General features: G+C 45.1%; 3 protein-coding genes and 1 long non-coding RNA gene across 18 annotated transcripts; 2 read left to right on the top strand and 2 right to left on the bottom strand.

Annotated features, from left to right (window-relative positions):
* The first annotated feature begins 1691 nt into the window (after positions 1–1691).
* LOC114865319 (homocysteine-responsive endoplasmic reticulum-resident ubiquitin-like domain member 2 protein) lies at positions 1692–7262 on the top strand. Of its 2 annotated transcripts, none has more exons than XM_029166337.3 (9): positions 1692–1847; positions 2299–2596; positions 3626–3703; positions 4130–4243; positions 4424–4554; positions 5271–5384; positions 5465–5752; positions 6023–6137; positions 6362–7262. In XM_029166337.3, the coding sequence occupies exons 2-9, from the start codon at positions 2450–2452 to the stop codon at positions 6527–6529; spliced, it is 1155 nt and encodes a 384-aa protein (XP_029022170.1). In that variant the 5' UTR covers positions 1692–1847; positions 2299–2449; the 3' UTR covers positions 6530–7262. The 2 variants fall into 2 exon arrangements, with proteins under 2 accessions (XP_029022170.1, XP_040928690.1); XM_041072756.2 differs by lacking the exon at positions 1692–1847 and adding an exon at positions 1879–1898.
* A 690-nt stretch (positions 7263–7952) lies between these two features.
* On the bottom strand, positions 7953–33802 carry LOC114865317 (sodium bicarbonate cotransporter 3-like). 10 transcript variants are annotated; one of them, XM_029166329.3, is made up of 26 exons: positions 33646–33802; positions 25093–25174; positions 24046–24195; positions 22938–23076; positions 22338–22498; positions 22099–22248; positions 20731–21084; positions 17359–17474; positions 16694–16851; positions 16496–16583; positions 16182–16328; positions 15711–15817; positions 14940–15114; positions 14230–14363; positions 13878–14123; positions 13681–13786; positions 13376–13537; positions 12935–13048; positions 12663–12824; positions 11901–12152; positions 11744–11812; positions 11337–11510; positions 11110–11247; positions 10910–11010; positions 10338–10454; positions 7953–9950 (listed from the first exon to the last, which is right to left on the bottom strand). In XM_029166329.3, exons 1-26 carry the CDS (start codon positions 33694–33696, stop codon positions 9869–9871), a joined length of 3735 nt encoding a protein of 1244 aa, XP_029022162.1. In that variant the 5' UTR covers positions 33697–33802; the 3' UTR covers positions 7953–9868. The 10 variants fall into 10 exon arrangements, with proteins under 10 accessions (XP_029022162.1, XP_029022161.1, XP_029022159.1 ...); XM_029166328.3 differs by having other exon boundaries at positions 17395–17474; positions 22060–22248; XM_029166326.3 differs by having other exon boundaries at positions 22060–22248.
* A 587-nt stretch (positions 33803–34389) lies between these two features.
* LOC114865940 (uncharacterized) lies at positions 34390–56167 on the top strand. 2 transcript variants are annotated; one of them, XR_003787595.3, is made up of 3 exons: positions 34390–34778; positions 35100–35147; positions 55148–56167. It is a non-coding gene; the product is annotated as an uncharacterized LOC114865940 (long non-coding RNA). The 2 variants fall into 2 exon arrangements; XR_003787594.3 differs by having other exon boundaries at positions 34396–34778; positions 55312–56167.
* Positions 39823–44307, bottom strand: eomesa (eomesodermin homolog a). 4 transcript variants are annotated; one of them, XM_029167483.3, is made up of 8 exons: positions 44289–44307; positions 42887–43745; positions 42378–42532; positions 41563–41684; positions 41234–41392; positions 41062–41123; positions 40235–40953; positions 39823–40115 (listed from the first exon to the last, which is right to left on the bottom strand). In XM_029167483.3, the coding sequence occupies exons 1-8, from the start codon at positions 44290–44292 to the stop codon at positions 40102–40104; spliced, it is 2094 nt and encodes a 697-aa protein (XP_029023316.2). In that variant the 5' UTR covers positions 44293–44307; the 3' UTR covers positions 39823–40101. The 4 variants fall into 4 exon arrangements, with proteins under 4 accessions (XP_029023316.2, XP_029023315.2, XP_029023313.2 ...); XM_029167482.3 differs by having other exon boundaries at positions 40196–40953; XM_029167480.3 differs by having other exon boundaries at positions 39823–40953.
* Positions 56168–60948: the final 4781 nt, after the last annotated feature.

The raw sequence follows: 60948 nt of genomic DNA on the forward strand, positions 1-60948 counted from the left end.
CTTTATTCTTTGTTAACTGTAATGTTTCACAGGCTTTTAAAATGTGTTGAATACTTCATCAATATCTATAAATTATAATGAATGACAGGTACAAAGTGCAACAGAAGGAGGTGGTTGACGGGGTTTTCCTGGTGTTTCCTATATCACGTTAAAGAGATGTTTGTCGTCATGGTAACGAAGCAGAAAGAGACAAGACCGGTGCATTGAGCGTCTACTAATTAGTCGCATTAAACGACGAAACAAAATCTTCTGCGCTGATGGAAAATTACATCATGATTTGGATGAATGACGACCTCATTTCCAGCCGCTCTCCTTTTGAAAAGCTCCACAACAGCGGCAGCAGGTCGGAGGTGTCCCACATTACAGCCGCCCGCTGCTAAATTGAGGCAGAGTGTGAAAAACAGGCCTTTGTGATGCAGGCAAATGAACGGATACACACGCGGGGAGCGGGAAATGAGAGATATTGGCCATCTCTAATGCGGCGCCGTCAAAGCAGACGTGAGCGGCCGCACTGTAGATTGCCTCGTCAACAAGCTGCATCCTCTGTTAGAGTGAGCTGAATGCAGGCAAACATGATGGACGTCACATCCCGCTGACGGGAGGCCGCTTCGCTGCAGGAAGTACTTCTGGGCTTGTGTAACTTATGTATGATGAGCGAAGGGCTGTCGAGTGTGTTTATCGGGAGGAGTGAACAAACAAGAGAGGAAGCGATGAGATGCGCTTCCAGAGGACTCTGGTCGCACACAGAACACGCGTTGAGTTCACCTCCGTGTCTGTTGGGAAAGTTCTGATTCACCTCAGCCACACGTGTGAGGAAAGTGCGGCACGTGGAGGAAACGTCCCCCCAGTCGTCTAAAGAGGTCAAGTCACCCTCACACACACACACACACGCACACACACACGCACACACACACACACACACACACACACACACACACACACACACACACACACACACACAAAGACCCATGAGGAGCTTTATGACTCAGGCGAAAGTGGAGGAACACAATTTCAGAGCGGCTGGAAAGATTTAAAAATAAAAGAAAAAATCATATCAGGTCGCCTTGAATGATGTTTTTGTATTAGTAGTAAAGTATTACGAACTATTATTATAATTAAAATCAGAGTGTTTTCCAGCTGCCACAACTGAATGTCCTCAACTGAAGCCTGTGCCCATGACAGCACATGACGTACAGTGTCTCATTAATGAACAATCAGCTCCTGCATCTTTCAGGTCAGGAGAAAGGAAGTGTCTGTCAGGATTAGAACGAAGGAGGTCAACGGTGTGTGTTTGTCTGTGTGTGTGTGTGTGAGGGGGGGGGGGGGGCTGTTCAGTAGAACTGATGTTGAGCCTACTGCATCTCTAGCGCACGAGACATATTGACGTCATCATCATGAAGGCTTAAGGGACACTGATCAGAGTCTGTCTGACCTATAGTCAAATCCTCCCTTGACCCCTTTCTGTTTCATAGCAGCCTCATCATGGAGCCGATGTGGACTGGTGGCACTGTGAGGATTAAGATTTAGATTTCTCCTGTGCAATCAGAACACACCTGCCCTGTTGGCTCCAGAAGAACGGTTCTGTCCAGAACCCCTCTAATGACTCTGCTTTTATGAGTTGTACTGGTTGAGGTGGAGGTGGACTGGTGTGGTGGAACCAAAGCAGCTGATATCCAGGACTCTCGCTAGGTGTAAGGAGCTGGAGCAGTACAGTCTGTTCACCAGCAGGTGGCGCTAACCACAACACTTAGCGCCTGCGACGTCGCCAATACCAACGAAGAAGAAGCAACACCCAGGCAGGTTTAGCCTGGCTGGGAGTTAAAGGGCAGTTCAAACCAGTAAACACGGTGAGTAAACAAGCCTGCCTCGATTCATGTCGCCACCAACATCTTTGTGAAGTAAGATACGATGGCTTTGATCGCGCTAGCTGCGTGCGTCAGCTAGATGCTCCTGCCGCTTTCTTCGGCTGTCATTAGTAACAGCAACACTGACGCTAGCGTTAGCTTAGCTCGGCGCCCTAGCCTGAACTGGGGGCATATTTTAGCTAAAGCTAGTTTACGCCAAAGGTTTGGTTACGTGTCTGCACAACTGTACGAGTGTGTTATAACTGTCACACGGCGTGTTGCAGCTGCTATTGAACGCATGTCTGGTTGAAAGTGTTAAACATTAACTGTTAAGTCGCGGTTGATGTTTAGTCCAGGATTTTTCTACTTCAACACAAACTATTAGCATTTTAGTTGTTTTAGTGTAGTATTATTATAGTAGCTGTAACTAACGCGTTATTCTCTGTGTTCGCAGGCTGCGTCTGTGTGTCATCTACATCAGACTCTAAGGTTACATAACTTTATATCCGTCTATGAGGAGGAGTGGACCAGCAGCCGGACGGGGGAAATCCTTTTCTTTCTCTCCCTTTTCTTGGTTTTCCACTGAAGACAAATGGTTTTGAGCCATGGATCAAGCTGTTGTGGACGGTCATGTCACCCTTGTCATCAGGGCTCCCAACCAGAAGTACGGTGACCAGACCATCAACTGTCTGCAGGACTGGACCGTGGAGAAGCTTAAGGCGCACCTGTCGGACGTGTACCCTAGTAAACCGGTGAGTGGACTGTGCCACGCATGGTGATCACTGTGTGGAAGCACCAGGCGTGGGGTTAGAGTTACATCCTGTGCCATGTCACTTTGTCTGTGTGACGGGAAACGTTTTGCAAAGCTCACAGACATTCGAGCTTCCTTGTACAGTCTGTGAAGCTGTGAAACTGTGTACAATTAGGCTGCTGTTGCTGGGTTACAGTTACTTTCAGAATCAGTGTGGAGGAATTAGGTTTTGCTTATATCATATATGAAGTTTAACATGAATAAAGTAAGTAAAAGACTTTTACAAAGCTGCGCCTAAAACTTCTATACTTCCTGTGATTCACTTTACTGTTGAATAATCATCAAAAATGACACACACTTTTAGCCTTGATCTGTTCTCTGAAGCGGCACAAGTTAAGTTTTCAGAGTTGCTGATCAAAGAGCCTTGAAGCAGATTTGACGTCACTTTGAAAGGGAGGCGTTTGGATTCCGACTGTATTGTACTGCTAATCTGAGTTTGCTCCCTTTCCTCCCGGCTCAGTGCTTGTTCTGATGCAATCATTGAACACACAAAGGGACCGACTGCTCCCTTGTGGAGTCCGTGTGTGTGTGTGTGTGTAACACAGCAGACATGAGGTGTGGCTGCTGCAAATCACAAAAAAGGTTCTTCATCGTGAATTGGCCAGGGTCCAGAAGAGTCCATTTAAATTCCTGAATGGTTGTACAGTAAATGCAGGATTCAAGAGGACGCACGCTGACCTTGTTGTACTGACAATTTAATCCACAGTTAACACCCACTTATCCCAAATTAGGTTACTATCATCTCATCCTCATTACTAACTCTCACTAAATCGCTGCCTTTTGATGCCATGATGTTCATTTCAAAGTTCACTGTCCTTTGTATTTACTGCTGCGAGTATTGTTATGTACAGTATTTTAATCCTAGGAGTTTTTTAGAAGCAGCGCTGTAGGACATCATTAGATGGTGTTTCACACTAATGTACATGTGCTCCCCTCTGACCTTGTTCGTTTTGCTACTCTGTGTTTTTAGAGCTCCAAAGACCAGAGGCTGGTGTACTCTGGCAAACTGCTTTTGGATCACTTTACCCTAAAAGATGTGCTCAGAAAGGTAAGCGTGATGTGATGTAACAGAGAGTTCAAGGTGATCCAGCTTAGCACTGACTGTGTTTACATGCAGCTCATCAGGTTACACAGTAAACCCAGGTTTCTTGAGTAATCCAGGGATGACATACAAACGTATGTTGTAGTTGAAGACTCAGATTTCACCTTTACTATTTCTAAATGATAGTTCAGAGTTTTGTGAATGGATTATTACTGTTTTGTAAAGCAGTACTCAAATGGGGACTACAGACTTTAATATCAACATTTTAACTTTAATATATTCTTAATGAAGCTTCTGAGAATTATGAGAAAATAAAATGTTATGACTTTATCAGTAAACATTTATGCATGATCGATGTTCAACAATTGATCTCTTTGGTTTCTTTGAACATGTGAGACTCAATTTGATATTGAACTGTATTGGCTTCAACAGCAGGATGAGTACCATATGCTCCATCTGGTGTGCGCCTCACGAACCCCTCCCAGCTCCCCAAAGCCCCCTCGCAGCCGCAGTAACAAGCCTCAGGAGAGTCCATCCAGTCCCGCGGTGGGTCAGCCACACGCTCCTCACACATTTCCATTCATTTCATCATCATCACGTCTTCTTTCATCATCAGGCTTGCTGCTGTAATATGTGCCTCTCAGAGGACTTGAAAACGTCACCTGCCTCTGCTTTAACATGAACTATAAAGTATTATGGCTAAGAGCGGATTGTTTTATGTTACAGCACGCTGAAAACTCGATTCGCTCCTCCGCTGGACAGCATAGCCGTTCGCCGTCAGAGGAGAGCAGTGATGGACTGAGACAGCGAGCCGGACACCTCCCTCAGCACCAGATGTATTTGCAATTGATGCACAGGTAAGCCTCTGGACTGGTGAAACTTTAATAACCACTGCAGTGCAGAGTTGAAGGGTGTTTCTGTTCGCTGACGCACAACAGCAACAAAAAGTCTTCAGACCAGAGTTAAAGTAAAACTGTCAAGGAATAATTCCACACCTCGACAGTCTGTCAAATAAATACACTTCCTTGAGCCAAGTGAAGACACGCAGCTGACTGCAACATGTTGAACCAATTTCCTGGACCAAGTAACATTTCAGTGTCACCTTTAATACAGTGTCTCTGAAATAAATGTCATGGGATGAAACATGCAGCGAGAGAGAGAGAGAGAGTGAACGAACGAACGAACGAACGAGAGAGAGAGAGAGAGAGTTCAGCGTATCCTGTGTTCAGCAAAAATGAATTCAGGTAAATAAATTATGTACCAGTTCCTTTGCTAGAGAGTTGTGTGCGTCATTCAGGTCACAGGAGGGAGGTGGAAACAGTTTTCCTGCCTCGTATCATAACTTTTAAACTGACCACAGGGCTCATAAGGTGCCAAGTATCACGTCATCACTCCTGCTCTCTCTCAGAAAGGTGACGGGTCGTTTAGAAATACAGAACTTCTCTCGTCTGCGTTGTCGTGTTCACCCCAGGGAGTCATTTCTATGTCGAATGATTCTGCAGCTTCTGTGTGTGCGTGCGTCAGATGTACCTGTTGATGACCCTGTGTCTATTTTTTTTTTTTTTTTTCCCAGCTGGAGTCAGTACTCCTCACAGCTGACTCCCCCACCAAACATGCCTGCCTATTACAATCCTTTGACTCTGATGTGGTGGCAGCAGTTGTACGCCCGGCAATATTACATGCATTAGTGAGTAAACTCCTCCTGATCAGCATCTGTAGAACACTGTTAAAGACAGTTAAAACATCCTCCCACCTCTCTCCCTCCAGTCAGCTACTGGCTGCCTCGTCTCAGCACCTCAGGCCAGATCAGCCCTCAACCCAGCCTGAACAGCAGGATCCTCTGACCCAGCGACCTCCCGCAGATCACCGTGGCAACCCAGAGGTCCAGATGAATGCTCAGGGAGGCGAGATCCTTAATGAGGAGGAGCTAAACCGAGATTGGCTGGACTGGGTGTACACATTTTCACGTGCTGCCATCCTGCTCAGCATAGTCTACTTCTACTCCTCCTTCAGCCGCTTTGTGATGGTGTTGATGGCCATGCTGGTGCTTTACCTGTGAGTCACGCCTTTTCCGATGAACTACACTCTGCTCTGCTCTCATCTAACCACAACCACATTGTTAACTGAGATAGGTTTAAAGACTCATTACTTTTGTCACTGAAAACTAGCAAAGTGCAGGTATTGTTTGTGTTGCTCCTAAATTTTAAATACCAAACTACAAACTAAATAATCAAAATTATAACTGACGTGACAAATGTGTGAAAGTGCTCTGTGTGGGTTAGGTGTTGAAAGGTAATCCTGTGGTATGGGTGCTTCTGACTGCAGGCATCAGGCCGGCTGGTTTCCTTTCAACCTGGAGAACGAGCTCCAACTTCCTGGAGACAGAGCCAATCAGGACGACATGGAGGGAGAACCACAAAACCACGATTTACAGGAAATGGTAGCTACTTTACTCATCTGACTCATCTTTACTAGGAACCCTAACCCAGGCCTTCGTCTTAGAATTGCAACATAATAAAACCAAATTGGCCATTGAGCACTGTAACAAAGTAACTTTGCATTAGGTAACATAAGTATTATCTCACTTTAGAGTCAAATGCAGGCAGTTATGCTCTATAGAGACACATTATGTCACTGCAGTGTGTAAACGTACCTCATTAACAGGAGGGTGTGATGGATGACGGCTCGGACGATGAAAGGGAGAGCGGGGAGGAAGGAGCAGAGGAGGCGAACAGCGGCCCTCACGCAGGGTTCCTGTCGTCCACCTGGTCTTTTATCATAACCTTCTTCATGTCCCTCATCCCCGAGGGACTGCCAAATGCTGCTAACTGAGCCGCCACAGCTCCACAGAAGCGCGTCCTTTAGGAGGAGGACAAACTGTCTGTCTGTCGCTGTGCAGTGTTAGTTTCCTAACATTTTAGTCATGAGACGCAAAAGACTGATTAGAAGACTGAAATAAGAAAAACAGACACTGTTGATTGCACAAAGACCAACATTTGAAACTGAATGAATAGGACATCAGTTGAGTCTCTAAGGAAGAACCCCTAGTGGTGCCTTCAAACATACTGTCTGCTAATGCTTCGTTTTATCGTTTCTAATTTAGGGACATCAGACACAAACCTATTTGTGTTGAAAAAAACGAATCTCTGTTCTGTCTAAGAAGCAACAACATTTAACTAGTTTTGTTCGTTCTGGTTGTTTTATTTAAATGAGAGACGGCCACTTCAGCCCCGCTGAAGTGCAAGTAATCCTGGATCCTGCAGTGATTTTGGCCGAGGGGTCTGAACACGTTGTGTAACGTGTTGACATGCGATGCAGAGTGATGCTGGCTACCTGAAAGTGAATTAATGTATGAAAGGACGCAGTGAGGCAGAAGCGTTGATCTTCTATCAGACTGACAGATGGTTTTGGACTTTGAACAGGCAGAAGACACTTTTACATTTTGCAGAGCTCAAACCTTTAGACTCTGGACTTTGTGAAAGCGTCTGCTGCTGCTGTTGCGTTTGTCATGTTGTGTACCGAAAGTTACCGCGTTTATTAAAAGTACCTTCATGGTGTAAAGGTTTTCATTTCCTTCTTTGACTTTTGTGCAAGGCGACGCATTGGAGGCAGTCAAGCAAATCATACATGCAAAACACTAATGCATTTGTATAGTTATATGCTACCATTTCCTCTCAACCTCTGCAATGCATGAGGTTAATGTTTATATTCTGCAAATCTGTCAGGTAACCAAAATAGTTTGCAAGCCTGTAATAGGCTTCATTAAATCAAGTTAATGCAATAGTAGTAATCCTAATTAAAAGGAGTGGAGCAGATGATCCAGATATGAGTTTAGTGCGTTGTAGCACAGATCTTTGCTGCCACCTTTTGTCTTTACCATGAAAAACACCTAAGACTCAGAAATGGAACGTCATGCATTTATTTTTGTGAATGTGATTAGTCTTGACTATACAGTACTTAATGAGTTTTGTGGGTGATACATTTTTTTTTACAGCTAGTCATCTCTGATGATAATGGGTTTCCCCTGTAGTTTAAACCTTTGGGGTCTCTAGTAACAGGACAGCTTTCTAAATTTCATTAAACATCCTTTTATGAATTTTAGTTTCTTATGTTACCTACCAGACCTGCACATTACAGATATAGGGGACATGACATGAATAAATATTATCAATAATCATTTTAAATCCACAGTCTAAGCTGACAAACAAAGCCAACAGTGACACCATGTGGCTGAAATGAAGACAGAAGGGCGTCGCCAGGTAGACACCTTTATTGCTTTGCATTAGTCAACCGTGACAGAAAGGTCATCGTCCTCCAAGATAACAGGACCCTGTGCTTCACTATGTTTCTGTACATATGTTTACTGAGTGACGTCGATGACCTGACGGAGGATGAGATCTCCATCGTTTTAGGCTCCAGATGTGAAGGGCAGTGCCCACATGTTCTCATAAAAATAGATGTCTGGTAAAAGCGTGGCTGTTTCAATTTAGGATTTTAAGAATTTGACATTCATCGATCATTCAAAAATCCAGTACCTCAATATTAATTACAACTGCAGTGAGCAAGTACAGGAGCTGTGACGACAGAACAGCTTTATTTTGTTACACGTGGAAATGGAAGATAAGTAGAGTTTGTACGTTGCTTGACCACGACGTTCATGCTGCTGCTGATGAAACACCACAACAGACAGAAGCAAACAAGTCGCTCGCTGCCCTGTTCTGAAGTGACGATGGCCTGTCTTTGGCGTTTGTGTGCCACCGTTCACGTACCTGTGCACATATGTTCCCAACACTTAAATTATCAATACGACACTTGCACATAAAGAGCTTTAACAAGGCACGAAAGCTGTCGTCCGTAGAGTCACTGAAGCTACACAGACAGAGCAGAAACACAATGATTCTCACCTGAATACTAGCTAGGGTCATGAGTCCACACGAGGCTCCGCATGGACACTTATTGCTAAAACAGGACTGAACTTAGCAAAGTAAGAACATCATCATCCATCATTATTTTTACACTTATTGTAGAAATCTTTTGCATAAAATGATTTTCAACGTTAAACAAAAATCACAATTTCTTTTTACGCGACATACGCACACACACTGGAACTAACAGTAATACAGACCCAATATAAAAGCAGGTGCAGCTTCCTGGAGTCACAAATATTCTCTTTTTTATTTTGCACCTTAATATATTTTCTGATTTATTAAAATAGTTGTGACGTCAGTGGTGACAGGAGTAGAATGGGCAGTTAACGCGCTACCTTGTGACCAAAATATCAAGTGACCACAGTCAGAAATCCTGAGACTCCTGAGTATCTGACTTTTATTCTTTTATATTATGGGAAGTGTTTTATATTAATAGACTTTATTTTAGGTAAGAAACTATACTGGCAAAGTGCTTACTGTACAGTACAGACTTTATATGGCCTCTGAAGTAGGTTTTCTAATGTTACAAATAAAAAGAATACAGTATTGATGAAGACATATATTTCTATAACAGCATATACAACATGAACAATGAAAAACAGCTAAATCTCTTTTGAGCAGCAATATCAATACTGAGCGTCCTCTGTTCTGTAGATGTAGAGTAGTACAAACATGTCCGCAGTAGTTTTGTGGTAACAGTAGTATCTATGTTCCCGTTGTGTCATTTACTGTGCAGAACAAATATCAAATATAATCAAGCACTGAACGTACCTGAATGATTTTATTGAACTCATGTCTTGTAGAAGCTGGTGTAGTTTAGTAAAAGGTCCTAATCTGACCTAATGGAAACACACAGTGCACGGCAACTCACCCAGTGAGCTGCACCAGCAAAAGATGAAGAAGTCCTGTGACCAGCTGTGAAATACAAATGCAAAGTCGTTCACACTGCCCGTCCACCCTTCCTTTGGCATCTGTGGTTTGAATGGGAGATAAACTTTAAAAGGTCCTTAACAGGGGGCAGAGGTGGACAGGATCAGAGGACTTCCTTGGTTCCTCACCAACATTGGCTTCACAGTACTTCGTTGCAGCCATCTGCTTCAGCATTTGAGTGGAGTAGGACTCACAGGCCTGGGGCCTCGCAGGGGTCTGCAGGCAGGTTGTGCTGTTCCAGGACTACGCCTCCTTCCCCTCCAGGTGGTGCCCAGCAGTGGGGGGGGGGTACCAACAGGTCGTCCTCCCTTTATCACAAGAAGGTTTCTGGAGTGGAACCTTCTCCAGGCGCGTTTTGGCTGATGTTCAGTCTAACACAGGCCACTTTCTCCTGGCTATTAAACAGAGGTGAAGAAGGAGACACAATGACTTTGGCTTTAAATTTGTTAACACTACTGTCAGAACAGGATTTTATCACCTTCATTACGTCTACTGTACTAATTGACTCAGCTCTTAACTGACAATCAGATTATTTCAAAACGTTTCTGGCATTCCATACGAGCTTAAACTCGGGATTAATAATTTATTGTTAGTAAAGTGCAGTGTTAAGATACATAAACAGATCTGAGAGCTTTAGTTTCTATTACCACAGTATGAAAGTTCTCCTGCAGAGTCTTAAAACTCGCCTGAGTTACTAACAGCAGACATGTAGTCAAGTCATGTGATATTTCGGTTATACAGTAGGAGCAGGGGCTCTGGAAGACTCCAGACGTCATAGCTACCTTCCACTACGCTTCTCAGGCTGGACACAAGACTCTGCATTCGAGTTCACTGCCTTCCACACTGCGGTTTTGGCCATTTCATCAGAGATATTTACAACCAAGGGGTCAGAATCAGAACTACATGCAAACGCAAACACAGAGACATGTGAACGCAGGGACACACACGCACACGCATACAAAAGAGAAGACAGGCATGTAGACGCCAGGTCAGTGGGAGAGGTTCATTGACAGACAGTTCAAGACAACAGGAGCATGCATAAAACCTCATCCAACAAGATGACAGTACAAAACAGCTGCTCACACAGGACTCGTACAGGTTGTTCAGTAGCAACATCTGTCAGAATTAGGAGTTGCACATTGTTAGACAAACAAGAAAACACACAAAAGGTACAAAGCACATGTTTCTATAGACATGCACTGAGTGAGGGGGTGTCAGACAGTAGAGCCCTGCTACCTCGTCTTCCAGCTGGAGGTTTTACTAATTTTTACAACTGTTCACTCCCTTTGGGGTGAATGTCACATGAGACGTGTGTATGTTGTTGTTATTGTGATACTCTGAACCCCTCACTCACCTCCCTGACACCGCTTTCACTGGAATCTTGAGGTGGCTGTTGTCCTCGTAGCCAACATTCAGCCCCATGTCCTCCTCCTCCTGCAGCATAGACTCTTCCTCCTGAGTCAACACAGCCCATAATGTCAGGCCACTAAACAAACACATCACGCTACAGTCTTACATGTTCCTCTTTCATAAAACAGGAGAACGTATTTGTACCAGCTTTTCTTGTGCTTCCTTTTTCTTATCATCTTCTTTCTTCTTCTTGCTTTCTGGCATCAAGTCGTCCAGCCAGCTCAGCTCTCGCTTGGTGAAAAACAAGTCCAGCAGCTTTCGGATAAAGACCAATGCCAAAACCTGGACACACGCACACAGACACCATGAACTGAAAATGAGATATTACACCATCTATATCTAGCATCTTTAACACTATAATGAGTTCTTACCATCATAGGAAACACAACAGCTGCTGCAGAGACCTTGATTACCCAGAGCAGAACTAAGCAGGTGAGTTGCACCAGGGTGAAGATATGGACCTTCCACAGCGGCACATAGCGAAGATAGATAAGATCCGGCTGGTGCTTGGCCGGCATCCCAAACAGCTTGATTCTGTCAAAGAACTACAGGGGACAGGAGAGGAGTGAGACCCACAGAGGGAGATAAGGCTGGGAAAACATGGTGACAACAAGGGAGTAAATACATTATTCAGAACAGGAAATGGGTTTAATTAAAGCTCAAACACGATCAAAGGTTTGAACTACAAGGGGAAGCTTATCTTTCCTGGCAGCTTGTGGCTGCTCTTCTGTTCAAATTTAGGGGCCACATTATCTTCAAAGACCAGAAGACGACTTACTTGAATGCCTTTAAGGGAAGAGACACCCATGTAGAGAAAGACTCCATAGAGGACTGGCATAGGAATGAACTGTAGCGCAGAGGAAACAATATAAATCACTCAGCTACCATGACAGAAAGAAAGACTAACCGCAATAACACACAGAAAAAAAAGTGACCTTGAGCACTGAAGTCATGAAAACAGAGCTGCCCATCAGGACAAAGATCATGATTCCAGTGACCCGCTGCTCACGGATGCCCAGAAACTTGGGCTGCTCTCCTGGAGCAGAACAGCCAGACTCCACCTTCAGGCTGTTAACGTGGGAGATGGAGAGGACGGTGGCAGCCACGAACCAGGGCAGGCCCATAATGGAGCACACGCCCAGCATTACTGCCACTATGAGCAAGTCCAGGTGATAGCCGCAGCCTTTCTGCAGGACACACATGGAAACGCCACGTCATGTAAAACCCGAGAGCTGCAGGAAAAAGGTAAATGCTCCTCCCTCAGCAGAGAATGTAGCACAGTACAACCCTGAGAAAGAAATACCTCAGTTCTGCAAGTTCAACACAGCGGAAGACAGACATGAGAATATGTTAGCTTCAACCGTAATTAAGGGTGACTGAAAGAGAGAGAGAAAGCGGTGAGAGATGAGAAACCACACACTACACACGTGTGGAGGCAACAAAGACTCAAGTGTTCAGAAATAATGGAGCAGAGTGATGCACAAGTAACTACAAAGATAAGATATAATGCAAAACATAAGACTGGGAAACAGAAAGATGGTTGACACAGAAACAGAGCTGAGTTCACTGCTTTTAGAATGTTCTGCTTCACCTAACACATCTATTCAGGGTAAATTCAAGGCCCTAATATTTTACACTGATGAGTCCCCACAATAAAGGGTGAGTGTGTAGAGATCATCACCAGAGGCCAGTGTCACCTTGAGTTTGTGCTCCTTGCGGTTGATGATGACTGCAGTGATCTGTTGGTCCATGAAGATGAGGATGGTGCACAGCAGGGCAGGAAGTAACGCCACCAGCAGCGTCCACCACGGGTTTCCTCCTAATGGATCCATCAACCAGCCCCGGTTCTTTGAAGTTGGCTGCAGGGAAAAGGCAAGAATGTGCTACAGTACATGTACTATATACAGTCAGGGGAAGTGAACCCAGAGCGTAAGTGCCGTAACCAGCTGGTCTGTGCAGTTCTGCCTACCTCAAAGCGGTCAGGAACATTCAGCTTAGGTGATGGGATGCCCATTAGGTAGTCCACCAGCACCATGATCATGATGGTTATAAACACGCCAAAGTCACTGATAGTGGAGCGCACCTGCACAACACACACAAAGGCAAATCCCGCATCTTCATTAAAAGAAGGACGCGCAGCCCATTTTCACACTCAAAGTAGAAGCGGTGTCATGAACCAAAGTAATAATTACACTTTGACAGTAACAATTTAAACAATACCAACACCTGCTTACACAGAACACCATGTGATTACACTAGAGCCGAGCTGGTTCCGTGTGGGAAAAGGCTTTTATGGGAGACCGCCTGGGCTGAACGATGCCTGGCAAGCTCATTTTAACCAGTGTCATAAAACCCACTGCAGCTGTTGTGATGTTGTGTCCAACACTAAGTACTGTAGTAGTAGTTTCACCTTTGTGGGAAAATATCTCTCTGCCTTAAACTGTTTGAGGAAGGAGGACAAGAAGAAGGTGGTGAAGAAAAGGATGATGGACCAGAAGAGAACGTCTGGGATGTAGGGGCCGTGGTGACCACAGGCGGGGCCAACAAACTCCCCATGGAGCTTTCTGCACATCTAGAGGACAGAAAACAGCTCCTGGTTTATAGTAGCAGTAGTAGATTTATTCTGTTGCATCCTCACTCACATTTAGTATTGATCAATTTGTCCGTTTCTCTGTTCATGCTACACACAATACTGTACTTCCAGTCATGCCTTACCGATACATTTAGGCTCTGCCATGGGATAGAGTTGGAGCTATATCCTGTCTGGTTCCAATCCTGCATGAGCTCATCAGAGGCATTGGATGGTGGAGAGCACTGACACCTAGCGACAAAGAACAAATGCTCATTTAGGTCTGTAAAAATGCATCTTGGCTGGATTCGTGACTTTTGTCAGTTAAGATCTCAGCACTCACCAATACTGGGTAAGGTTGTCTAAATTGTTGTGCGTGTTGACCGGGAAGTGTTCTCCCAGGTGAAAGAGCTTCTCTAGAGCCTCGTAGATGAAGATGATGCAGATGAGGGCAGCGAAGGCCTCCTCTGTGAACCTGGTGATGTAGCAGACCAAAGAGCTGGCGTCTGTGGCCACCAAGAGGAGACAGAGAAAGGCAGTCCACAGGCCGATGCTGGTCCGCAGCGACAGGTAGGACAGTCTGTAGTCACTGGGAGCAAGGAAGACAAGCAAACACAGACATCATCTGCTTTACAGACGTTTTGGCTGTTAGTGTGTGTTACATGTCGAAGCAAAGCAGACATGATTAAACATACTTGCAGAACTTGAAGAGGATCTTCTCAAACACTAAAACAGGCCCAGTGCTGCCAAGAATAGTGAGAGGTTGGCCTGCGAAAAGGGAGTAAGCCACTCCTGTCAGTGATGCCCCAAACAGAGACTCTATGGCACTCTGCAGACACAGAGAGGGACGGCGTGAGGAACCATGAGAGGGAAACGGGGTGGACGCGACCGTACGAAGGTGGATAGAGAGGGAGGGGCTAAGGAGCCAACGGGAGAGGTGGGGGAGGTGGGGGAGAGAAACCCAGAGCAGCAGAGTCTGGATTAAAAAGACATTCAGGCCTATGTCAACTGTTGAACGTTCCCACTCTGCTGACTGGACTAAAGTCACATCCCTGCCTCCATAACCCCACTAACCCTGCTGTGTTTGGTCATGGCATCACACACCCCAGCACGCACACTTGTGCTTGTCCCAGCACACCATGGACTAATAATATGAAAACAGAGACACTTTAGAGAATAGCTCCATTTTTGTCTAGAGACAATGTGACCTGGTTGTGACTGAGTGATGCTGGGAATGACCTGCTTTGAGAAACCACAGCAGCGAAGATAACTCAGTCCATGACATACCGTAATCGATCATTACCACACACAAGCTCACATTAAAAGCCAGCGTTGTTCTAGCTTCTGTCTATTTAATGTTTTCCACTTAGTTTTGAGCCTAGAGTTGAAAACTCATTGAACTTACTATGTTGCCTTTTGTTGCCTCCCCAAGCAGACCTCCAAATGTAATGACAGGGGACATGCAGGCGCAGTAGAGGAAGAGGATGGAGGCCAGACACTGCAGGCTGAAGGAGTCCCTGAAGTCACTCCAGAAGAACGGAGCCTTCCGCTTGATATCCAAGATTAAGCCTCCGAAAATCCTGCAAGAGGAAAGAGCTAGATTTTAGCGTGGATGAAAGGATGAAAAAATTTATACACTGAAAAAAAAAACAACAGGAAAATGAGTCATGGAAAGAAAGATTAATCAACATGAATCAATTATCTGTTCACTGTACCGATGCCAAATGAAACAGCACATTTCTTTACATTAACCTTTTAAGCTTGCTCACATCCCTTTGTCTTCCATTAAGTCCCTCGTAACAAGACTTTTATATAGTTAAAGTGGTCTTTCAAGTAAACACCTCCTTGCTTCTGAAATGTCAGCATGTGAGAATGTGGAGTGTGTGTTAGAGACTTACCATTTTAAGGATTCTCAGATTATAGAATGATTTAATGTTTGTAGAAGAAAGAAGAAACCAATTTGACTTTTACTAGTTTAAAATCCCTTTTCTCTTGTAGTTCTTATTAACAAGGCTCTCAACATAATAAATGAATGAATTTTCCTTATTTGCACATGTGAGATGAAGTTCCAAACTCAGTCTGTCCACATTTTACAAAAACAATATTATAAATTATTACAAATAAATCCCCAGTAGTAATACTGAGTAAAAAACGAAACATTCTGCGCTGCACTTACCTCCCAGTTCGCTGTAGCTCGGGTCCTGAATGAGGGTCCTCGTCCTTTTCCAGCTCCCCAGCTGGAGATGCAGTGCCATTAGGCTGAGACGGCCTCTTCCTTTTCATCTGAGAATCAAAAAACCTTTAAATATACGGTACTGCAGTGCCTCAGCTGTCATGCCTATTTGAGTCCAGAAGGGGGCACTGTCAGGGTAATTATGCTTGTGTAAAGTGAAGAGTGACATACAGATCGCAGAGGTTCAGCTATAGCTTCATAATTACAGTTTGTGGGACCAGACGTCAGTATACATACATTACATGAGGTTGAGTAAAGTGCTCAGTACTCAGGCGAGTAAAATACATTTAAGAAGTTTAATACATGTACTGTAGGTCTGTTGAACAATTCAGGCATTCCATATGCTGATGAAACAGAATATCTTCTTTTAAGTTTTAAAAAACACAACAGGAAACAATCACAGGGACACGCTACCTGAGACGGGACATTTTTGGGGGGCTCAATGCGAATTGTGGGGTCCCATTCTCCTGGAGGTAAGACGGTCACTTGATCGAGGAACTCATCTATCCCAGAAAGTAGGTCCGTTCGGTCTTTGGCCTTGTACGCCACATCATGGAATATCTACACAGCGAACGTCACTGTTGGTCATTAAAGGTCTCTGGATTTAGTGTGCTAAATCTTCAGACCTCACACTAAAGGGCTCAGCAGTGCAACAAAGTGTCCATTAAACATGAAGTTTAAATTGAAAACATGTCCAGAACGTTCTAGGAATGATCATTTTCTTTCACCTCGTCTGTCATCAGTGTGGCCATCGATCTGCCAATCTCATGGTATTGTGGCCCTTTGCCATGAGGACCCAACAGCAGGAAAAGAAACCTGTGTTGCAGATAATATTTATTATTACCCACTAAAAGACATAGTAATAGATTTCAATTCTTTTGTTAAATATTAGTCTCTTTTCATCGTTTAATAACTAATCATTATACCGTGTGGGCACAGGCACCTCTGTGAGGCCTGTGATAAGTACTGCAGGCGACAGTCGCACAAAGGCAATTATGGGCTTCTCCAGGAAGTCCACCTCGCCTACCAGCACGTTGGAAGCCTCGGCACCTGGAGGAATCTTTTTCATGAAATTCATATCCACCTGGAGCCAAAGGAACCGATAAGACAAATATTACCCATTTATAAAAAAGCAGCTGACAGACATGTCTACAAGGACGTTGTGATAGAGAATATATAACATAATGTGTCTGAATAACTATTGATTTACTGTAGTGTAAAACCTGTCTTTATTACTCGTAGAAAACTATCGTTTTAAAAATAATGAATCAGGCAAACCATGCACTTTCTCCTTCTATCTTTATGGTTTCATAACAATGTATGGCAGCCAGCCATTTCACTTAATACCCGAGGAAGCACACAACAGCAGGATTGATGAAGGGCTGTGCGAGGGAGGAAACACTTACATAACTACAGACACAGAGATTGGATGATGAGTATGAGATTCTGACTGTCACAGGGGCACTTATCAACACAGGCCACCGAAATGTCTGAGGAAGTCCATTAAGTGAGGATAAACAGTGATGGACTTGGTCATGGGCCCTTCCACCACGATGGACTGTGTTTGTCCTCAGCACTGTGATTAGGTTACCTTGCTGAAGTCGACACTGCTGCTTTCTCTACTGACCCCTGCTTTGGACGGTCTCCTCTCCATTGCCTTGCTGCCATCCAGGTAGTTTGGGTCAGAGTTCGGGGACACCAGAGATCCTGGGAAGGACAGGGCAAAAGGAGTGGGAGGGAGAGAGCAGCGATGGGCGCTGTGTAAGTGCTGGGCAGGAATCAACTGCAGATAGAAAATAATCATCCTGGTAGTGATATTAATAAATTACATCTGTCATTTGTTCTCAGTACAAGTTATAATATTAAAAAAACAGTTTTAGGGGCATTCACCTTCTCAGAAGACAAATTTCTCATATCACACTGCAGCCACACATTTTTTGTTATGTAGTGCTACATGTGAAAAGTGAAAAGCGTGACGTTTTGAATGCAATTCTCCCTAAAACCATTATCTGCTACCTGTGATTATTTGGTACAAAGCTACAAGTTGCTCCCTATCTGCTGAGCTCAATAATCTGATGCTTAAGTCAGTCCTGCTTATCTTGACTTCATTTCACTTTAGAGGCAAACGTAAGTGGATGTGATTGACAGTTCAGCTTCCTCAGACCCTGAAATGTTCAAGTTGCAGTATCTCTGTGCATAATTAGCTGCAGACACTGCTTTTGTGATTTCATCCACACTTGACACAGGAAACGCTAGCACTTGAAGCGGCATGAGAGTGGGAGATGAAATGAGGTTTCATGTAGTAAATCAAAGAATAGTATATGCATACTATCCTCTGAAGGTCTCAGGTAACACTTCTTTTACCAGGTTTTCACTTGTTTCCACATTTTCTTCATCTATAGAAACATATCTCTTACTTTGCCATCGAAAAGTAATAGAACAAGCATCAAACGCAATACAAAAATAAAGCCTTAGGCAATAGGCCATTGGTGTCTGCAGTACCGTTAATCCCAAATCTAAATTAAAATGTGCTTTTTCTGCCAGCATGTGGCCTGGCCAGTCAGCCATACCCTTGAACTGGACACCCTGGAGTAGCCCCAGTGCATGCTGGGTAGCTGTGACTGCTGAACAGAAGCCTGATTGCTCACATACCGGACAAAGCCACTCAGATTAAGGGAGGGTTTAGCTTATGTTGCATCTGCCAACACACTTCATTCAGAAAGGCTGATCCCCGGAATGCTCCCATACCGGCCTTCAACCCGAGCCAGCTCGTTTATATGCAAAAAACGAACATAACTAACAGAGATTACACACATGTTCTCCTGTAGGACTGCTTACACTGGGAAAGTCTTGTACTGTAGATACTACTGGAGAGACAAACCTTGGCAAAAAATCTGAAAAAAAAAATCTAAGCATTTAATAACTAAAAGTCCCAGAAATAGACTAAAATTGACACCCATCGCCAGCTGTCGATGTAGACAAATTGCTTAAAATAACACATTAAGAGCTTTTTACTAACTCCATATCAGTCAACAGGTATTTTGAGTCAGCACTGTGCAACAATCCAGTTTATACAAGCTACAGTGTCCAGGGTACATTATTACACCGCTATTATTACAGCTTAAGCCCCCCTCTGTAAATTATAACCCACGTCCTGATAACATAGTGTCTGTCTCTTGGGAAATACTGTATATTCTCTAGAAGGGGATGCAATTACAGAGGGGCATCAACCATAATAACACGACAACAACCTTTCAGACTCAGCTCCCACCAACGGATGACCCACGCTTTGAAAATGAGCCATTGCTCAAGTAAAAAGAAAAACACTTATTTACACACACGCACGCAGCCTAAAAATAAACGTACAAGCCCGGGTTGGAGGAACAAAAAGTCATTGCAGGTGTCACTTTGATCGTACATGCAGTACCATCACACCCACCCTCATATCGGTCTTATATTTAGCCTCTCTGCTGGCACACTTTGCCCTCGCTTCACTTTTGAACGGGTAAAAGAACGTTTATTCATAATGTCAGATGATGTAAATGAAAAGCACACGTTGCATGACAGGTACTGTATATGTGCATACTCAAAATAAGTACCACAATATCTGAGGATAGGACATGTTACACGTGAAAGGATTGAGGATGCATTATATCAGTTTCTACAGAACACTAAAAGCTCAAAACACAAAATGTATCAGAAAAACACAAAAACAAAAAGCAGGTGACGTCCCAAGGTTAAATGTTTGGGTACCACTAAAGAAGCAGCTCAGTATTTGTAGCTTTTGTAACTATTAATTATAAAGTGACAGACACATTCTCTCTCTCTAAGGTCAGGACTATAACAAGACTTTCAGGAAATTGTAATCGTGTAATAGTGTTTCATTCAGTGGTCCAGAGAGGCTGTGTTTGCGCCATTTAGATGCACCACATTTTACAGAGATGACCAAGCATTTGAACAGAACTGTAAAAGGCATTGTTTTTTACACTGATTACATACCAGTGGTCGCCCACCCTCAGCCTGTTAATACTGGAGGTTTCTCCCAGTGGAGGGAGGTTTTGCTCTCCACTGTTGCCTGGTGCTTGCTCAAGTGGGATCTGTTTGATTCTGAATAGTTACTCACTTTGTGAAGTGCCTCAGGCTAACAGAGATTACGTTCGGAGTGATTTTTAAATAAATTTCAAGCTGAATAAAAAAAAACATTTTGCTTTGGTTCAAAGGTTCAAATGCAATGCACTCTTCTGGAAAAACAGGAACTTATCATAAGTGACATGCCATTTAACGATATCTACACTACGCTGAGAGAGTGTCTGCAAGCAAAACCAGAGCAGCTCCGGCTTAGCTGCAAAGCTAAAAAGTGCTCTGCACCCAAAAGGCATCAGAACTACAGTACTTAAACACATGAATGATGAGAATTTAGTGGTTCGTTTTTTAGTGTGCGTCGTGCAGCTACATAGAAAATAAACCAGCTATTCCCAAAGATGAATTACCTCAGAATAAATCAAGTAGGCAACAATGAAACATGTGGTTGAGGCTTTCATTTTAACTGGTCTTGCATGAAACCCTTTGAAAGATGTTCATGCAACCACAATGAAGGAGGTGAAAGTAGGGAGAGGGCCAAGCAAGGCATAGTGAGGAATGTCTGGAATAAGCTTAAGAGGGCAGTGATCTTTAAATAGCAAAAAGAAGTACACAGAGTTTTCATATCAGTAAGAACAAGAATGGGTCTGTGTGATAGACAAAAAAGGAAGAGAAGGAACAGAAGCAAGAATAATGAGGTGGTTAAAGTCTTTGTGGATAAATACAGTGGGAAGAGCATTTTAGAGAGTGAGCCTTGCTGTGGGTTATTAATGAGATGGCCGCGGAGCTGGAGGTTTGGAATTAAGGAGCAGAGCTTTCATGCTAGTGCTAGTGTTCTCTGTTTAAGCCTTGACTCACACTGGCAGGCTACACTGATATTTGCCTTCTAAGGACAGCAGCTCGAGGCCCTGGGATGCCGAGGATCCTCGCCGGCTGAGCTGTGGCGACGCGGCCTCATCTTCTGCAGAGTTGGGCGGGTCGTCATCCTCGGGGGGCGATACCACCACCTCAGGGATGCCTTGAGGACCTCCACCGTGGGAGCGCGGCGGGCTTTGGGAGGAGCGCCGTAAGAAAGCGGGGGTGTTTTGAGGGGTGGTGAGGGGCGAAGGGCTGGGGGAAGGTAGGAGGTGGTTGAGCAGGATGGAGACTCGGGACTCTCGTCTCTGGGACAGGTTGGAGACAGAGGAGGCTGCTCCTGGCTTGTGGAGAGAGAGACGTGAAGAGGACAGCCCCTCTCCTAACAGGTTAAAAACAATGAAATCAAAGAAAGGGAGGAAAGGAAGGAAAAAAAGGAAGAGGGGATGGAGCAGAGAGGAGAAACATATGAAGTAGGAGTATCTCATAAAGATGGTATCTGAAGGAGAAATAATCAGGGGTGGGCAGCAAGAACGTGGCAGAGGTGTCGTTAGAGATTCGTGCTTGCAGAAACAAAAGCAAAAGACACGAAACCGAATGATTTTGAGGCACGTAGGAGGGTCTGCAAGGACCAAACAAACCGTCTCAATCAACTCCAAACACACAAACACGAGACATTACTGAATCGAGAAAAGGTCTGAGTTCAGATGGGCTTGCATGCAGGGGAGGATGAGTTAGAACCATGTGAGTGCACTGGAAGCAAACATGTGCTGAGCACAAACAGGGCACGTCTGAAACTTACAGTGCAACGGGTTCGGAACAGGACGTACAACACGACTTTCACACCAGCACCGTTTCCTTCACCAACCATTGGTTGCAAATAATTTTGAGGCTTGCTTTTCGGGTCTGATGATATGAAAGTGCAAGCCCAACATCCAAAAACAACAACAGGCACAGAAGTTGAGAATGTGATTCTCCTTTCATTCGTAAAAACCTCCCAAGAGCTTAAAATGCACGCCATACATTTACAGGTCTGCAGCCATGCCCAGTCAAAATACACAGTAGCAGGTTAAACGATATTCCCTAAGTGTCACCCTAAGGAGAGAAAACAGTGATCATTTCAACTCTCAAAGCCAGGCCAGCCAATCAGGTTAGCACAGTCATTAGCACCCAGATTTCTCTTTCTCTGAGGGAACCGACTGCTTGGATAGAGATCATTCACTAGATGTTACTCACTTTCACCATCCACCTTCTACGCTGGCAATGAAAGATTTGAACAGTGTTTTTTTTTTTAGCAACAGTTCCCCAGTGGTGAAAAGGACAGAAAAAGAAATTCGAGTGCGACATAGAACCTCACCGTTTCTTTCAAGCAAGAGTGAGTCAGAATGTTTCTTGCCTATGTCAGCAATGGAGCGCACCAGAGGGATGCGATTGCTGAGCTTTCTCTCATTCTGGTGGTGATGCTTCTTCAGCATGGCTTCCCGCACATTGTCACGCAGATCGTCCTTCAGCTGACCCGATGCCACCATGCTGTCAATAAGCATGTCTGAGTATGAACACAGGGTAAAAATCTGTGAGTTACATCACAAGACATAAGGAATGAGATACAAGAGTGGAGTGTTTTGTACAATGTACCTGCAATTTCCTCGATGCTGTTGGCCCTCATATCCAGCATGACTGTGCCGTTGAGTATACAACTACGTAGTTCAAATAAGCTGTGCAGTGACAGCGTGGCCACGTAGGGCTTACTCCACCGCTCACCGCCGTCCTCCACATCCTCCTCAAACTTCAGCCATCTGTAGAAAACACCGAGAGAGTGATAGAGAAACAGCCAGACACATGCCAAAAAAGTCGTAATTACCGAGATGCAATATACTGTAGCTCAAGAACATGTTGCAGCTCATATAAAACTAGAATTTTCTTTGAACAAATTCAAATTTCGGTTTTTGGAGCACCGGAGCACAGAAAAGTGTGAGAGTGACTCATACTCCAAATCTGTCCTAGTTTTAGCAGTGGAAACAAATGAAGTGCAGCCAAGTAAAGTCTCAACTACAACCGTAGTGCAATAAAGAGTAAGACTAGTGTACTGTATGTTGTCTTTAGATTACACAAAGGAGGTCAGCTCAATATTAAAATGTTTAGGCTTGTTACAGAGTGGCAGTATTCAATTATTACAAAACGTAGAGTTCTTTTGAAGTGGCATGACTTCATTCAGCCCTTCAGTCTTGTTCTGACCTGGCTGTCTCCTTCCATTCAGTGGCACTGCCATCTCTGAAGGAGAGCTCATCAAGCTCAGTGAAGAGGTCATGAGGGACATGCTCCAGGTCATCGTCCTCTGTACCCAATATGAACTGGACCCTCTGGGACGGTGTGTCTGGACACAGAATGAACAAAGGCTAAATGTTAGTGAGAGAGCTCATGATTACAGTACTACGGACTAAATCTGATCCTCATTATCAGTCAATCACATTAAATACTCGTGTGCAGTTTTGACAAGTATCCTGTGTAGTTGTCACAATAACTCAGATTATTCAGTTAATTTTATTGTGATGAACTGTACGTTTTGCTTGTTGTTACCACAAAACACAAGTTAATGCTTGACTGAGCTCAAAGCACTGTTTGGATGCTTGAGTCCTGGTGCAGGACTTTAAAATGCCATAGCCATCAATCAACGCCAGCGGTTAATTCTCAGCGGCCTGTAATTCTTTTTACAGCCGAATGCTTTATTTAAAAACTGTAGAACCTGGAGAGAAACAAAGTTTAGGAAGAGTTGTGCTCAACCTGCAAACTGTGCACTGTTAAAAAGATGACACAATCAACCAAGAATGTGAAACTGAATGAAGGCAGGCCTCTCCAACGTAAGCGGGTCTAATGCATACCTCCAAGAGCTAACAAACTGAAGTGTTCATAGAGCTCTCAGTCCCCGGAATTGAACATCCCTGAAAACCCGTGGTTAGATCATAAATGCGCCGCGTGTGCAAGGTAGACTAAAATATCTCAGAACACCAAGTGATCTGCTCGCAAGAGTGGGTGAAACACCTAAACCAAGAAATGAAACAGTCTTTGCTGGCTACCAAAGGAATAGAGCTGTGATCTGCCAACAGGGGGATTAGTATGTAATGACTTAGAGCGTGGCCAGTTCTACATGTAATTACAGTTTAATTAAGAGCAATAAAACAGTGAGACGTGTGCAGGGACTACACTGGGTCCACCAGTTCTGGATTTCAATAGACTGACTGTCCTCTTGTGGGGGTATGAATAAACAAAGCTTCAAAGTACTGTGGCACACAAGTTTAAAGCATGAGGTAGTGGGTTTGTATGCGCCCAGTTAACATTTTACAACCGTAAGAGGGGGACTCCCTGCCGTCTTCTTTCCCCTCCTCAGAGTCTCTCTCTTTCTTCTTTCGGTGGTGTCTGTGTCCTCGGTGACGATGCCTCCGTCTGCTCTCTCTTCCCAGAGGAACATGGACGCCTACGTAGACTGCTCTGTGACCTGGAGAGAAGAAATGCGCAGAAATTCTGTGTTTATCACATACAGTGGAAAAGACAACGAGACAATTCTGTACCCATATTATAAGCAAAATGTCTGTGTGATTACTGGCAGTAAGATAAAAGGTGACTTAGAATAAATGACAAAATGTTATTATTTTACAAGGATCTGCATTTACTGTTACTGAATAAATGTGCCACCATATTGTTGCTAGCTTCTTAATTACTGCCTTCAGTCTGTATGCCTTGCATTTCATTTTATTAAATTTACAACTCAAGCAGAAGACAGACTCACTGGCATTTAAGACAGGAGACAAAGAACATCTTTCCTTTCCTTTTGAGTGTTCTAGATAACTTACTTGAAGGAAACCAGAATACATTTTACATTTTCAACCTTAATGTTTAATCTACTTCCCTTCATTACCGTCACAGGAACTGTGAGCTGCAAATGCTCTATTTTCACCCTACATTCTCTGCCAATACTCGTGTTTCACAGATGAGTCATCTCTCTTTGACTTGAAAGGGAACCCAGGAGGAATGAAACCAAGATGCAGCACTCAAAGGCGTAAGCAACATACACTTGAATTGAACAGATGGAGAGAAGCATCAGCAAGAATGGAGGAAGAGAGAAGAAAAACGCAGCAGATGAAGGGGGACGGATGGAAAAACTAGACAGCCTCGCTGCACAGAAAGCAGGAGTATCACATAAGGACAAAACAGGATACATGTTGATGTTATTGAATAGAAGATATGAAGTGTGGTGGACTAAGCTATAAGTGGGACAGAAGGATAAGGTGCAAACCTGAGGGAGCTAATGCCATAAAATAGATCATTAAGCATCAATTTTGTTTTCTACAACGTATCATAAACATTTCTTCAGTCAGGAAGACATTAAACTTACTTTCTAACTCTTCTTTTTCATAGTGTGTTTGAGTAGTGAAGCTGGCCTTCCCATGGTCAACAAGTGCCTCTTCATCTAGGCCCTGGGGAAAATTATAAGAAAGAGAGAGCAAGTAATAATGAGAGGTACAGATAAAGTTGTTTAAAGCTTGTAGCATCTCCTATTTTAGCAATATTCAAACACAGCGTGATACTAACAGCCACATAGCCCCATACTGCTTCATATGATCTAGGAGGTTAGGCTGCAGCCAGGTGCTGCGAGTCATCAGCCCCTGATTAACTGGTCATCAGCAGGTGCGCAGACCTACTGTATAAACTGTGGCAGATCGAGGCCTGGAGCATTCAGCTTTATGCCAAAATACCTTAGCAGGTGTCGCAGAAAGAATTGTTGCTGCCCATCATGTAAAGGGTTTTCAGTGTTTATAGTGAGGAAGACCTTCAGTCAGGGTCAAGGGGAAAGTCCAGTCCACAACTCATCATCCAGGTAAAATGTAATGGAACTTTTCATGCCTCCCACAAGATATTCACTCCAAGTTCAGACTGTACAATGCCCTGAGGAGAACATAAAAAACCCAAGAGCTCCGACCCTACAAGCCTCCCTGAGCATGCACGTACATGACAGCACACAGTTTGTTTGGAAGGGCTGGGAAGAGAAAGCCCCACTGTCCTAAAAGCACCACTGAGGTTCACCAAACCACATCTGACCAAACCACAAGACTTCCTAAGCAACACCCGGTTGGCAGAAGAGACCAATGCATTGTTTGGTCCGAAGGCCAAGCGCCTCATCTGACACAGCATCCAGCCATTACATGAACCAGATTTCACATCAGCTTTGCTTCATCTAGAATGTATTCAGCAGGTACAGTATGTACATAAAATAATAATGTGGCTAACAGGGACAAATGATCACTGAACAAATACAAATACACTGACAAACAGACTACTACAGGTGGGAGATGATAACTGCATTACGCATTACGCATACATATCTACTGTATGTGCTGTGTTTCGCAGACTAATCGTATCCTCTTTGAAATAGTCCATGCAATAAAGACTGAGCTTTTTACAGTAACAATATCAAGATTTTGGTCAAACTGAAAAAAAAATGTGTTAGGATCTACTGTATGGTCCAGATAGCAAAGACATAAAAAAGCATCAAAGGTACACTATTAATGAATTATTACAAACTCTAACTTTAAAGACTGTCAAATATCAAACTTAAACAGGTCCCACAAATATACAGAAACACAAAGAAACAAGCAGCATCACAGGACCAACAAAATGGTCCTCTGATGAAAAAAATGAAAAAAACATTTTGTCTCAAACAAAAGGAATGGAATGGAAGTCATTCTTTGGATGGATACCTGACATATTAGAATAAAGACTTGCTAAATGTGGCTACTGCACATGTGTCTATAGGGATTTCAGATGATGATGCAATGTGCCATCCACAATCGCTGTAGAACAGTCTGGGTTTTGTGACTATATTTAGGTTAACATTTGGACCAGACTCTGTGTATGTGGGATATAGGATGTATAAATACCCCTAGAGACCGTGAGCTAATGCCGGCTCTGAGCTGAAACCAATCTGCTGAATAAGGAAAATACTGTCTGGTAATAAGTCTGAGGAAAAATAATAAATAATTGTGAGAAAACACCTCACAATTTATAAAATTATCATCTTTATCAGCACCCATACAGTTCATGAAACTTGTGTAAGAACTGACATACGCTTAAATGATCGTATTCAGATTCTATAAATCAACATATACATTATAACAACACCAACCACATCACCTGCCTAATGGACAAAGACTTTGGCGCATCCTTTCAGTCCTTTCAGCCAATCACAGAGGTGCTGGCTGCTGCCAAGCAGGGGAGAGTGGAAACAAAAGGTACTGACGTTGTTCACATGATGAAAGGATACGTGATACTTGCATGACATTGATGGAGCCCCAACAAGTCGGACACCTCAGTTGACCACACTGACGTCTCATTCTGACAGAAAAGCACATATTGCTGCCTGCTACTCTGAACGCAGCTTCAATGACAAACACACTTCCACACATACATTACCATAATCATTCTGGTGTTAAAACTCCACCTACGATGAATGGTGCCATCTGTGATTGTGTTTGCATGCACTTGAAAGTCTGTGTGTGTGTGTGTGTGTGTGTGTGTGTGTGTGTGTGTGTGTGTGTGTGTGTGTGTGTGTGTGTGTGTGTGTGTGCATTTCTCAGTGGCTGGTGGATTTGCATGATAATGAGTTGTTGCGTCGCTCTGTGACCGGGCTTTGACGAAGAGGAGCCTTATTCCACTCACAACAGACCTGGGGTGAGTGAACCTTATCAGGGAGGACAAAGAGTGAAAAATAATGTCTGGTATAGTTTAAGAACAAATGACGCAACCTGTTACATAGCCATGTCCAAATGTTCCAGTCTGTCATCTACAGTCGTGATGCCCACATACTGTAGGACAGCTTTGGCTCGTCTACAGGGGAAGTTTGGGAAGGGCTGCTAATGAGAAACAAAGGCTGCCATTTTATGACATTAATAGGGGGCTGTTGACAGAAGGCAGATGTGTCCATCCACAGTGTAAAGAGAGCCAGAATACACATACCCAGCTCTGTAATCGCTCCTGTGTGGGCAAAGGTACGTGGAGGGGACACTGTTATAACCTCTGATGTTTGTTTTAAATGCGCTAACAAATTAATGAACGATACACAATGCTGCAAACCAAATTATGTAACGCCACATGTGTTAACAGCATAGAAAAACTATACAGCACCAGCCACATAATGAATTGATACAGTAACTGTTGAGCTTGACCTAGAAAATTATGTAAGCGATTCCTGGCCTGTTAGTCAATTGAGCTGCCACATGACGGAAACACTACTCTCCCAACCAGTGACCAATGCCCAGCATGGTTGGGAATTCTGAACAGAAGCCCCGAGGGCAACCAGGGAATATAATCTACCCTTTAGTGAGTTCAAAAGCCTGAATGGTGTCTGGTGGAGATACTGTAAACCCTGCCTGGCCTTTACCAATGAATTTTAGAGACAAATGTGGACGAGTGACGAATAGGTTCCCAATAACAAAGAGGTGGCAATGTTCCATGCAAAAGGACACCAGACGCAAAAGCAAAAGCGTCATTAGTTCTCATCTTTCTGCCTGTAACTTAGTCAGATACCTGGTGGGAAAGTGGCTCTAAGCATAAAACGTTGAATCATATGTTATCTAACACATACAATCTGAATCCTGTCTAACTTATGTTTTGGCTTATTATCAGCAACCATTTGACCTATATACTGGAATCCAGTTCTAAAATTATGTATAAGCCTAATCTATTTATGACTGACTGAATCTGACAGGATATCCTGTGCATTATATTTGCATCCAGCCCTGTTACTTATCATTGCTAATGTCCAGTGGAGTTCAGCAAATCATTTCATCTTGTGCGTAAGCTCAGATTCACCTTTCACTTTCCTACAGTATGCCGTGCTGCGCATGGATTCACACTGTAGCTCCAGCCTGGTCAAAGTCCACAGACAGACCCCTGCCTCGTTTGCCTTTATGCACTATGGTACACACCTCAGACCCGCTGGCTGCCGAGATGCTGCTGCAGTCCTTCTATTTTCCAACAGGGATTAAAGAACATTTCCAGCAGACAGAAATATTACTCACAAACCTACAGGCGCCGCTGATCACGTTAAAGGATAAAGTCCATGACAGGACAATTAGAAGAGAACTAGACATGTAGAGTTTGCTTAGAGTTTGGGGTTTTTTTGGCTTTGCAAAAGAAAGGCTCCTCTGCTGATAAAGAATATGAAAGTAAAACTGGGATCCACAAAAGTCCATCTGAACAAAGCACAAGATTTCTTGACCAATATTCTATGGAGTGATGGGACCAGCGTGAGGCAATTGGACCTCATGGCCAGTGCAAACATTTGAGCAGAAACATCTCATACCGCTGTCAAGCACAATGGTGGAAGAAACTGGACGCGTTGCAGTCATTGAGTTGAGTAACATTCATATGCTATATTTCTGGAAGGTAACTGCATTATTAACTGGTGTGTACTGTACATTAACCTTTGCGTAGGAAGGACCGAGCCCAATGACAGGCACGCGCATCTTCAGCCAATCAGACAGTGAATCAAACCAGCCACCCTGGGTCCCTGCGAGCACTGCTTTAATGGGACTTGGTCCAGTCAACACGACTGACGTAACAGAAGTGTTACCTGGTGAGACATGTGTCCCCTGAGATTACGGAATTTCTCTGTGTCACTGCCAAATGTACAGTTACACACTATTAAGGAGAACGCTGGCTTACATTCACTTCAATGTAAGTGTTCTGCAAATCAAAAAGTGCTAGATTGGTGAACATGATGTTAATGTATGTGTGGAACCAGCGTAAACACACTGTAGGTGTATTCTGTTGATTTTTAGTCTAGCCATTTAATTATTTACAGCTTTGGAGTCGCATCACATTTAAACAGGCCAAAACTAATAGGACAGTGAGAAGCTGGTGTACCACATGTCTTTAGAGTAAAGATGCAGTTTAATCATCTAATATAAACAGTGGGGGAGATATTTCACAGGACAGAAACACTGGAGAACAAGCACATAACATTCATAGTCTCTGCTGGATGTTCCTAAACATGCACAGACTTTTCAGACACGCACATAAACACAAAGATGGAAACCATGCCCCCTCTCTGCCTCACAAATATCTCCCTGCCTCCACAGCGTGTGCACCTGTTTTTAATATCCCCTCCTGCTTGTTGCTTCCACTGTGGGCACAGAGGGCTTCGGCTAAACTGAATGGAAACAAGCATGTGGGTTCATTTCAATGAGCATAATCTCTGCTGAGAGCATGCAGCATACTTGGATTCAGCTTGGAAGACCCAGTTTTCACCCTCCTCTCTCTGACTCCTCGTCTCTCTCCCCTCTTCCCTCCCGTTGTCCTTGTCCCGCTCCTTAAAGCAGCCATAGCTGTCTCCATTGGCTTCCTCTATTCCTGCTCCTTGAAGCGAATTAGGGACGGGAATGTTTCCATTCCAACAACTGGTGTTTCGTCCTTTCTTTCACCTCATCTCCTTCATCCTCTCACCTCTGCTATTCTCATTCTGGTCAAATGTGCTGACCACCTGACCCCTTCATTATCACAGACCATGAATGAATGCAAGAGGACAAGCCAGTATAAACCCAACATCACTGCTAATCCAATAAATACTAATCATCATACAGTAATACGATAAACAGCCCATGGATCCTAAGAGCAGACTATGACAGTTAGACACAGAAAAAAGCACACACACACGACCAGACGTACCGTATGCACATGCTCCCCTTCACTCTGTTTGTCCATTTAGATTACAACATCTGCAAATCAAAGGCGGCAGTAACGGTTCCCAGTGAGTGTTCTTTTTTTCCTGATAATTGCCTCTGTTGTGGAGGATGTGTGGGCTAAGTAATAACAGACACACTGCCGCACTCGTCTGTTCCCTCTTCCGCTGCTCATCTTTTTATACGTGGGGAGGAAGAGAGAGAGGGAGCAGGCTGCTTCGGAACACGGTGCTCTACTCTACCCTGTCAGCCCCCTCTCTGCTCAGCAGCCAATCCCACCATGCCACCATGAATATTTTATTTGCCCAGCCAAGGGCTTAAAAACACACACACACGCGCCACCACATGGAGGACATACACAGACGTTTGGAGGACATACAAATGCTCACCCGCTGAGGTATTCAGGTCACAAATGAAGGAGCACCCCAACACGGATAAATAGAAACAAGCACACGTACGGACTCCACGCTGCTCAGAGGGCCAGCGCATTAAAAAGCATGAGCAGTATATTCATCAGGATTCCTTATATTCAACCCTTCACGATAGATTCAAAGATCAACAGCTAAGCAAACTGTCATTTTATGTTGCATTTTTTTTCGACAAAATCACATCTGTTACAGGACAGATAGTAGGACACAAAAAGCCATTTTCTAAAATCTAAATAGTTAATAGAGCCTATTTTTAAATGATGTTTAAGGAAACATGTCCTGTCCAGAGACTCCCTGCGGACGTGGCATCTGTCCATTCCAGCCAGTTCCAAACCATAAAGCACAAACTGAAATAAAACCACTCGTATTCATAATGATTCTATAGAATGTGTGTGAATCCTGTCAGAACAGCCAAGGTAGGTAGTGTACATGTGAATAAAAATCTTATTGATGAATTATAAATGAATGAAATGCAAGCATATGCACAATGCTATTCCTTAAAAGCACAGCTTTCTAGAAAACTGAATTCTTGTTGAAGCATAGGTGTAAGTAGTGTATATTTCATATATATTTCAACAGATGTATTATATTCTGTAAGGTCATAAACCTTACATTACAGTTAATGAGCTGTGAAGATATGAGTCATCGTGACCTTATCAAATTCCAGTCAGTTCATCGTCGAGACCAAGCGACATTTGTGGCCATATTGAAGACATTTCCTTAAGGATCCCTGAGATATCGTGATGTGAGGTCATAGTGACCTTGATACTTGACCATGAAAAATGAATCAGTTGATGCTTTCTGGCTTCACAATAGATTTCTACAATAACGTGCAGTAGGATTGTTTCTTCACACGCGCAGTGTCCCATTATTTTTCTCCACAGCTACCGTTAGGCAAATAGATAAAAACAAGTTCGTCTGCTCCAGTGAAACTCTACACGACCACTCATACTGTAAGTACAACCACGCTGCCTTCCTGTGGATATGCAAAGAATCTCACCACAAAACAAACCAACGGCAGCAGCAGCAGACATGGCAGCTTCTGACGCGCTCTCATGTAGTGAATGTGGTTATTGTCTGCAAAATCACCTTAAAAGCTTGTGGCACACATGTCATTGCGACTAAACTTAGACCGGCTATAAACAAACAGGCTCTCTGTTCTGTGCCAATTAGCCTATAGGCGGATACCGGAGGATTTCTTTTTTAACAGTAATCGTTTTATAACAGTATACCTATACAGAACACTGTAAATCTAGTACAAAGGCTGATTCTATGTCGTGGCTAGGCTAAAGTAAAGTTCAGCTGAGGAAAAGGGAAAATGGGGCCAAAGAATAATTTTGGGATTATTTATTTAAAAATAAGGTGACCAACTCTGATCCAGCTAGGAGATGTTACCAGTGTTTACATATCTGCTAACTGCATGGGACTAAACTAAAAGGTCGGCTTAATGAGATTGTCACTATTATTGGACACTGCTTAGTGAATATTCAACAATGTTTGACTTTGTGAGAAACATTTTCAGCCTCCTATTAATAGCTCTGGTCAGCCGGCAAACCTCAGAACAACAAGAGTTTCCTGTGGAAACTTAATTCACATTTTTGGCTGGTCTCACAGCGCCAACGTTGATGACGACAGCGATACATGCTTTGAATGCTTTGTGGTTAAGTAATAGACTCAGAGTCTTTGGTAGATATCAAACAACTGCATTTGTGTTTCTAGGTTCTGCTATGACAATAAAGAAAGTAGCTGGACATGAAGCGGTCATTTGTCCAGCGAGCCTTTATTTACTGAACAGCAGGGAGTCAGGTTTCCTGGACACATGCACGCATTCATGCACACACATAAACACCGAGGCAGACAAGTCCAAACATAGCGGACAACCTTACACCAGCTGTGATGTCAGACACTCAGCGTGGATTTTAAACTTAGCCCGTCAACCACTTTCTTTTTTGGGCATGTTAACGCCGCCGTGTCTTTGATGCTCATCATCCTCATGAGTGACGGTAAAACTACACCCGGCAGACAGGATGTGGGGTCCCCACGCCACCACATGACCCAGGCCTCGGTTTGACAGATGGAAACTACGTCACCACACGTGTCTGACGCTGCAAAATGGTACCTTTCATTCCGAGAACTATTTTTTTTACTGTTTAACAGTTTCTGATTTAAACAGGCTGCTGAAAGCTGGAAATGTCACACAAGGAAGCGTCTCTATTTTAGGCGCATTGGATATGCAAATGAGCCTTCATTCTAGTGAAAGCTTCAGCAGATCTTATCTGCAGACCCAGTGGCTGCAGCTGCTGTCAAGCAACAGAAGGGTGAACCTGTTGAACGTAAAAAACTTTAGTGACACACTTTGTGACGCACGACCACGCGCCCAGGTAACATCCGGGTGTTTTGAGCATCTTTTAGTTCATTAAAGTGCTTATAACCACTTGGCAGTTTTTACTCCGGGGAACGACATTCATGACGTCACACTGAACGGTTGAGTCTGCTCGTGCCCGGCTAATTTATTAGCAAGTACTGTGTAGTAGCTGTGTGAGAATAAATGCCGGTTGGGTGAATAGACTGGAAAAAGAGAGCACAGAAACTGTTTGTCATTGAACACATTTCAATACACAGACGAGCGCAAACTCTACAGTAGCCACGCACGTGTCAAGCGCAGACAGCCGGCTGAACAATAGCAGCAGCGGATGCTGCCTGAGTCCGACTCCCCAGCATCCCCGGTACTAACAAAGGGCCGGTACGTATAGCGGTGGGAGGACGGGTATCTGTACTTACTGCTCTTAAGAGTGGTCTCATTTGTTCCGAAGGTTCATCCATGTCACTCATTTGACCTGCCACCGGGCTTCTGCCCAATGTTTTATCTTATTTCGCCGGTGGCCGGGTGACAGCTGTGTCAACTGTAAAGACTGGCTGTGTGCTTCCCCTAACGACGGCGTGAGGACACGCCCCTTAAATGATTGACACCATGATTGCCAATCAGCGTTGATGCTCTGTGTTGTTAGCCAATCACATTTAACAACGCCACTCTGAAGGCGGGGAAAATGCTTTTGTTCCCTCCCGTAAGCTTTTAGTGTTGTGATTCATATAAACCTCTTAAACTCAACAGAACCAGGTGTATGTTACACAAAGCGGATTATACAGTAATGAACCATAAGCGGCCTAACACAGTGAGGGGGAATTCCTGGGGAGGGGGCGCTTTCACTTTTACAACAGCAACTACTATGTTTACTACATGTACTTGTATATGCTTAACTGAAACGTAATCATATAACCTAATACTTCAGCAAAAGCTTTAGACACGACAAAATAGATTGAACCGTTTAAAATATTTTCAAATACACCAGAATAGAATAAACTCAAGAAAGTATATGCAGTAGTTTTTTTTACTGAAAATAAAGAAACACCGTGTAGCCTATAATACTTAACAGTCATATACAGTAAAATATATTGTAGAGGCCCAGGGCGTGCTAAGGATTGTGGGTAGTTGCGTGTTTAGTGTTTTGTGTTATAACTGTGTATATGTAGAAATGTTATGAGGTTATGTGTACGTGCGATAATGTTGTATTGTTACTGATGTGATGAATGTGTTTGTGGTGGTTTGTGCCCAGCACCGTGGGTGAGGATGTGCCGTGTAGGAGTGACCCCGCGGTGCTGAGGGCTCAATGAGTTTCTGTGTGTACTGTGAAATAATAAGTGTTCTCTGTGCAATACCCAGAAACGACTTTAGACAATAACTGCCTCCTCCTATTTTATCTCTACTCTAAACTTACCTGGGGTCGCGCGGTGTATGGGACACAGGTTTTCTCACTCCCGAGGTGTTAGCTAAAAGGTTTAACTGTACCAGTTAGCCTCAGCTAGCCTAGCTTCGTCCGTAGCCGAAGCTTCCACAACATTTACTGCTTTGAAAGGTAAGACATTACTTTTTGGGGAGTTTAAGTAATATTAAATTTAGAAGTTTAACATTATTGCAATTAACATTGGATTTTTACGTTATAAAATCCTACAACAATTTATATATGATAACAAGACAATATTTAACACTGTATGCATTCGTTTACTTTATTGCATACATTTATTTTTAGTAAGTAGGCTACTAAATGTATATGTTCATTATACGGAAGATGCTGGATTAATGTGACAAATAGCGAATGGTAATGATGCCGGTTCACCGATAGATGGCAGTGTTGTATCAAGCACTTCTCTTACATCGTGTCCTGCCGTTCTTTCAGGGGTTACACTGGGCCGGAGCATATGAGCGCTCAGCGCCGTCTCCATCGGTAGGTTTTACAGCTTTGGCAACCTATACCTCTGTTTTTCAGTATTTGTTGCAAACATATTGAGATTGTAGCTGAGATTAATGAGTAAAACGGGACCCCGTACCTGCATTAATTATAGACTACAATATGCAGAGATAGAAACGGATTCAGAAACTGAATATTTTTTATAAACTGATATTTTTTGGGTAACAAATAGTTGTGGTAGACAAACACAACACAACACGTTTCTTGTGGAGTTTTTGTGGCTGGTCAAGAAGAATTACAGTATTATTTACTAAATAGTGTTGCAAAGATATCTCTATTTATATTGTGTCAATATAAAACAGATAAATATAAACATTAGATCGTTATATTGTGCATATTGTGTTTGGGAACTTCAACACAGCATTTCTCTCCCTGGTTAATTTAAAGGCAATGCATCAAATATATCAAATGACAATGCTCACACGTCTCCCCCCATCAGTATGTGGTGATGAGGACATTTTAGATTCAATGTGTGATATCTGAAATTTCACAAGCACAATGATGCCCAATAAAACTATATATCATCAAATTATATTAAACCCTGGGCAACACATGATGTGTTTCATTATATTGGTCATAATTACCTCTGAACAAATTATATTCAGAGGGTGTCAATAGCCTGATCTGTGGAGATCATACCCAACCCTCCATCCCTATCGGAGCCCCTGCTTCACACATCCCAATTAAGCCCAGGTGTAAAACAGCAGATGAATTGAATTTAAATCAGTATTTAGAGGTAATACTTTCAGTTGTCTTTTATTTCTGGTCACATGAACCAATGTGGATATCAAGATATAAAGGAGGTTTAGGAGTTTGAAGTTAAATACACTAATAGAAGGCCAAGTTCTGCCAACAAAAACACCCTAAGCCATAAAACAATGTGATCATGTCAGAAACTTTGGTGCAGCAGACTAGACTGGAGTTCGCAGAGGAATCAGACAGGTGCAGACAGCAGAAGTAGTCTGTTCTTTCCGAGGACTTCATGGGTGTCTTCCTTTAAATAGAGCCCGTTCCTCACCCGCACATCAACCTCCGGCATAATCACGCGGCAGCTCGGAAATAGAACTGCGAGGTGGGAGATCAAACTATCACCTCTTAATTGTACCCCGAGTCTTAAAGATGCTGAGAGCCCATTAGCGCACAAAGATGTGTGCTGTGTTCTGCTCCAGAAACATGCATTCACATAATGCAGCTGGGAGATGAGTCAGAAGTTAGACAAGTGGAAGAAGCACCACACTGCTACCCACCTGTGCTGGGACTCGCGGAAAGAGAGGCAGGCTGCAAGGGAGGAAGAAAGTTTCCTCCTTGGAAAGGAGGCAGACAGGACTGTACAGCTGCAATGAACAGGCCACGGTGGAAGAGCGATTGTCTGTTACTCTCGAATGGCAACGCCGACAAATAACAGGTGTGAAGCAGATATTTTTCATTTAGCTGCGAGCAGCGACAGATTGGAGAGTTTAACATGTTAGACGCAAGCCACCAAATGAATATTGACTGTGTCGTGTTTGGTCCCAGAAGCTGTAAAAATAGGAGTCCCTTCTCCCAGATGATTTGGTGGATGTTGTTGGCTCTCTAGTGACGAGGCCGTCTCAGGGTGCCAGGAGAGAATGAAGAGATTGTGAAATTCCCCAATCTGCTGGCGCGTCCATCAGAGTGGCCATGCATTGATTTTGACTACAGATCTTTTATGGCCGGCTGCCTCTGCTCACCCTACCCCGAACATTGCTCTCAAGCCGGGGGTCTTGCGGGAGCCTGAGTGCCCTGAATCCCATTCAACTCCTCCAGGACAGGCTGATGAGGTGGGTGGTGGTGGGGGGTGGTAGAGGCCACTGACCAGGGTGGTGTACCTAAATCGACACAGGGCAGAATGTGGAGTTGTAAAATGTGGTGATGGTCAGAAGGGGAAGACGGGACCGGGAAGGGGGGGGGGGGGGGGGGGGGGGGGGGGGGGGGGGGGGGGGGGGTCCAGCCTGTTGAGGTGTGTCCCATTGCCCTCCAGAGGGGCTTGAAATCAATGTGCTGTTAAGTGCAGCTTAGCCGCGGGATACTCTCTGCAGCGTTATCCATGCACCAGTGAGCCAGGGCCCTGCCTGCGCACCGCAAGCCATCTGAGGGCACCGACGCCAGGCCCTTCTGCGCCTCCGGTTCCCGTCACCTCCGTGCTCCCTGCCAACACTCGACGCCCTTCTCCAAACAGTTGTGGCCCTGCTAACTTGAGACTCATCTCACACCAGGGTCTCACCCCAACAGCCCTGTGAGCATTACACCCAGAACGGGGAGCTGGCCCACCCCTCATCTGCTGCTGACAAACCGGTTCCAAAGGAGGTAGTGACACTAAATAAATCTGTGCTGGGCGCATAAACACCTGGGGCAAGCTAAAAGCAGAGCCTCTGTCAGCATCATTAGGACTGTGGAGGTCATGAGAGCATATGCTCATTATGTGCCAGATTGTGCTAAAAATACCAATAACTGTATAGAATTATATAAAAACCCCGAAGAATCCCACAGCAAGGGAGGAAAAAACTTCCTTCAGCCGACGAAACCTCAAGCAGAACCAGGATAGAGAAGAGAGAAAAGGACAGAGCAGCAAATCAAACACAGGCCTGGGCCATGGCATCAGAACAGACTGGTTCTGATGTTGGATCCAAGTTGCTGGCTAGACATTCCTTGAGCAGAGGTGACGCGTGCCAACGTATATAAAGGGGAAACTGTTATGTGAATTCAAATATGAATGCTTGTGTACGGGTTATTTTTTTTAAAAAGCCGACTAAGGCGACTAAAGAACCTTGACCCAGACACACGTCTGCCCGTGGCTGCATTTAGTCAGTGAGAGCAGTAATAGTGTGTGACTGAAGGTGAGGAAACGGCCTGAGGCTGTCATCTGTGTTTAGATGTCAGCCCTCCTCGCGTACAGCGTCTCCGTGGCCTCCTTGGCCTGTCCTACGTGAACTCTGATCGCAGCCACCGATGGGCGGCCTGAGGGAAGGACACGAACACGCTCGCACACAGGCAACAAGGGAGAACTTATGATATAAGTAGATGCTTGTCCTCGTATATAATACAAGTCTAGACTGTAGTTGTGGGTTAGTGTTTGTGGAAGCGTCATGTACACGTGTCTATTGATTAGTCTTAGACCCGGTTCAGCGGCTTGTTGCTGGAGTTTGGAGGTGTCAGATATGTGCACGTACAAGAAATAAATGACAGGAGGCTGCTTGGAGGACAACAACATGCACTTGGCACAGGCCACGAAGCGGACAGCAGCAGTTCCGCTCCCGGAGCATCCTGTACTGTGCGTTTGGGCCGCTGGGTGTGCGTCGGCGCAGGAGGCTCGCGATCAACACGCGCCGCCGCGTTTGTTTTGACTGATTACCAGCGTGTTGAGGCCCTTCAGATCGGCAGCCATTCTCCGCTCTTCAACCGCTAACGAGCGGAGGTCAGGACAGCATGAAAAGAGGAAGAAAAACACCGCGAGATGCTTTAAACTGCAGTTTGCTGACGCGCAGAAGTGCAAACATTTTTATTCTCCAGGCTTGAAAGCCCCCCCTCCTCCCCAAGAGCCTTTTTCTTACAGCTTTCCTGAGAGGCCAGGGCAATCAAGCACTCTACCTTGTTAGGAGGTGTTAATTGGAGTTAGTCAGACTCCTCACTTTGTCAAGGAGTCTGACAACAGAATTAATTAGAATTTGAGTATGTAAATCAATTCAAATTGGGGTCCTTACAGGGAAGAATTTTCACCGAGGAAAAACAGGTGCTGTGAACATGAGCCAAGTAGTCTCTGTGTGAATATTATGACTTCTCTTTTTTGTAGATTTCATCTTCACTAATCCGCTTTTGGAGAGGCCGTGATGTACAGTATAAATAGAGGTGTTGAGCTGTACATCGCCCTTCGTTGGATGGTTGATGGACCACTTTCCTTTTAGCCTGCTTTCATATTTTCTAAGCGCACATGCCTCAAATGCACTTGCATTACTTTGGTAAACGGTAAAATGTGTGAAAACACCATGGCAACAACAGAAGGAATAGCAGGACTATGCTTTTGTGTGCTTTTCACCTAATTGGGTCTGTGTTGTGAGTCTTACGCCATGGAAGACATGTAAATCTCATATTTAAATCACACTTTGCTGCCTTGAATTGTGAGCAGCGCCGTTACCCTGTGACACTTCTTTGTACCTGGAGAGGGATTGCTCAGCTCTTTTGTGTATAAACACGGCAGGTTCTCAGAATCCCCGCGTTGTATTTACAGGAGCTGGAGACATGAAAACCAGCAGAGACCCCACGACACAAAATGGGTTTTCACCGCGTATGTCATTACATGTCCTTTGTAACTTTAGTTTATTTATGTTGTCTCTCAATGTTTGGGTTTGCTTTGTTTTTTAAAGCAGCCCGTTGAATTGCGGCCTCATAACGACGGTGTTAAGACTCATTTCCTCCATTACCCTCTGAGCACAGATGCTTAGATGCAAGTTGGGTTTGAGTTTGTTGCAGTGTGTGCAGCTGCCATAACGTTTGTACAGATTAACAGTTTAAACACATCCGCCATAACTGTAAATGCATCAAACCCTCCTTGTGACAAGAACCTACGTATTAAAACGCATGTGAAGGTTTTTAGGCCGACTTAATATGAACTTTATAGAAATAAGACAGAGAAACATTTCAACAATGCTTTATGAAAAGCTGTTTTTATTACCCATTTAATAACACCTCCATGAAGACAATTTGTACAAGGTACATCACATTCTAAAGTGCACGAATACTGTACAACGTAAATGACTTAAATATGCAGGGGAAAAATAAAATCACATAATTAAAAATAAACTAATGAAAATGGACATGCTCTTTCAAAAACAACATTACTACGCATGTTTCTGCTCAGGTATGTGAGAGGGGCTGGTCTGGGAAAATAACCTTGTGCAGCTTGCTTGGGGGAACACTAAGCTTTGGCACCTTCAGAGAAAAGAGAAAAAAGACATTAACAAGGAATGGAGAGCATTAACCAAAAAATTATATTTAGTTTAAATAATTACAGTCTTAGGGGCTTGTGTAGAATGCATAATAACCCATGCCTTTTGGGTTGTCCTTGTTGTATTCCTCCGTGGTCAAGTCCTCACACTTGATGGTGGGGGAGTTCTCTGTACTCGAGCCCCCAGGAGACATTCTGCGCTTTTTGCAGACCATGGAGTACACGCCAGAATCGGTAGAGTCCACCGATTTTAGCGAGTGGGAAGTCTCGATCCAAGTAGAAGCTGGCGGCACGCTTTCCTCAGGCAGCTTGTCCTTAGTGGCCCCCAGCTGGTCCTCCGGAAAGGCTGGGGGGCTGGGGCGAGGGGACCAGGGCAGGCCCGTGGTCATCTTGCGCTGATACGAGCTGCGGGTGCCCCAGCCAGCCGCCATGGAGGCAAAGGCTGAGTCTGGGTAGTAGCTGAGCGGGTGGGACGTCTGCAGGGACAGGGGTTTGATGCCGTAGGACAGCAGGCTACTGGTGGAATAGTCATTCTCGTAGGACAGATCCAGCTTGTTGGTGCCCGGCTGCTGGACCGGGGGCACGAACCAGCGCTGGGCGGAGGCGGCGGCGCTGGCGTCCTCGCTCGGCGGGGAGAGAAGGCTGTTGGTCTGCGGCACGGCCCGTTCGCCCGTGTAGAACCGGTTCTGAGGCAGGTTGTTGACGAACTGGTCCTGAAAGAAAGGCTGCATGGCATAGCGGGCCCCGGGCACGATCTGAGTGGAGCGAGGCGAGTCTGTGGGCGATGGAGTCAGCCGGTCGCTCTCTGGGGCCGTGTACATCCTGATCAACATGACAAGAGACCAACAAGCAAACGCTTTATTCAAAGTGGAAACTCTAAGAAATCACTAACACATGTCAACCACACTGTATAAAGTGCAAGACACGTACGAGTCATAGTTGTCCCGGAAACCTTTAGCAAATGGGTTGTGATCTATCTTCAGCTGTGTGATCTGAAACAAACAAACAAACAAACAAGAGTCTTGGTTAAATGATGCACAAAATTCTCTCCAAATTGATGAAAATATTTGATCCAACTCGTACTAATGGCTCAGAATCTTACATCTGTGTTCTGGTAGGCGGTCACGGCTATAAACTGGTTCTCTGGGAAGGTAAAGGTCTGGGTCCGGGCCTCGTTGCTCATGTCCTCCACGCCGTCTTCCGTCACCTCCACAATGTGCAGCCGTGGTTGGTATTTATGTAGCGACTGCAACACTATCATCTGAAAATGAGAAGCGTGTGATGAGTGCTGAGCTGCACGTCGTTTAATGCAATAATGAAAAACTAACAGATGAGAAAAACTCTATGCCTTTAAATTCAAATGATTTAAATCATTTTGCAATATGGAAAAATGTAATTTATTTTGCATCATGTGAGAAATGAATCTCTAACCTGTGTGTTATTGTTGTTGGCCCCTTTATTGTTGGTCAGCTTCAACTTGCCGAATGAGATTTCTTGCCTCATCCAGTGAGCACCCGTGTTCGGAGATTCAGGATGAACATACATTTTGTTCCCTGAAATTAAAATATTGTCATGTTTTAGAAGGAATAAACAAGCAAAGAGCATCTTTTAAAATTACACAATGAAAAGATCCACAAAATAATGTTGATTTCTAAAGCTTTATTCCACAGTAGATGTCATTCTTCTGTTAAACATTACTTTTTCTTACTAAAAACCCTTTTCTACTAAACCTTTTCTCTTAAAGTGCCATAAAAAATGTTCCTGTTTTTTTTCTTTATCATTTAAAAACTTTTTTCAGAAGACCTAGCATTTTATTAAATCAAAAACAAGGAAAAATCCTTTCTAAAATTTCTGACTACAAATAAAAATAGAGCATTTATTAATTATTCTATAAATGCAATAATTATACTAAATGTATTTAAAGTAGCAGGCAGTCGATGACTCTCTTTTAAATGGCACTTTTAACCAGCAGTTTCACACCCAGCTGGTTCACCGGAGATGATCTGACACTGATTAAATTATACTAAAGAATCTAAATTATTCTCCTCACTTAAAAATTCAACCTGTCAACGACTTATAATTTGCTGGAAACATAGAATAAAACTGTCTAGTATTAATCCAACAACAATATGTGATTCTCATATTCACAAACGTCACATCTGCTTCATCTCGAAAACGCGTCAAGTTTCTCTTTCGATAAACAAACAAATTAAGTCTAAAATGTTTTGTTTTATTCTGAAACACACCTTGCATATTATTGTCCGCTTTTCCACAAGTGACCCACTTCCCCCCTTGAAAACGCCAGTGGTTCGGGTCAGCCAAAACTATTTCTACAAACACATTGTAATGGGCCGTGAGGTTGAGTCCAGTGATGTTGAAACTGAGGAAAGGAAACATCCGTCTGCGGAGAGAAAGACAGGAATAATTAATATTCGAGCTCATCAGCGGGGAATAACAGAACTTTTGCAATGAGTGTCTTCCAGTTTTAAATTTCAGAACACTTTATTTGAAATCATTTGAGAAATTTGAGTAATCGATTTAAATTAAATTATTAGGACAACAACTAGTCTCCACATCCAATTTGTCGCAGACGAAATCTTGAAATTTAACAACACCAAATGCGACAGATTTGCGCACAAGGAACAGCTTCGTCGTGCGTAAAAGCACGAAACTACCCAAATGCAAAGACTGAACGAACGAGCAGCGTGTGCGACGTAACTGTTTAAATCGGACCTTTAGCGGCGCACCTACTCACCTGCCCTGTTTGGTGATTATCATCTCGGTCTGGTGCCGGTGGAATTTTAGCCAGAGCGGCCGGTTGCACAGATAGACCTGCGCTCTGGCGCCGGCGGCGGACCCCGGCAGGGACATGGAGCCGATACCAGCCCCCGTCCCGGGGTAGGAGGGGTACAAGCACCCCGGACCCTGGCTGAACTGGTACCCTCCGCTGCTAAACTGGCTCCGGCCAGTGCACACGGACGAGGAGGAGAAGCCTGTGGGAGGCAGGACAGATCCGTAATGAAGGGATGCGGGGTACCTGGAGGCGCTGGACCCAGTGTACACTGACCCAGTCTGTCCTGCGTAGGGGAAAAGGGAGCAGGGGCTCCCCATGTCAGTGTTCGACTGGGACGACGAGAGGAAGTATCTGTCAGAGCCAAGTTCGTCTATGTTGTACCGCCGACCGCTCGTTAACTCTTCCTCGCCGAGCACCGGGGAGCCTTTCCTCCCGTCGGGCCCGGTCTTCGTGAACGTGTCCCCTTCCCCCTCGCCCAGCATCCCGTTTCCCACCGCGCTCAGGTACTTCTTAGAAACGCCGCTCGCCTCGGATTCCGTCCGCTCCACTTCTTGGTATTCGAGCTGCGTCGATGACCTCGGGCTGTTGTTGGCGCTGTCCGACGAGGAGAGGTTGTAAAAGGTCTTGGGTAAATTGATGCTGGCGCTGGGAAGGATGTTCTCTAGCTGCATTGTTTTGAGAATAAATGGTAGTTTTAAGGGTCCACAGAAGGAGTCTCGGCCGAGGAGGCGACACAACCACTGGCGCCCTGATTTCTTGCGTGCGCGCGCGCCTCCCTCCCTCAGAACGAACGGCGGAGGATGTTCAGCCTTCTCCTCACCTACGGAGTTTCAGATCAGACTGTGAGTTGGACATGGGATGTTCGGCGGCTCTTATAAGACGTACTTCTCCACACACCCAAGTGACTGTGAGCGTCAGGGGAGGAGCCTCGGGAGCAGCACGCGGGGGAACCAGCCCACTCCACAGCCAATGACCGCACGGCTTCAAATCAATTAGAAACGTCTGGTAGAAATAATACCAGTAGCCTGAATATTAGTTTTCTTTAATACCAGTGAATTATAGAGTGTGAATCACCGACGAGTGCAAATAAATCTCTTTGAGCTTTTACAAATAATTACGCCACAAATAAGCGCAACTTTGGTGAGAAATTAAAGATTCCAACACTCCCCAGGTCCTGAAATAAGAATAATTTTCTCACAATTTACGGCCAGGCGCGGATTTACGCACCTCACAGTGGCGCATTACCCCGGCGCGCACTCGCTGTCACCTTTAAACTTTTAACGTCGGCTTCGGGCCGTCGCGTTCAGCACAACAACAAAATACACATTTAGAAACTACGGCTTTTCACACTGTTTCAACTCACTCATCCACGACGACGCGTCATCGCCGCGCAGCAAACACGGAGATCGTTTTTTTCTCTCCCTCCTGTGAACGCTTCAACACCTGAAAAATAAAATCACATGTGCATCTTGTTTCCTATCATTGACCTTCGTCGTGTCTTCTAGCATGTTTTTACTTATGGCTCCGAAAAAAGTAGCGAATGTTGAATAATAAATTCAATTCGTTATTATTTGTTATTATTTTTACAGATATATATTTAAACAAAGTTTAATTCCAGGCGTATTTATTTTTCTCAGACTGTGATTTTATTGATGCTTTGACTGTATTTCCTTTCGGAGAAGAAGTAATTATAAATTGTATTTTAAATTTATCTTCGAAATGTTTATTTTTTTAGTTTTATTAATCATAAAATGCGCACGAATTGACAGGTAAAAGCAAAAACAAATGCTTATTATAAAGTCTTAGATATTGAATATCAGTAATTATCAAACATAACGTTTTATAATTTGATGTAATGCAGCCTTATAGCAAATATATGACACCGTAAAAGAGAGTTTGCAATATAATATTATTCTAGTTTGTAGGATACGAGGAGGATAAAAAGGCATTTTTCTGCTCCAGTTTTTGTGTTTTATCAGCGAATAAGACGCTGCAAAGGCCAGTTATAACAGGGAGGCAGGATGAACGTGAGGACAGGCCGGTAATTGCAGATGCTGCAAAACAATTCAATAACCGGAAGAATCAATAGAAATAACGTCTGTTGCATATAAAAGAAAACCACGTCAGTCTCTCTCTCTCTCTCTCTCTCTCTCTCTCTCTCTCTCACACACACACACACACACACACACACACACACACGCGTCCACGCACGGGAGCGAACGAGCGAAATCGAAAACAAGAAATAATGAAGCAGTGTAGAAAACAAAGCGGCAGCTCGTGAGCCCGGTGTCGTGACACGCGGACAGCGCGCTCTAGTGACGCATCAAGCGCCGCGTGGCTGCACGAAAGTAGTTTAACGCTGCGAAAAGGGCCGCACGTCGCCCGTCAACTCTCACTTCTTCAACGCGCACCTCACTTTACATCATCTTCAACTCCGCTCGCGATTGTATTTGCAGCCTTGCTGCGCGCGTGCGCGTGCGTGCGCGCCACTGCCTGCGTGTGGGCAGTCGGTGCGTGTGTGAGTCTTAAAGGAAGCCGTGGGGGGAGGAGGGGGAGCAGGGGGTGAGATGAATTTGGGGAAAATGGGGATACAAATCTGTGAAAAGCTGAGGGAGGATCGCGGCTGGAGGCAGATTGGCTTGTGTCATAAATGGGACAGTAAAGCTCACTATTGGGCCATCAGGGGACCAGAGCTACATGCATACAGCACACAGTCTGTCAATCAAGCCCAGGCTGCTGCACGAGGACAGGGAGCAGCAAAGATTTTACATCTGAGAGCAAGCACTTTTCATTAGATTTAAAGTCAACGTCTATTATTTATTTTGACCCGTCTCACAACTGAAAATCTCACCTCTCTGCAGCGTAACCCAATCTGGATCTCCACCAATCACCTTCCTCTGTTTGCTGCTCTCGGCAATAAATGCAGTCCTCCTCGGGGAAACAAGGAGCATCAGCTTCTAGGCGTTTGAAATATTCTAAGTCATATTTCATTTTAGCAGAATCGGGACATAATGTTGTAAAAAGCAGTCGAGCAAAAAACGTGCATGGAAAAGGCAAAGTTTACAATTGCTGCAAATAAAAAGACCAGGATCCAAAATTAAAAATATTTTCTGTCACTCTTTGCTGCTGTTGTCGTCATTGTCGTCTTCAAAAGCTGCATTTGTATAGAACCCAACTGTCAACACCTCCTTCATGGCATCCTGTCATATAGCGTTTCCCATTTAATGGGGCCTTGCACGATCAGCAAATTACTTCTTAATGATGTTAAGGGAAGTAAAATTTGCTTTCGGTGCCACCTGCACAAGCGCAGCCTCTAGATCCTTGACCATCTGTCATAAAGAGATGTGATATTTCCTTTGTACACGAATTATTTCACAGCTGATCTTGTACTTTACAGCTTTGTTTCACAGATGATTACAAGCTCGTGAAGAAGGAAAAAAAAACCCTGCTTGGAAAAAAAGCCCCTAATGTTATTGTCTCAACTGCTGCGGCCTGAAGTATGTTGGTTTTCCAGAGTGGCCCCGAGGCTCGGTTGCCGTTTTAAAGCTAGAAAACCAAATAAATGTGATTTACAGGCCACCTATAAATAAACTAATTCCAAATGAGGTGGATGTGTAGGTCTGACTCATAAAGGAGCTCCCACTTGTGACCTGTCAGCATGTTTCTTGACCACCTATAAAAGTCCAAGTGTGTCTAAGATGACCCTCTTTGGCCCCGGGCCAAGGCCCGCACGACAGGGGAAGGGAAGTCCGACCATATTGTTGTCAGAGTAGATCATCAACAGAGCACATGAAAGGAATGCATTCCAGCTTTTATGGGCCAAGGTGGCCGCCGAAGCCTTTGCTCGCCAGTGAATTCATGTACCCCATTGCAAGGATTAATAACGCGAGTCTCATTAGACATCCCTGCCACCGAGACCCCTGGAGGGAGGGGTGCTGGGAAAAGAAGCGAGTGCAATGTGGACCATGCCAGCGCCGCGCTCCTCCGCAAATCATCATCCTCAAGAACATTTTTATTGGAAAGAATTTATTTCACAAGTTTATCAAAGATGTCCCCCAGTATATTTTCCAGTGCGCCGGCGTTGCTACCGTTTAATCAAAGTTGTAGTCTTTACACAAGGAAAGCTTATGTTACAGATATGCTGCTGTCTTCAAAGATACAAAGGTGACAGCTTTCATGAATTTCCATTCGGGTGCATATTGCTTTCATCAATTACTTCTACTCTCCTTTTCTCATTTCCTTGTCACCAGCGTCTTTTCTGCAAGATTTAAACAGCAGCAGGTTTTCCCTCCAGAAGTGTTTTGTGTTTAGCAGGTATTTATTTATACCTGCACTCAAGGAGACATTAGAATATTCTAAAGCACATTCATGATTTGTATCATGTAGGGTTTTTGGGGATGTCGTTCCAACGCGGCGAATGATCCTGAAATGGGAATCTTCCCCATCTGTAACCAGTCGGGGAGCGAAACCCGTGGGATTCGCTCTATGTATGCACCGCCTAGAAAATACATTAAAATTAGCCAGGCTGCATTAAACCTTTGCATCTGACTTCGCGTCACATCAACACAAATCTCAATATCGTGTGTGTGTGTGTGTGTGTGTGTGTGTGTGTGGCAGGAGCGGTGGATTATTGCAGGAATGTATCTGGGGATGTGAACGCACAATACATCCCAATGCTGTGATGTGCGGGTTTTCAGGGAACGATGAATAATCCACTGCGCTAAGACAAAGCTTAGAAAAATAAGGAGGAGCGGCCGCATTCAGGGAAAAAGGATTGAAGCTGCACTCACTGTATTTGGTTCCCTAAGGCATGATAACATGATTCTTGGATTACTGCATTATAGAAAGTGTCACCCAGGGCCTGTGGGGAGAGCAGCGGGTACACGGTATGGAAGCACGAGCCTTTCTGTGCTTCTCCTCCTTGGCCGCCCGTCCTCTTGTGCATTTTAATATACATCTTAATCTGTGTTGTTTGAAGCAGCCAACAGAACGTAATCCAGCACGCAGCCAAATGAAGCTAATGGAATCAGCGGTGCAGCAGGAGGTTAAACGCAGGCTTCTGCATATGAGGAAGCTGATCACTGGGTTTTTGTGTCCACTCTGTGGTTGCAGGACTTGAAGCCAACGTGTCCCATGGCCTGTGTCTCACCCTCATCCCCGTTTTAGCAACCTTTGTTGACCCACTTCTCCCACAGCCCCATCCTCCCGAAACACCAGCCGAATTGACATAAGGGACCGACGCAGAATAGCAGGTGCTAAAAGTTTGACAGCGTAGACGGCGTCTATGTGTAAGGGAGGGTGGCGGAGTCATATCGACTTGGCTTCAAGCCTCCAAGACGGCGCTCCGTCTCTAACGGGCGTGCTCCGACGGCCAAGAGAGTTGGGTGAGTGGGTCTGCGAGGGGGGGGGGGGGGGGGGGGGGGGGGAGACGGAGTCCCACGCTGGAGCTCGTCAACGGAGACGCGGCGACCGAACCCGGCTCACCTCTGCTTCCTCGTCCTCTCCCATAGCACTATTACTGCCAAACAAGCTGAGCTTTTATCACATTGCTAATCCTGACTCAGAAACTGCATTTCAGGAGGACCCTTGATTTTTTTTTTTTTCTTCTCCCTTTTGCCTTTTTTTTTTTTTTTTTTTTTGGACCGGGAACACAAACAGATTTACACCACAGGAGTATTCTGCTGCTGCTCCTGCCTCAATGTGGTTAAATCAGTGAGTCAGAAGTGAGAATGTAAAATTTTAACACTTTTCTCTCCTGGTATGAAAGCTTCTAGAGCAACACAGAGGAAAGCCCTAACTGACTTACTGTCTACCAACCAGAGGCATATGCTTGTGGGAGGGAGGTTATGTAGACACGATTAATGGTTTAAAGTTGACCCCCTAGTGACAGGCAACAGAGATGCTGCCTGGACATCCCCCCTGGGGAGCAGGGACTGCCTTCACGTTGCTGGACCACCTTCCAAAGCCTCTTACAAAAACACAATTCCAGGCCCATTTATGCCCCTTTTATTTGCATGCTGGCCATTTTTAAATGGTTTTTATCATTTCTTGTTTGCGCTTCGAGCATCTTTCTTTAAAGTCGCTGATAAAATGCCAGATGACTCGCTGCTGCGCCTGATATTTCTGCTCCGAAGAAATGCATCCAGCAGCCATTAGATATAATTAGAGACCACAGAATGCTTTTGTATTAAAACATTTGCAGCCATTTGGCAGCTGTATAATTTAGATGTACTGGATCATGCCATGCACATACATGAAAACACACACCCATGCATGCGCATGGTCGCACACAATCATATACGCTCGTAGGCGTGTATGCACACACGCTCATATATGCACACACAGAGGGACCTCAGTGCAGCGAACGCCTTCAATATTGAACCCAGACCCAGGCCTGGGCTCTGTATTTACATGTAAATGGTCTACAACAATCTGCGGCCCCTTTCGTCTGCGCTGTCCCTCCAGCCGTCTGGGACGAGGGAAAAGAGAGCTGCTAGTCAGATGGGGGGACCACATCAGATGGGCTCCCGTGGTTACGGAGCCAAGCGCTTCGAAGGGAGAGGGAAGAGGCTGCTTGCCTGGCAGCCACTGAAACAGCAGGGACTCCCACATAGCATGGACGTGGTCCATGGTTCGCTCTCCATCTCTGACTGGAGAGCAGGGGAGAGACGCGAAGGCCTCAGCGAAAGGCCCTCACGTCCGGGGACGGAGCGTAACGCTGACGTATGTGGAGGGAAGGCCCGCTCCACGGGACGCTTCAATGCAGGTTCCCTCGAGGAGCGCAGAGCACCTGGTGTTCTTCTTGTGGGTAGAGGTGTCACATCTTACAAGTGGTATATGTGGATGTGGAGGGGTGGGTGTCAGTGATAAGAAATTACGAACAGCAGTGAGCGTGCATTTCCAAGTCACATGGTGGAAGAAGCCTGCCTGTATTTGTTCCTTATGATCGTCTGTCGAGTGTTTGTGTGTCCTTCTGTGCTGGCGGGTCAGATATGGTGGAGGTCTAGACACATGGACCAAACATTCTGTCTGATGGAGGAGCACTTGTGTTGAGGTTAATCTGCTGGTTGCGGACCTTGATAGAACAGACCAGGCGAGAAAGGCTGGACTCGCACCCGGCGCTAATGGTCCAGACAATTAAAAAATCTGGACTTCGCCGAGCGTCTGAAGACACTGGAAAATGAGCTGTTCTTTCTGCCGTGGGGCCGCACACAGTGCGAAATGAGTGGCTGCAAATCGCTGTAGTGAAAGTGAAACAAGTCAAGCAAGGTGCTATATACTAGGTATGCAAATGTTTGATGATTCAAAGCCGTCAGAGCGAGGCGCATGTGTGGTTCTACACAGAGAAAACTGTTTTAGATCCACGTCTTGGTTTCATGTTAAAGGTGGAGTCTACTAAACTCCATGTGATGTAAATATTGGAGCCAGAATCTGTTATGAACTCCCCCATCAGTTCCTTATCGATGGGCCTTGACAGGAGAGAGATGCACTCCACTCTTCAGAATCTCTTTAGCTTCTTGTAACAGTCTTCCCGTTAACAGGCCAGCAGGGAAGTGAACAAAAGGCAAAGCTCAAATACCATCACATGCAGGTGATTCAAATCATTCATCAGACCTGGCAACACGCAGGAAATGATCTCAACAGAAAACGGAAGAGAGAGGGAACGTGGAGGAAACAGAACTTACCATAAAATGTCAAGTAATTTTAGTCCTTCGATTATGAGTTATTAAATTTAAAAAAAAATGTATATATTATTATATATAATAAGGAAGATCGGAGGGGTGTTAAATGGCTTTGACAGGGGGGCATCTGCCTCCTTTGGTCCCCTGTAGATCTGCCCCTGAGCATTAAGCTTCAGCGTTTTAAGTCAGTTCATTTTTCAAGGATTCGTCCAGGTACAGGCCTAAAAATCTCCACATACCAACTGTTACAGCAGATTGTATAATTTATTACTTCATCCTTGGCAAAGTTCGCCTGTTCAGACAAACGTTTTACTTTTGTCCAGTGTCCGTTGGTTTGTGGAGTCCATGCATGGATCATGTCTTAATATAATGTAGGTAGACGTAGTGAGAATCTTAATAGTAGCTATGTATTCCAGGAGGCCGTTTTATTAAGCTTTTTAATTAAATGATGGTTTTTACACCAAAAACGTGACAGTGCAGAAAACCACACGTCTGCTTGGTGGCTCCCCAGCAATAACTGTCCTTCACAGCTCTGGAGGTACATGGAGGGGATCCCCAGCAGTACCAGCGTCACATCAAAAGCCGATGTGGCAGGGGAGGACACACCAGTCTGATACCTTCCACCCCTGGTTAGAGAATGTTCCCCACCTCCTCAACAGTACGATGAGCGATCACACCTCTTGAGCTGAAACTGAAAAAAGGGGAGCCCCGGGCTTATGTGGTCTTCATATATGTGAGTGAGTGAGTGTGGGTCTGTGTGTGTGTGTGTGTGTGTGTGTGTGTGTGTGTGTGTGTGTGTGTGTGTGTGTGTGTGTGTGTGTGTGTGTGTGTGTGTGTGTGTGTGTGTGTGTGTGTGTGTGTGTGTGTGTGTGAATAGCTGTGTGGGGGACAATGCAACACGTTAAACCAACGTGGGAGGTGTGAAGACGGGATCTGCTGCAGGCAAAATGAACAAAGAAGAAACTGCTTCTGCTTTGTTTGCATGTCTTGCAATTAATTATGTTCATTGTTAGGCTTTTTTTGGTTTTGCTTATATGCTCATGAAGTCGATGTCAGATTTATTTATTCGCCCCCTGTGGAAGAGAAGAAAAACAACCCAGGTCACATGCGTCGGGGCGAACACGCCACAATAACAGTCAGCGTGTTGCACCTCAGAGGAGACGAGGAAGTGGGAGCGCCGCGTAGAATCCATGGGAACTTTGACATTTTTAATTTAGCTTTTCGAGCGCTGCGCGTGGGCGTCGGGGACGGGACCACGGTCTGTGTCACCTGTGTGGTTACCGGTGGTTAGCAGTGACTCAGAGCTGCAGAGGATGTGAGTGGGTGGTCTCGCGCCGCCGTAAAGCTATTTCTCTTTCATTTGATCGGCAGGATTTGACTGGCTCTTAATTCGGAATCACTCAGAGTCGCAGTCATAGTGACAGATCGCTGCAGCAGGTGCGTTCAGGCGGGTTTTGGAGTGGACGGCCCTTGATGCTTCTGGCGTGGTTCATCCACATCAGTCACCTTCGCCCGCTGAGGTGATGGAGGTGAAGGTGGTGATGCTCCATTTATAAGCACAAGACAGACAGCGGAGACGAAGCAACAACAGGAGCAAACAACTGACTCATCTGTAGGTTTCTGACTGTTTCCGTGTGTGTGTGTGTGTGTATGATGCAGCCTATTGGCCTTTATCCTTGCCCAGGCCAGAAGGCATGCTCCCCCAGCCCTGCCAGCTCCTCCACAGTTTGGGGCCACTGATGTCAGAATGGCAGGAGCCTGTAGGCGGCTGCTATTAGTGAGTCCTCTTCACGCCGGATCCTGGAGTTCCATCAGCTGGTTGTGTAACTTCTTTCTTGCGGGACGAGGAGGGGGGGCCTGTATGAGCTGTGTGTGTGTGTGTTGGAGGGGGGGTGCGTGAGGAGTCCGGGGGCCTAACGTTTGGCTCTGGGCACGGCCGGGCGGCGCCAGTCGTGAGATGGAGCCCAATGGGGCCGCGCTGCGATGTTCAGCCGAGCCCGGTTCTGTGAGGAGCACACCTCTGAACAGCTGTCCACCCCACGTCCGTGTTTATGGTTCAGTCCTGCCTCCTGTATGGAGCAGCAGCAGGGGCGAACCATCACATTTGGTGCCCAGCGTGGGGGCGGTTGGTGAGCTGTCGAGCTCCAACTATCCCATGGAGCTTTTCTTCTGTCTTTTCAGTACAATTTTGACTAACCTCATTTGCATCTGCTAATTAGATCCTGTTAGCATAATTCATACACATGACACCCTTTTGAAGCTAATGAATAGATACATCTCCAGACAACTTGCAAAGCGCATTTAATGAGACTGAACTTACCCAAGCTTCGCTTCTGTGACTGTGAAGAGGAAAGTTGAGAGAGGAAAATCGGAGGCATTAGATTTCTGAGCCTAAAAGTCAGCTGAGAGTTAGATCTTAAAACTTGATAATGCAATAATATAGAGGGGGATTTATAGCATATCCAGTGCTACCTGTGCACTCATCATTTTATTCTTTCACATTAAATAAAAAGTTTTATTAAATGTCCGCCCGTTTGTATTAATGTGACTGCAGATGGTTGGACATTCACTGTATTATGATTCTGAAACCTCTTCTATTTAGATAAGCTATATATGCAAAACATTAAAGGATGAATATTCATTAGTGAAGATGGTAAATATGATTCATCCTATACAGCTGGGTATTATTCACAGTAATGTGTAGAATCGGGCAGAATCTTCCTGTCAGGTTGTCAAAACAGGAAAATAACAGCTCGTTGTGTCTGCACATATCAGAGCTGCTGATCTCCCCATTATCTGAATGTATTCGCGATGAGAGTTCACAGCTTTGGCGATGATCCCCCTCAGAGTTAGGTCACCGCGGGAGGTAAGTCTACAACTTACAGCACAGCTCTCCAGGCTATCTATTTTCAGCGTCTCCGCCAAGATCACGTTGGGTCATATGGTAATAGGCGAACGCGATTTCCTCACCTTTTCTAAGATGCTACTTTGATTTTTAAATATTACTCAGGTGTAAAGACTGCTCTCCTTTCATAGTTACCACAAGAGAATGAGCGGAATCAGCACGCGGCACCACAGCTTTTATTTAGATGTGGTCAATGTGAGGTTAGGATTTGGAGAATTTATAGACTCAGGTGTATAAATATGTTTAATACAACAGATAAAAATAAGAAAAATGACTCGGATTATTTATTATAGTTTGTTATAACATTATAAATTAATAAACAGACAAAAGTCCTTTAATCTAACTGAATCAAATGAGATTCTTTCAGCAAAATGCAAAATGTGTGACTGGAAATTAAAATGAGTTTTTCTATTAGCCTTAAGACTACATATTTTCCTTCGGTTTGTAGCTTTGAACCGTCCTTTCCTCGTAAAAGCTCCCGTGGACGTGCATGAGCGGCTCTGCTGTGGAGCTCCACCTGGCCCGTGGAGTGGCGGCCCAGCGGGGGGCCCTTCATCATCTCAGCTGAGGCCTCATGGCTTGGCCTGGCTGGAGCCCTCATGATGTGATACTGCAGCGAGCCAGAGCCCGTGTTCGCGTGGGTTTGTGTGGGTCCGTAGACGTGTGCGCGCGCTCGGTGGCGTGTGTGCGTTTGCTCCCGTCTGCTCCCTCCAACCGGTTGATCTTTCACATTTCGCACGGGCAGGAGGGACAGGAGGCTGCCAGGCTGCGCCCGGAGCCTGGGTACAGTACAGTTAGCTATGCCCGGCATTCATTAGCACCTCCCAAGCTGTCTGCACTTTTACCAAACGCTCTAGCTAGCTAACATGGCCCGGCTCCCTGCTCCCTGCTCCGTCACCCCAGTGAAGGCCTTCACCAAGCGTTGGCTCCGCTCGCCCACAGCTGAGGCCTCCAGTCTTGGCTCGGGCCAGTGCAACTTCGCCACAGTTCAGCAGTGACACAATGGGAAGGCAGGCGGCTCTGACAGAGTTCACAGAACTTCATGGAGGAGGACGAGCGTTTCTCATTAGCGTTTTGTACGGATTGGAACTGTTTAGAGTCAGTGAATAAAATCACCAATGTGTTCGACCTTGTTTTACAAATGGTTAAATGAAGTGTAATTAGCTAATTATAGGGGTTAAATGCTAAAATTAAATAAAATGCATGAATTCCGTCAGCTCTACGGAGGCCTGGTTCTGGTTCCGGTTCCTCTGGACTGGCTGTGCAGGCAGCCGATGCCCCTGCACCCAACACGTTCCGTTTCCTGAACCTCACATGTCTTCATACAGACACAACAGCATCCGGAGAACACGCTCACGCCCGCGTGGGTCACTTGGTTCTTTGCAGTCACGTGACTTAATGAGAGTTCTCAGTGAGGGCGAGAAGGAGCGGAGAGGGAGGAGGGAGCCGGAAAATCAGAGCGCAGGACCGAAGCTGTGATTGTGCAGCAGGCAACGTTACACAACATGTGTCTCACCTCGCCACACATCCCTTTGTTTTACACTTCCACAAGTCCCCTCTCCTCTCTCGTCCCTCCTCATATGTTCTCTCTCTCCTCCTCCTCCTCTCGTTTGCTCCTCGCTCTTTCCCTCACAGGCTCAACAGGCTGGGAATACCTCTGAGAGCTGTGACCAGGGTGCAAAGAACACAGCAGGAGTGGTATTCGCTGGGCTTGGCACTTCCCCAGCCCGCTCCATTAAAGCCGGAATACACTCTGTCTGAGGCGCTGACGAGAACCCCCTTTTCTGTTTATTACCCAGCAGCCGGAGGCCGAAGTCAGTCCACGCGTCGGACGGTCACGAGGTCAGCGCTGGTCAGATGGTTCCGATGCTGTGGTTTGGTGGAGGAGGTCGCAGTCCTGTCTCCCTGATCTCACGCGTCTCTAATCCATCATCAAGCAGCATTTCTGTTGCTGATCATATTTATTGACGTATAATTGCTGTTATCATTCATAATTTGCTGCTTTTAACGTCTTATCTGTTTCTGATGATCATATGGTGCAGATTTTTCATCATCAGGAATCATAACACATTTAGAAATAACATGGATAATTAATACAAGTATTGTTATTATTTATTACTATTCAGAGGCAATTTAACATTTTAGAAAACTAGTGGGAGAAAAATACAAATAAACTAACATAAAACCTATACAATTTAAATAAGATAATATAAGATATAAGAATAAGATAATTATTTTACTTTGATAAACCTTTATTTTATTTTATTTTATTTTATTTTATTTTTTATTTTAGTCATTTTGATCTTGAGATTTTCTGTTGATTCTCACACTGAAGAACGATCGGAAGTGACCCGTCCAGGATTTGTATGACTTTAACAAAGCGTTTTCACTGTATTATTTTATTGTTTTTAACTTACTTACTCTAAGCTCAGTTTTAGGCCTCATTAAAAACATGATCACAGTTACACTCCTAACGTTTCTCCCAGATTATTAATAAAAATTTGAATCGAGGGAACCTCCTTCCAAATGAAACAAATAAAAACACGGTGAACCCAAACAACCGTGTGTTTTTGGCAGAATGAGAAGAGCTCAGGGACACAAATTAATGGATCTTGTTATGGTATAACAGATACTTTCATTACAATATAGAGTATCTCTTCTCCATAGCAACAATCTCACCCCAGGCAGCTGCTACCTTGAGTTCGCAAATTAGGTGAAAGCAATCAGTGCAGCACATATAGGTAAACAACACCTCTGGTCATAGAAATAATTATACACAGCAAGGTTTTAAGGGTGTTATAGTTCATATAAGGTGGGCTCAAACATTAATCAACTAAGTTTATTGGCTTTTCACTCACTGTGGCTTAACAAGTCATTTTTTTACACACTAAATGTATTAATTTTAAGTCATGCATGTGTGTTATTATGACACTTGTTTTTGCAATTTCTGCCATTGTCAGAAATCCAGTGGAACATAATTAGTGTAGGAGAAGTTTATTTTTTTAAATTTCATTTTCCTTATTGTTAACGTCCAACATCTCAGCAGCGTCCAAACAGCTGTGAGGCGTTGCTCGACCACAACCCTGATAAACCCCACAATATGATGGACCAGAGCCTGAACACACCACCAAACACACCAAACTTGATCCGATGCGTTTAACTGCTGAGCCGCTTCCTCTCAACGTGCTAAAAGCAGCTAATTAACCGCACGATGAGGCTCATGTCTGCGGTGTTGAGGAGAAGAACCTTCCATCTTCTGTGACCCATAAATGCAGATAATATGCGATAAATGACATGTTTATCCCGTCATTTTCCTTCCCACCAGGGAGAAATCAACACGGAGGAAAACGAGGCTCCTCGCAAACACAAAAAGCGAGTGAGACAAAGCTGTTTTTTTGGATCCGCAAACATCCGCAGTGGCAAAGCTGCAAAAAGGCCACCGCTGACTTGAACTAATTTTAGGCGATGCCATGCGCGCAGGACAACCTGCTGGGCCCAAAATGGGCCTTCGCCATGCCATGACAAACAAGTTGTGGGCGAAAAGAGAAAGGGAAAATTGATAAATGCAACAGCCCACGCCAGTTTTCTGCTCCAAGTGAACAATACCATCATTGTTCAGCAGGGGCTCTGGCACCACTTCCACCGTGGCGCTTGATTGTTTTGTAAAATCCACAACTTAGAAAATAGATTTCTGAGGTTTCTGGCTCCATTTTCCCATGTGGGTAGACTACATACATCTTAATAAAACAATGTCACCTTAACACATACAAAGAGGAAAAACTAAAATAAAAGTAACAGTTATTTGCATTGTGGACGTGTTTGGCCATTTCTAATCTTGTGTGCGTCCTCTGATGAGCTTCAGCACTTTGTGTCCGTGCATCTGCACACTGTTTGGGCAGATGCTCCGTTTGAACGGCGAAACCCACCCCTCGCTCCGCATTCAGCGCTCTGGCCTTTGTCTGCTTTAATTGAGCCCCCCACTCCATTTAATGGCCTGTTTAATACTTATTGAAACAGAGCTGGTGCTGGAGGTTAAATACATCTTAATGCGCCGCGTTAATCCTTTGGTTAGAAGAAATGCACGGCTTGTTGAAAGCTGCAAAATTGCCTCCATTAATTAGGGGGGTGTCTGTGCCCCATCGTGCCGCTCGGCCAAGCGAGGGCTGCAGACAGAGGGGGCCACCGGCCCTGCAAGCTGCTGCTGCCGCTCAAAGGAGCCCCCGTTTTGTTCAGCTCAAAGGAAGCCTCCCAACCAACCCCGCAGTTGTCTGCAAGGACTTTCTTTTATCGGGTCGGTTCTGGAATGTGGTTCCGAACCCGGTGTTGAATTCATTCTTGTTTTCTGTAACTGCATGTGTTTTGCGCCCAGTGCTGAACCCGCCGGTGAGGAACTTGGCACCGGCCCGGGCTCCGAGCCACCGCTCCTCCAGCGTCTCCCCCCCCCCCCCCCCCCCCCCTCTACCTGCCTCGCGTCATCAGCTGTGCGCCGGCGGGGTCACGCCAGGCGACCGTTAGACTTCCCGTCCCTGCAGAACCACGGGGGAGAGCGTCAGCCGCAGCATATGCGGCCCCTTCAGCTCCCGAGCAGCGTTGAGCTGATGGTCCAGCAGACACGGTGCCACTAGCGCGGGACGAGGCGAAGGCCGCCGAGGACAAGTCCTCCCTTGGAGTCACGTAAGCAGATTGCAGTCATCTTGATCGCTGCTCTACCACCACCCCCCGACAAGCAAGCAAGCAACCCCCCCCCCACACACCCACGTCCCCCGCCCTGCTGCTGCACTCCGCTTTAATTTCTCGACACTTTGAGAGCTTTTCTCACTGTATATTTTATCACTTTTTCTTAAGACTTGCGCTCAGCTACGCCTCAGCTCCTTTTAAAATACAGAGCCAAAAAACAAGACAACTCGCTTCTTGGATTCTCTCGCTCATCCCCTCTCTCTCTCTCGCTCACTCTCGCTCTCTCTCTCTCATCCCATTGTGAACAGGCTTATTGGAAAGAGCGCACTTAACAGAAGAATTTCACACTGTATTAGAAAAATGCATCTTTTCACACCTGTAAATATCTTGTCTAATCTGCTTGGTAACCAGACCCTCTGAAGGAGGGCCACATGCTGTACAGCAGAGGGGCGATGGTGGAATTTGCTTCCACTGCCAGGGTGAGAGGCAGCATAGGCAATAATGTTACACTGCAGTCCTGTGAATTATGGAAAAGAAATTCGGAGGAACGTATAAGAGAAGACGCGACGCTGCTCCTTTTGTTTTGAAACTGCCTCGTCGCGCCCGTATTCATTCATCATCCTCTGCTAAAAAAGAAATGTCAAATAAATAGCAGCAAACACCTTCTATTAATTCCCAACATGCGGTTGCTTAATGTTATGTGATTGAAGTGTGACAAAAAGTTGTGAGGTTTATTTATTTATTTTTGTTGCTGTTGTGATGGAGCTGGGAGATCTGTGGGCGTGTAATCGCACGGAGGTAGAGGCACTCAAAGACACACACATTACATCTCCATTTGCCAACAAGTTCAGGAGTGAAATCCTGTGGATGCGAGCACATGTAAAGTCATCATAACATTGGAACAAGGTTATCTGAGAAATGGCAGTTTATGTGGCAGTTTATGTTTTACCTTCATGAATAGAAAATATGCTGAGTGTTTGGGATGATTCTGCACATGTGTGAAGGCGCTGCACACGGCGTGTGTGTGTGTGTGTGTGTGTGTGTGTGTGTGTGTGTGTGTGTGTGTGTGTGTGTGTGTGTGTGTGTGTGTGTGTGTGTGTGTGTGTTTGAATGGGAATAAACTCGGAGTCTTCTCGCATGTTAACGCACAGCCCCTTATTATTATTATTTTTTAATCCGTGTTCTGTCTTTCCGAGCGTCTCGCGCGCACACGGGTCCCGACACGCGGGCATCGATCGAGGCTCCGGTCGGGCCGTCAATGAGCAGGTGAAAGGCGACGCGGACAAGTGTGAGCGTGCCTCATGCAGAAGGCCACAGCCCCGCTGCCGGCTTATCGTTACCCCCTCCCATGGTTCACAGAGAGTCCTAATTGCCTGCAGACCCCCCCCCTCCCGGCCGCCTCCTTGCCCCCGGCCAGAGCAGGCCAGAACGGCGGTCTGCGGACCTTGGGAGAGTGGTCTCGGATGGGGCCCCCTCACTAACACTCAGCCCGACGTGTTAATAGATCCAATGCCATCTTATTTTCGCACTTCTGCGAGACGGCGAGGGGCGGCCAGGCGGGATCAGCAGCCGGCCTCGCTGAGAGAGCTCGAACGGGGGAGGGGGAGGGGGCCGCGCCGGGTTCACAGCACTCCGCCGAGGAGGTCAACAAGGAGGCAGGGGGCACAAGTTCAGCTGTGCAAGGATGCTGCCGCGTCTGTGGGAGTGGAAGGATGGAGTCAGAGTGGAAACATCGCATCAGTCAAACAACAATAGTGGTATTTGGAGAGCGGCCTCCACACACACACAGCGGCATCAGTGTTCACTGACTCGCACCTGTCTGATGGGAGGTCGGCAGCAGGTCTGGGGCGGTTCGTCTCCCACCGGACCTGGGCTGTTCTGACGGGAGCCTTTTGTGGTAGTCGTTGCAGTTGTCGGTTTGATTCCAGCTAAGTGTTATTAATCTGTGCTGGTTGGGTGGAACGCAACCGCAGAGGTGACACAACAGTAAACACCAGCTTGAGTCATTTTGGAAAAGTCTGTGGGTACGTGTGACCTGCAGGAGCACAAATACTGAGAGAACGTTATGATTACAACACTAAATGTAAAAAAACAGGTTCAAAATAGCAAACATCTGTAACGGCTCAAACTGGAGTCAGGTCAGAGCCACAACAGCAAGTGTTTCTCTTGATCTTAGTATTAATGAGCTGTCACTTATAAAACCGCTACTGAAATGATGAGCTGCTTCATTGGAATTCAGCAAAAACAGTTCTGGGAAATAGACGATGCAAATGTCAATGTCTTCAGACGAAGGCAAGAAAAAAGTACATTTCTTTTTAATGCAATAACATGCAGCAGAAATGTACAAATAGAAGCGTTGCATTCAGTCGACCGGCACCGAGTCGCGCACACACAGTTTCACCAAAGAGGCCGAAGCAGCAGTCGCACTTCTTCAGTCTTTGGTCGGAGACGCACTTGTGTTGTTTAGACGTTTTACTTCTCATCTCTTCCTTTCACCTTCGTTCCCTCTGCTTTGATGTGAGCACCTCGCAGCGCACGTGGGTGAAACGTGTGGTTTCGCTTTCTATTTGAGCCCAAACAAGTGGAACGTGACGAGGCCGCGATCAGACAAACCAGAGCTCAACCAGAGCGACCGCCGACCCGACCCGCTCGCCGGGGCCCGGGTTTCTCTGCAGGAGGCGTAGAACCCCCGGTCCGCTCTGTGACGCCCACGCGGTATCAGGGCGTTAGTCACCGGTGTCACATCTGTTGGTCGGGGG

This window comes from Betta splendens, chromosome 11, assembly GCF_900634795.4.
Source record: "Betta splendens chromosome 11, fBetSpl5.4, whole genome shotgun sequence".
Taxonomy (NCBI): Eukaryota; Metazoa; Chordata; class Actinopteri; order Anabantiformes; family Osphronemidae; genus Betta; species Betta splendens.

Bases quoted from the DNA above. Each gene is read 5' to 3' on its own strand.
- eomesa (XM_029167482.3), bottom strand. The intron at 41,124-41,233 runs GTAAGATTCTGA...TGTTTGTTTCAG, and splicing joins CCGCCTACCAGAACACAGAT to ATCACACAGCTGAAGATAGA. The intron at 40,954-41,061 runs GTACGTGTCTTG...CATGTTGATCAG, and splicing joins TTCCGGGACAACTATGACTC to GATGTACACGGCCCCAGAGA.
- LOC114865317 (XM_029166326.3), bottom strand. From the start codon at position 33,696: ATGAGTGACATGGATGAACCTTCGGAACAAATGAGACCACTCTTAAGA. The intron at 23,077-24,045 runs GTTGTAAAATGT...TTCTGTGTCCAG, and splicing joins CAGGGAGTCCCCCTCTTACG to ACACACCGTCCCAGAGGGTC. The intron at 11,011-11,109 runs GTACAAATACGT...GTGTTGACTCAG, and splicing joins AGGAAGCACAAGAAAAGCTG to GAGGAAGAGTCTATGCTGCA.
- LOC114865319 (XM_029166337.3), top strand. From the start codon at position 2,450: ATGGATCAAGCTGTTGTGGACGGTCATGTCACCCTTGTCATCAGGGCT. The intron at 4,244-4,423 runs GTGGGTCAGCCA...TTTATGTTACAG, and splicing joins AGAGTCCATCCAGTCCCGCG to CACGCTGAAAACTCGATTCG. The intron at 6,138-6,361 runs GTAGCTACTTTA...CCTCATTAACAG, and splicing joins ACCACGATTTACAGGAAATG to GAGGGTGTGATGGATGACGG.